The sequence below is a fragment of the Sarcophilus harrisii genome, chromosome 2 (genome assembly GCF_902635505.1).
Source record: "Sarcophilus harrisii chromosome 2, mSarHar1.11, whole genome shotgun sequence".
NCBI classification, from domain to species: Eukaryota; Metazoa; Chordata; class Mammalia; order Dasyuromorphia; family Dasyuridae; genus Sarcophilus; species Sarcophilus harrisii.
The window spans coordinates 479252272-479313219 of NC_045427.1; the positions used below are offsets into that span (position 1 = coordinate 479252272).

The 60948-nt window shown below is 38.6% G+C and overlaps 2 protein-coding genes across 8 annotated transcripts; one reads left to right on the forward strand and one right to left on the reverse strand.

Moving 5' to 3' along the window:
- Window positions 1–11895: 11895 nt before the first annotated feature.
- NAIF1 (nuclear apoptosis inducing factor 1) lies at window positions 11896–16631 on the reverse strand. Its single transcript, XM_031954712.1, has 2 exons — window positions 15898–16631; window positions 11896–14720 (listed from the first exon to the last, which is right to left on the reverse strand). The coding sequence occupies exons 1-2, from the start codon at window positions 16394–16396 to the stop codon at window positions 14248–14250; spliced, it is 972 nt and encodes a 323-aa protein (XP_031810572.1). The 5' UTR covers window positions 16397–16631; the 3' UTR covers window positions 11896–14247.
- A 713-nt stretch (window positions 16632–17344) lies between these two features.
- SLC25A25 (solute carrier family 25 member 25) lies at window positions 17345–50010 on the forward strand. 7 transcript variants are annotated; one of them, XM_031954707.1, is made up of 11 exons: window positions 17345–17839; window positions 42383–42509; window positions 42643–42730; window positions 43856–43891; window positions 44153–44264; window positions 45155–45313; window positions 46232–46384; window positions 46650–46757; window positions 46878–47045; window positions 47318–47468; window positions 47582–50010. In XM_031954707.1, exons 1-11 carry the CDS (start codon window positions 17600–17602, stop codon window positions 47764–47766), a joined length of 1527 nt encoding a protein of 508 aa, XP_031810567.1. In that variant the 5' UTR covers window positions 17345–17599; the 3' UTR covers window positions 47767–50010. The 7 variants fall into 7 exon arrangements, with proteins under 7 accessions (XP_031810567.1, XP_031810569.1, XP_031810568.1 ...); XM_031954708.1 differs by lacking the exon at window positions 17345–17839 and adding an exon at window positions 31992–33463; XM_031954711.1 differs by lacking the exon at window positions 17345–17839 and adding an exon at window positions 37732–38341.
- Window positions 50011–60948: the final 10938 nt, after the last annotated feature.

Here is a 60948-nt window from a genome sequence, read left to right on the forward strand (position 1 = left end):
ACTGAAGATTTGCCTAAATTGTTGGAAACAGAGGGATTATACACCCATTGAAGGAAATCCCTCACTTTCCCCTGGAATTTAATTCTCGTTTCAACAACCCTCAGCAATAAGACTTTTTTTTTCTTTTTTCTTCCTTCCTTCCTTTGTTTTTCTTTCTTTTTTTATTTCATCCTTCTTCCCTTTCTCCATTCTTCTTTCCCTCCCTCTCTCCCTCTCTCCCATTCTCCCTTCCTTCCTTCCTTCCTTTCTTTCCTTCTTGGAACCCCAAGAACTTGTCTAGTTTAACCTCATTTTACAGTTGAGGAAACTAAGGCCCTAGAAGGAAGTGAATTGCTTAGAATTACTTAATTAATTATCAAGCATTTATTAGATGGCTACTCTGTGGATGCTAAGCACTGTGCTAAATTCTGGAGATCCAAAACAGAAAGGAAAACAGTTCCACCCTCAGTGAGCAGTCTATCAGAGGAGACAGCACGCGCCTACGAAGGTTTCCCCAAACATCAGAGTGCGCTGAGACTTTTGGGACATCCTGTACTGGTATACAGAGGAGATCACAAATGTGATTTGGGGAGGGGAAGAATACTAGCCGGAGGCAGTGAGGAGAGTGAGGCAAACAGAAAGGTCTCATATGGAATGTGGTGCTTGAACCAAACCTCAAAGGCAGTTAAGAGATTCCAAAAGACAGAAGGGAGGGGAGGAAACATTCATTATCCAAATCCTACCAATTATGCTTTCAATTCTCTTTAGCTCAAGTATTATTTGGTAGAGTAATCCTCTAGTTATACCCTTATTATGGGCCACTTTCATGCCAGAGAATAGTTTTTATCCTGTAATGTCATGAGAAGTTACTCTGAGACTTCTGCACTCTCACCAATCAATGAGTGGCCAAGTACAGACTGGTGATGAAGTACATCTGACTCTTGGCAGAGGATGAGTTCAAGCTGCACAAAGAGAAATGTTTTTGGAGATGATCAGTACATGGATTCGTTTACTATAATGGTACATATTTGTTTAAAGTTTTGTTTTAAAAGTTACTTTGTTAGGGCAGCTGGGTGGTGCAGTGGATAGAGTCCCAACCCTGAAGTCAGGAGGATCTGACTTCAAAACCAGCCTCAGACATTTCCTAGCTGTGTGACCCTGGGCAAGTCACTTAATCCCAATTGCCTCAGAGGAAAAATACTTTGTTCATATACCAAGATAAGGTCAAAATGCATATATGATTTACACTTAAAGCTCACTCATAAGCAAATTAGGAGAACAAGTAATAGTTTGTATGTTAAATCTTTTTTTTTTTTTTTATTTAATAGCCTTTTATTTACAGGATATATACATGGGTAACTTTACAGCATTAACAATTGCCAAACCTCCAATTGTTAATGCTGTAAATACTTATATATCCTGTAAATAAAAACTATAAAAAACAAAACAAAAACAATTACCAAACCTCTTGTTCCAATTTTTCACCTCTTACCCCCACTCCCTCCCTAGATGGCAGGATGACCAGTAGATGTTAAATATATTAAAATATAAATTAGATACACAATAAGTATACATGACCAAAACGTTATTTTGCTGTACAAAAAGAATCAGACTCTGAAATGTTGTACAATTAGCTTGTGAAAATCAAAAATGCAGGTAGGCATAAATATAGGGATTAGAATTCAATGTAATGGTTTTAGTCATCTCCCAGAGTTCTTTTCTGGGCATAGCTAGTTCAGTTCATTACTGCTCCATTAGAAATGATTTGGTTGATCTCGTTGCTGAGGGTGGCCTGATCCATCAGAACTGGTCATCATCTAGTATTGTTGTTGAAGTATATAATGATCTCCTGGTCCTGCTCATTTCACTCAGCATCAGTTCGTGTAAGTCTCTCCAGGCCTTTCTGAAATCATCCTGTTGGTCATTTCTTACAGAACAATAATATTCCATAATTTTCATATTGTATGTTAAATCTATGGATAAGGGAAGAATTTATGATCTTTTGACTCTATAAAATTAAAAAGGTTTTACACAAAACCAATGCAACCAAAACTGTAAGAAAAGTAGAAAACTGGGAGAATTTTTTTATAACAGATGTCTCTAATAAACTTGATTTTCAAATATATAGAGAACTGAGTCTAATTTATAAAAATGCAAGTCATTCCCCAATTGATAAATGGTCAAAGGATATGAATGGTCAGCTTTCAAAGAAATCAAATTTATCTATAGTCATATGAAAAAATTGCTTTAATCCTTATTGATTAGAGAAATGAAAATTAAAACAATTCTGAGGTAACACCTCATACCTATCAGATTGGTTAATATGGCAAAAAAAAAAAAAAAAAAGAAAATGATGAATGTTAGAGGGGATGTGGGAAAATTGGGACTAATGCACTGTTGGTGAAATTGTGAGCTGATTCAATCATTCTGGAGAACAATTTGGAACTGTACCCTAAGAGCTGCAAAATTGTGCACATCCTTTGATAGCACTGCTAGTTCTATATCCCAAACATTAAAAAACGGGGAAAGGACCCATTTGTACAAAAATATTTATAGCAGTTTTTTTTAATAACTTTTTTTTGTGGTGGCTATAAATTGGAAATTGAAGATGCCCATCAATTTGGGAATGGCTAACAAAATGTGGTATATGATTGTAATGGAATATTATTGTCATAAGATGTGACAAACAGGATGATTTTCAGAAAAACCTAGAAAGACTCATATGAACTGATATAGGACCAGGAGATTTAGAACTGATAGAACCAGGAGAACATTCTACACAGTAACAGCAATATTGTTTGATAAAGAACTGTGAATGACAGCTATTCTCAGCAATATGATGATCCAAGAAAATCTGAAAGGACCATTGATGAAGCATACTATCTGCCACCAGAAAAAGAACTAATATTGTTTCAATACACACTGAAGCAGGCTATTTTACACTTTATTTCTTTCATTCTTTTTCTTTTATTCCAGTCTTTTTGTACAAATGATTGATATGGAAATGTTTTACATGATTGCATGTATATGACCTATATCTGATTGCTTGCCATCTCAGGAAAGGAGAGGGGAGGGAGGGGTAGAATTTGGAACTCAAAACTATTTTAAAAAATGTTAAAAATTGTTTTATTATGTAAATAAAATAAATTTCTTTAAAAACTGGTTTTGATTTACATTGCATCCATGAAGTCAGCCAGTACAAAGGCCCATAGATGGACCATGTATGAACAACAAGAGAGCTAGTTTGGTCAGACCTAAGGCTTTGGGGGGGGAGGGGGAGAGAGGGCTGCCATGCAGAATTTGGGCCAGGACCTAAATAGTGGTTCTTCTACCTATTATTTGTGCGACTATAGACCTATAGACATCCATATTTTTCCTTTCTTTGTCCATTTACTCATCTGAAAAATGACGTGGTTGGACTAGCTGGCCTCTGACGTCCTTTCCAGTTTAAAACTATGAATGTAAGATCTAAGTGTCCTGATTCTCCATGCAGACTCTTTCAGTACAGGGACTTTGGCCATTCCACTTTTCTGTGCTTTTTAATAGAGAACATCTAGTCATCTTGTCATCCCATGCCTCACCCTTCAAAGTATTCTTCCAACTCTATTATAAAGTTGCTGGTGTTTGCTGGGCAAAGGGCACTCCACCCTCACTTACCCCTTGATCAGGGTTATTCCAGGTCTCAGATAAAGTCCTGGGATAGCTGGATAGCAACTGGTTTGGTCTAGAGCTCACAGGGCCCGTCAGGTCAGAATAGACTTGAACTTCCTAATACAGTCTAAAATCTTTTACCGTGGAGCTCACCCTAATTGCCCTCTCTTGGCAAGGAAGAAAGGGAGGGTGTGGAAGCACATGCTATTTCTTCTTCTTTTTTAGACTTTTCAATAGTATCTTATTTTCCAAATATATGTAAAGATAATTTTCAGCATTCATTTTTGTAAGACTTTGTTCCAATTTTTTCTCTCTCCCTCTCTTACCTCCCCCCTCTCCAAGACAGCAAGTAATTTGATATAGGTTAAATATGTGCAATTCTTTTAAACATATTTCCATATTTGTCATGTAAGCACATCCTACCTTTTTTTAGCTTTTTATTTTCAAAATATATGCATAGCTTGCATCATTCACCCTTGCAAAACTTAATGTTTAATTATTAAGTATTAAGACACTTAATACTTCCTAGCTGTGTGACCTTGGGCAAGTCACTTAACCCCAATTGCTTCAGAAAAAAAAATATGTTGTGATCCATACTCAGTCCTCATAGTCTTCTCTCTGGGTGCAAATGGCTTTCTCCATCCCAAGTCTGTTGGAATTGGCCTGAATTATCTCAATGTTTAATAGAGCAAAGTCCTTCAGAGTTGATCATTACATAATCTTGCTATTGATGTGTACAGTGAATAGAGTATCAGACATGGAATCTGCAAGTCTTGTGTTTAAATTGTGCTTCAGGTACTTAATGACTGTGACTGAGCAAATGACTTCACCTCCCTGTACCTTGGTTTTCTCATCGGCTAAATGGGGGTGTTGGAGACTTTTAAGGATGCTTTCAGCTCTAAATCTATGACTCTACAATCATTCTCTACCTTCTACAAAGTTTGTTGTTGTTACTTTGTTACTTAGTCATGTCTGATTTTAAGATAAAGGAGGGTCTGCCATTTCCTTCTCCCGTGGATTAAGTCAAACAGAGGCAAACAGATTTGCTATAGTCTTACAGCTCCAAGTGTCTAAGCTTGCATTTGAACTCAGGTCTTCCAGTGCTCTCCCCACCGAGCCATCTAGCTGCCCCTCCGATCAGCTCCTTCTCACAAAGAGCAGTGAATTACATCCCCCTCAATATTTTGTCCTCTCTCCATCTTCATCCCATATCACAGAATCATAAAATTTCAGAACTGGAAGGTGCTTCAAGAATCCATCCAATCAATCAATATCTAATCAGAAATGTCCTCTCTCTCGCCAACAGGTGGCCATCCGGCTTCCATGTGACACTTTCCAGTGTTAGGAGGAACTGGAATCAACATGAGTTTCTAAGGCAGCATGTAACCTTGAATGAAGAAGTGACTTATCACTAAGGCAACAGCCAAAGGGAGAAGTGGCAATTAACCAGCCCCATTACCTAGAAACACTCTGCATTTCTGCTTCTTTATCTGTAAAGTGGACATTGTGATCTCTGCCAGCCTGCCTACCTAGAAAGGATGCAGTCAGCAATCAAATGAGGTATTATGTAACTGTGTGTGTGATTTCCAGCACAATCTCCTTCCACTATTACAGATTGGAAACGTCAAAGTTTAGAAAGTTGCCTATCTTACTGAGAGCTAAAGTGACTTACCCAGGCAAAGAACCAGTATGTATCAGGCAATTCTGAGTTTTCCTGCCTCCGAGTCCTCAGTCCACTGACTGCGTTTCAATATTTGATTTGAAAAATGTCAAGTAACATTACTCAAATCCTACCAATTTTCCCTTCCATTCTCCCTTCAATGACCTGCTTAGCTTTAAGTACATACTCAGAGTGTCCTTGTGTTTTCTAGAAAAGGAAAGGAAGGAGTAAATTAAGGGTATATAAGAACCTCTTTTCTCCAGTTCCTTCTTGGCCTGCCATTGTAGGTGCTTCAGGATCTTGCCTTTTGCCTTCTTTGCCTCCCCCGTCCCCTTTTCCTCCATGGGTGGCCCAGTATTTGCCCAGTACTCCTTCCAGGTTCTGTGCCTGCCTCTGACTGGGGCACCACCTGGGAGTGACTCAGGAAGAAGCCTGCCTGGGCCTGTGGGGTGAGCCCCTCCTTTGCTTTCACATCAAGCTAAGGGGCTTCTAAAGGGAATACCATGAATCACCACATTCCTTATGCCTGTTTGGCTTTGTGGAGTGTAAGGGGTGTTCAGGGAGACTGGCACCTTTGGTGTGAGGGCTTGCAAGCCCTCTTCAGGGTTGCTCACCCACCTTTGGTGTCCACCTGCTGCCCAGTTTTCACCTGTATCTTTAAGAAACTGTAGCATGTGCAGGATAGTGGCCCTATCCTGGCAAAAATCATCATGCAGACAGGTTAAACCTGGTTTCAGGAAAGCAACAAGTCTTAAATCCATCACTTTGGCTTCCAGCCAATAAGCAGTTGTAATGCGTTGGAGTTCTGGAGAGAAATGAATGCTGGATGTGGGGATTTGGAGAAGACAAATTCCTTACCTGAGCTTGAGAAGACTTCCTCCTCCCCCACTGGGATGGGCAGATGAATGCAATTTCTTTCCAAAGCCACGAAGGCTGCTGAAGCAGCTGCTGTGAAGGACTGAGAGCTTGGTCTTAGACCCCAGATCTCCCACTGCATCTAGGCCATTGCCAGTCACCCTGACTTTTGTCTTGCCATGGATTTTCATGTCTCTGGACAAGAGAATGAGGCTGATGATTTTGTGCCAACTGTGCCTCCCTTTAATCCAATTCACTCACAAGTCTAGATATCAAGTCTGAAAATAAAGGACAAGCAATAATAGAGAGAAGCAACTTTTTGCTTTGAGGTGTGAAACCCCTCACAACTGAAGAGAAAAGATTCAACTTCATTGCTTTTGTTTAGTGTTTACTGGAGAATCACTCAACCCATTTAGAAGACAGGGATCTGTCTTGAGATCCACCCCACAAGTCAATGACTGACCTCTTTGGGGGCAACTCTGGGCAAAACAAGAGTCAGCAAAGTTCTTTTGGTAGCCTTCCACCTACCCTCTCCAGCACTTCTTTAAGATATCAAGGAGATCTAAATTCTAGAACACATTAAGTAGCTATCTAATCTTGGAAAAAGTCTTCTCCCCTCCCATGTTCAATTTTCACTTCTATGCACATGACTCCCAAATCGCCATACCCAGCATTAATTTCTCTCTGGAACTCCAGAGTGTACCCAGTTGCTTATTGGCTAGATGCCAAAGTGATATTCTTAAAGCACAGATCTAATCATGCTAAATAAGCTCCCTCAGGCCTTTCGGATCAAGCACACATTTTTACATTTGGCATTAAAACCATTCACAACCTGTCTCCAACCTGCCTTTCTAGGCTTCTTATACATTACTTCTTTTCATGCATGCTACAGTTCAACCTTCTTACTGGCCTTGCTGCTGTTTTTCATATGCAAAATTAGATTTCCTGTCTGTATGACTGAAAAGCCCTAGCCCATACCTGGAATGCATTACCTCCTGAGTTTTACAGGAAACCTGAGCCTCCTTCAGAGCTCAGCTCAAATGTCACCTTCTGCATGAGATATTTACTGAGCTGGGAAGCTGCTGGGTTTTTCCACCTATATTTACTTTGTATTTTTTACCAGATAGAATATAAGCACCTTGAGGGCAAGAACTTTTATATTTGTGGTCCCAGTACTTAATAGATAGTTCCTCACACTTAGTAGGCATTTAATAAATGCTTATTGACTGATTAGCTTTCTATACCTGGATGTTTCTAGGTATGTCAAAGTCAACTTGACTAAAACAGAATTCATTTTCTTTAATCTCATAATTATCCTAATTTCTAACTTCTTTCTGTGGAGGTAGTCATCAGGTTCAAAACCTTGGAGTCATCTTCTACTCTTTTCCCTCATTCTCCATACCCAGTCAGTTGTCTGGTCTAATCAAATCTACTTCCACAGCATATTTCACATCTAACTCCTTTCCTCCCCTTATACCACTTATCATCCATCTTGTCTGAACCTCTTCTGTTCTGGCCTGGAGAAACACAATAGTCTCTAATATGTTGGGACTGGCACAGTGTCAGACTGATGTTTCAGATTAAAATTTGTAACAAAATTATGTATGTATAAACCATCTGACTATTAACAAAAGGTTTATTTAGTCATAGAAGAGTTGATATATACAGAGTAAAGATAAAAGGCTGGAGCAGAATCTATTATGCTTCACGTGAAGTTTAAAAAAAAAACAAAGGAGGGGTAGCCATCCTGATCTCAGATCAAGCAAAAAAAAAGTAGATCTAATTAAAATGATGAGGTCTAGATTTGGGGTACCTAAATGAAATTAGGGTTTAATTGAGGTCTAGTGGCAGGTTTGGGGTACAGGGAGTCAAATAGAGCTCCCCTGGAACCCCTCTGGATTTGGCACAAGGATACAGAATTAAATGAGGTCTAGTGGCAGCACTAGTCCCCAATAAAGGAATTTATTGGCCTGAAAAGCTAGATTGATAAAAGAGGTTTATTATGGGGTTTAGAAGTAAAGTTGGAGTCTAGTTAAGGAAATAGTGAAGGTAGAGAGATAAGAAGGGCACTGGAAACAGGATTCCAGTGGACAGAGGGTCCTGGCATCCCAGGCGTAAGGCTGGCATGTCTGGAACCTTTGCAAAGAGAGGATTCCAGATTAACTCTTTTATAATGAGAGATTCAGCTAAAGGGGCCTGTGAGTATAGCCCCAAGTTGGCTCAGATCCATGGGCCTGGGACAGGTCCAGATCTTCTATTGGAATTCAAAGGGACCAGGATTTGTGAATCAAAATTACATCAACTAGAAGGGGTTGGGAATCCGAAAGAAAGGAATAAGTCAATTCTTAAAGGGACCAAACCTGCATAAAAAGATAAGGAAGGAAACTACATCTTACTAGACATAGAAGAGAAAGTATATTCATCAAGAATACAGCAACACTGATTCAGCTGGGAGCAGCATTCCAGCTTCTGTATTGGCCACTGGAGAGAAGCTTGAATTGATTTTTGTCCTTTGCTGGATTTTGTACTTAGGCTACCAGGAAGTTATGTACCTTTGGACAATGATGTCATAAGAATGGTTTCACCACATTTTAAAGAGAAAATAGCTTAGCCTTTGTGGTTTATGGTTTTAGGATATGTGTTCCATCCTCCAACATCTATTCTCTCCAATTCATCTTCCACACAGGTACAAAGTTAATAATCTGAAAGTACTTGAAGGAGGAATTGATCAGAGGAGCCCCTAAACAATTTGATGAATCCTAAAATGACACCCTCAGGTCTATGCCTGAAGAGCACCTCCAATGAAGGTAAACATGTGACCTGAACCTTCCTGAGAGGAAGCCAAGAGACCTCTTATAGTTGGTTCCCATTGACTATGACTATCTACAAGATGTTGACTGAGATTTAGAGGGGAAAAGACTTTTCTTGGAAGAACCATTCCCTCCTCCAACAACTCCCCAAATTCAATAAAATCTAGCTGAAAAGTGGCTTCAGCCCATTTCATCCAGCTTTCCCTCCCTTGGCCTTTCAGATCTGAATGTTCCAAGGGAGATGGGAAGGAGGGAGGGATGGCTAGTCTGACATCCCCCTCTCCTCACAAACACCATTTATTTTGGAGGTAAGTCACAGTCACTGAAAACCAATCAGATGGGTTCTCTGAGAGCTCTCAGCAAGGAGTCAAGGCACATGAATTTCCCACGGAGGAGCCCTTCAGACAAAGGTCTATGCCTTATCATTTCATCATACTGATTGAAGGATCAAATAGATCAAAGGCTATCCTGATCATGCACCTTATATGTTTGACCCTGTTACTACCTTGTTCAAGAAGCTTCAGTGTTGCTTCCAGGATTAAACTATAAATCCCTTCACAGTCATGCACCAATATATCTTTTCAGAGTTACTACACTTTAGTGTTCTTCATATACTTTTATATTATAACCAAATTGTCTTTTTTTACTGCACTTCGGACATGACATTCTAGCTCTCAACTTTGTACAAACTGTCTCCCATATCTGAAATTCCATCTCTTGGAATCCCTCCTCCATTAAAGGCTAGATTCAAATGCCACCTTTTACTCAAGGCCTTTCCTCATCCCCTCAGGTGTTAATGACTCCCACCTCACCACCTCACATCTCTCAGATTGGTTAAGGTGACAGGAAAAGATAATGATAAATGTTGGAGGGGATACAGGAAAACTGGGACATTGATGCATTGTTGGTGGAGTTGTGAAATGATCTAACCATTCTGCAAGGCAATTTGAAACTATGCCCAAAGGGCTATAGAACTATGCATACCCTTTGACCCAGCAGTACCATTACTGGGTCTGTATACCAAGGAAATCATAAAGAAGGGAAAAGGACCCACATGTGCAAAAGTTTTTGTAGTGGCAAAGAATTGGAAAGAGTCATCTGGGGAGTGACTAAATAAGTTGTAATATATGAAGATACTGGAATATTATTGTTCTATAAAGTGATGAACAAACTGATTTTAGAAAGGCCTGGAAAGATTTACATTTACATGAACTGATGCTGAGTGAAACAAGCAGGACCAGGAATATATTGTACATAATAACAGCAAGAATGTGTGATGATCAACTATGAAACACTTGGTTCTTCTCAGTGGTTCAGTGATCCAAAGCAATTCCAATAAGACTTTGGATAGAAAATACCAACTGCATCAAGAAAAAGAACTATGGAGAATGAATGTAATCAATACATGCTATATTCACTCTCTCTCTCAATATGATTCAAAAAGCAATGTGTATTAAAAACAAATTAAAAAAAACATTTTAAATGACTCCCACCTCTCCAAAATTCCTTGGTATGTATTTTGCATTTTCTTTTCTGGATACATATTGCTTCCCTTAAAATGTAAGCTCCATGAAGGTAGATACTGTTTTTCTTTGTTTTATTCCTATAGTCCTGTAAGCCCCTGCTCTTTGCCAATCACCTATTGAACTGAATTTGGGTCTTACTTTTCTTATCTTGTAAAATGAGGGACTTGGAGTAGATATTTAAAGGACCACTTAAGCTCTAATGTCTATTTTACTTATGTCCTTAGATGAAAGCAGGACCACAATCATGCAACTATAACAAACAGAGGTCATTCATTACCTCACGAAACTTGCCATTCTGGTCATGTTTACTAGGCAGCAATTACCAGTTTATTGTGGGCAAAACTGGCTGGATTCCTGTGAGAAAGCCTGTGCTTCAACTTTTAAAAGGAGAATCTACCTCAAAATCTTCATCTGTGAGACACGGCTTATTTCTGCCCTTAATTCTTCATCATCTAAAAGCAGCTGATTTCCTGGAAATTCTACCCTAACCAGCATGAAGTTCCAGGTAAGGAAGGTCAAGTCATCAGGCAGCAGTTCTGCCTGGTCATTTTCAGAATCTAAAACACAGGTAACTAGCACCATTCAGGAAGGATGGGTTCAGGATGAGCTGAGGACTTTGGGGGATAGAACAAACAATATTGGATGGACTTTTTTCTTTGACCCGCCTATTCTACTCGTTAAAACTCCCTCTCTTGCTTCACATATCCACAATACTTCTTCCTTGGCCTAATTCACTAGTTTTTAGTGGGTAATCTTAATTGTTCAATGTCAACGAACATTTAAGTATGTGGAGGGCACTATGTAAATTGCTAAGGCAGAGAGAAGATTAAATATATCACAATCACTATCCTTGTGAACAGGACACTTTGGTAATAATCATTTTTATTTTGGGAGTAGTTTTCCAACATAATCTAGAGAGGAAAACTCAGGATTATGGGGAGGTCAAGACAATAGGTTCAATTGTTTAACATAGTCTAAAAAGGAAAATGATAACGTTACATTTCAGAAATATTTCTGTCAATATAATGAAATGCTTACTGAATTGAATTAAGTGAATGTCATCAATATTCTCTCTAAATGGAACCAACCATAACTTGATTTTCCAGTATTAAGACAAAGAACTTATGGCTGGGTGGAGGCTATAGTTTATGTCAGAGTATACTAATGAAGCATATCAAATCCTCAGTTTTCTCCAGATATCAAATCTCATCAGCACCAGATCAAGAGCAGGCACACATGTAATGTGAAGTTAGTTAGTGATAACAATGACAATTACTTTATGGAAGATGGAGTTCTAGAATGAAAGGCCAAATGTAAGGACAATTATTTATAGCTAGCATTAGACCTTCATTCAGACTTTTAAAAAATAGTTGTTTTTGTTTTTGTGAGTAACAAGGGTGCTTCAACATAGTAGGAAGAAAAGAGCTCTGGACTTGTAGTTTGAGGACCCAGGTTCAAATCCTGTGTCTGCCATTTACCATCTGGATGGTTTTAGGCAAAACAATCTTTCTGGGTGCCATTTCCTTCATTTGTAAAATGAGAGAACCCATAAGGTTTCTTTTAGATCTAAGTCTACATTCTAAGATTCTGTAGTTGTTTAGGGGAAAGACTTCAGGAGGTTAGGCATTAAATATAAAGCTACTCATCATTCTATGCAATCTTTTCTAATGATACCCCAAAATGATGGCAAGTTTTTAGTAGATCTAACTTCATAGACTCAATCTTTAAATCCATGACTATTTTATGTGACCAATAAATAAGCAGAGAAATATTATGTACAAAAAGTGGGCTTTTATTATTAAAAATACTTGGAAAGAACTAGTCCAAGTGACCCCAGGAATCTTCTTTGTATCCAGTCATTTGGATCAGACACAGTACTGGCTCAGACTTCAAAAATGGGTAAAATCCAGCTGAGTTTTCTTGTGCACAAATTTTCAGAGGCCACTGCAGTTAAATCCTGATGGAGCTGCTGGTGCCATTAGAACCAAGGGTTTAGGGGGTGCTATTAGCCACGCATGTCTTCAAAAACTTTTCTTATACCTCTATCAGTGAGCCCAGCTCTTTACTGGAATGACATACATGGCTCTGCAGAAAAGCCATCAGTATTACAGTAATAATAGAACTAAGGAATTGGGGGGTAGGGGATTAAAGGAATGTCTCTCTTGATTGCAATAGTGAAAGTTAGCAATTCTAAATGCAAGTGCCCACAGAGGCAGCATCTTCCCTTTGTAAAGCTGGGGGCTGGTACCTTGGGTTGCAACCATGGGCCACATCTGGTCAAGGCACATACAGTGATACTGCCCAGCCTTGTTCATCAAAGGTGACATGGGCTTATGTAGCTGCAAGGGCCTCAGTGATAGGTGAAAATTTAAAAACTTAACCAAAAATAGCCACTCGATTAGAATTAAACCTTCAAAAATTACAGTGGCTCCTGAAAATAAGATGAGTAGATTCAAAGGACTGAATAATGAAGTCCAATTTTAAGTATCTCAAGGTACCATCTCCTTTCCAAAAGCAAGGATTTTCTCAATGCAGAACATTTTTTTGAAGCAAGGTAGAGATGGTCAATTTTCCAAGAATCCAAAAGTTTTAGTCTTCATAGTAATCAAATTCTACTCTTCCCATATGTTCAGTGTCAATCATGGCTTTGGATTCATCCCAGCTGGAGCTTGGAAATCTTGCAACAGTTCTGTGGAGTAACCTAACATTTTGGGGATGAGTGCTCCACAGCGATGCTGCTGCACAGTTTTTCTGCATTTAACTTTTGAGGGTTAAAGGAAATATAGAATGGGATGAATCTGCACTGCAGATCTGTATTCTGAAAAAACTGAATTTGTTCCTGTGATACATGTGTAGAAGTGGACATGTTTGATAGAGGCCATTCAGCTGTAGTCAAGAATTCAACACAGGTCTCAGTAAGGGCAATTCCTTGAGGCAAAGAGTTGAGAGTTAATGATCTTTTATCCCTCTGCTTATCTTCCTCAGCAATTACTAGTCCAGAGCCTGAGCCTGGAGCTAAAAATACCACCCAACTAAGTGATATTGGGGGAAAAAAACAGGCACCGGAGGAGTGGTGAGAGTCTGTGGAAGACATTATTGGCAGCCAGAGACACTCCCCTCCAACGGAACCCCTCCTGAGCAGCACTGGTGAACTTTAGCTTCAAGTCACAGATGCTGGCATCAGATCTCTGGGGAAACATTCTAGGCTATGAGCAGGGAATCTGCTGCCTGTGGGAGAATACCTTACTCTATTCCCCTGGGGACCTAGGCACAGTGAGAAGAGGGTGCAGTTTCAGCCTCAGTCCCAGTGATACTGCCTCCTGGAGGATAAAGGTGGTATTTTACAAGGGTTAGCACCATTATCATCATTCAAGATGGCAACACCTGGGATTCTCCCTCTTGGCTGCACTACTTCCAGTTTGACCTTCATAGGAGATCGTCAAGTTAGGAGACTGAGTCAAGTAACGTTAGCACAGCTGTGCCTGGTCCTCCAGCAAGGCGATGCCTCGGCCAACCGGTCTTCAAGCTCCTGGGATAACAGCAGTAGGCCTCATGGAGAAGGCAACTCTGGTTCCAAGAAGCTCAAGTTCCACATCCCAACTTCCTCCAGCTCCCAAATACATTATGCACCAAGAGCGTTGAATTCCTGTCTAATAGGAAGTTATCCATGTGGTTTATCCTATTTTAAGGAAAACCATAGGACCTGCCTGAAATACAACAGAGAATCCATTCAGTCACAGAAGAGGGAGTTCAATTAATCTTGATGTCATTGGATAAGACTATCTTGTTGTCCATTCTGGGTTACTGGACCTGGATCAGATGGTGGAGCAGGATTTGGCGTGTTGCTTTGCAGATAGCGGCGGAAATCTTTAATCATGGGACGGAGGATCTGGATGAGAACACTCAGGGCTGCCTGTGTCCCTTCCATTGCTTGGGCCTGGCGTTCCTGAGCACAAGCCTGCACCTCTTGTGAACGACGAATCATCTGCAGGAGATCGTTTTGTTGTTCTAAATGCTGGGCAATTTCCTTTACATGCAGATTGGTGACCCGCTGCTCCTGTATAAGTTTGGCTGAGTTAAGTGCAATACGGCTTTTCAGTGCTTGAGGCTTGACAGACACATCAGCTTGGTGGGCCATCATCTCCACAGGTGCCTCAGCAGTTACTGTCGTGGGTGTCTCTGTTGTGCAATACTCTACCACTCCATCCTCCAAAGTATGATAGGTGGTCTCAGCAGGAACTAAAGGATAGATTAAAAAAAAAAAAAAAAGTCAAAAGAATCCTAGAAAAATTAGTATCTGCTCCCAAAGTAACCAGCTGGAGTTTGGAACTGTAAGAGAGGACATGTTTGAGGTGAGGTTACAGAATACACTCCTTTAGTGGGGTGAAAAGCTACAAGGTTACTAAGGTTTTTATGGGAATAGGAGATAAAATAAAATGCAAAAATACAAACTTCATTCTAGGTAGATTTATTATAGCCCTTCTTATCAAGCTTCCCTTGTGCTCTTTGCCTCCACCTTTTCTCTTTTTCTTTTCTTTTTTTTTTTTTGCTAAGCAGAATATAGGAGCCAAAATGATTATTTATCAAAATGAAGGAAGTCACAGTAGTAGTTCAATTAACATACAGTAAAGTATACCAGGTTGAACCAGTTGAATAGAGGATCTAGGGAGGCCAGGATGACATAGAGACATAATCTCTTACAGCTTCCATATTTATGACTAGTCCATGGAACATCCATGGAACACACATTGATCATTGTTCTGCTCCCTTCCTGGAATAGACAATAGTCATCACAGAGAGGTTAAATGACTTGTCAAAGATGTCAGAAGTTAAATTTGAACCCAGGACTTCCAGACTCCAACTCTAGTGCTTTCTCCACTACACTTCCTTTAGACATTTGAGGAAAAATGGAGGTTCAAGAATAGACACTGTGAATAGTCATTAGAGCCAAGTGCCCATCTTCCGCAGGCCAACAAAATAATCAAGGTGGGCCCTTAAAGCAGTTGGTATTGGAGTTTTTTGTTTGTTGGTTTTAAATCAACAACCCTTCCTAGAAAACATCCAGCAAAGCTGCTCAGGACTTCACACGTGTGGAAAAAGTCCTGCATCAACAGTCAGGAGATTGGGATGCTAGTCCCAGTTCTGCACAGTCCTTCTGTGTTACCTTGTGCCAGTCTTTCCCTCTGTGGACCTGTTTGCTCTTCTATAAAAAGTGGGAGATTGGACTGAATGACCACTAAGTGACCTTTCATCCTATCCTCGGTCCTGTTTGACCCAAGGCCATCAACCTATTGGCCAGTTTATCCTTCTCTGTAAAGTTAGGTGTGGCCTAAATGGCGCCCTAAGGTTCCTTCCACTCCGGCTTCCCAAGCCCCTTCCCGGACCTCCTGCCCTCCAGGCGGTGGGGGCCACTCACTCTGTGTCAGGGTGACCGTGGCCGCAGCTGTGGCTGCCCCCAGGGCTACAGGGTGGATCTCAGCCGCGCCTGGCAGGCTGATGATGGTGGCCTCACCCAGCAGGTTACAGATGCGCTGCTGCATGGGGGTCAGCAGGACAGGGGCCACGGAGGGGCCCGCGCCGCCGGGACCCGGCCCGGGGCCCCCGGGGCCCCCCTCCTCGGGCCCGCCAGGGGGCTCACTGCCCTCCACGGCAGCGCGGACCTGGGCCACCTTGCGGCGGACCTCCGTCTTGAGGTCGGACCATTTCTTCTTGACCTCGGGCAGCTCCCGGCGGCACGTGGCCACAGCGTTGACTCGCCTCAGGATGTTGTGCCAGGCCGCGCTCTTGGCCGCCAGGGGCACGCCTGCATTGAAGTGGTTGATGAGCAGATGTTTCTGGCGCTCTAGTTCCTCCACTATGATCTCCACCTCACGTTCTGAGAAGTTCATCTTCCTCTTCTTGGCTGGCACCGCCATGGTCTTCCCAATGCCCCCTTCCCCAGCTCCCTGCTATTCCTCCTTTTCCTCGGCCTGCCGCCCCCAACAGGGGAAGGGCCTCCCCTGCCCACTGCCAAGGCCTAGGCCCAGGCCCAGGCCCTTGACAACCTCCGGCGCTACGCAAAGTGCGTACGGCCCAGCCTCGGCCGCCCGAACCTCCGCCAGGGAGCTGCGTAATGGCTTCCTGAATCTGCCTCTTCCGCCGGGGCGTGCGGAGCTTTCCCTCCCTCCCCTCCCCGGTGGGGCCGAGCGCCGGCTCTTCTCCAGGGAAACCTCGCGTGCCGGTTGGATACAGCAAGGAATTAGCTACTCCCATTGGCTGGCGTCACTGTCCGTCATGATTACGAGCCACCCTATTCCTCGACTTGGAAGGTTCATTGGTCAATAGCCATGTCGATCGAGTTGGGACGCCATGCCCCCAATGGTTTTTTCCTGCTTTTCTATTGGATGTATTTTCTATCATTTATTCACCAATGTTCCACCAGCTCTCTGGATTTGTCCATTTTATTGGAGGACTGCGATGTTAGCGTACAAAAACTCGGAATGATTCAGGGATTATTGGCAAAGGGCCATGCCAATTTTACCTTTGGTCCCGCCCACAATCGAAATTCTCCTTTGCCATTGGCTTTTACGTTTGCTACTCAAAAGATAGCGGCTTCCAGTTTGGAGCCTACATTCCCTCCTTCGTTCTTACTTTTTTCTTTCCGTAAGACGAAATTTCCTGGGATCAATCAGTTTGCTAATCGTGGGAACTCGACTTATTGTTGAGGAAAACCCACTTCGAAAAGCTGGTTCGAGTAATTCCGAAACCCCACTGATGTTTGAATCTCCCCCTAGAAGAACCTTACGCTTATTGGACCAGACTCGGGGGTGGAGCGTTGACGCCCGGCACCTCCTTCTAGGCCCTGCCTCGTGCGGAGATCGAAGTTGGCTATTGGTTGCTGGGGCTGGGTGGGGAGGAGGTGAGTTGGCTCGGGGCAGAGCTCCCGGAAGCGCGCGGGCAGCCGGTCCGAGTCCGGCCCCGCCCAGCCCGTTTGCCGGCGCTTTTTCACTTGGGGAGAAGCCGGCGAGTTCCTCCACGCGAGCACTTGTAGGAGCCGGGACGCCGATCGCGGACGCCTCCGTCGCCCTCGCCCCCACCCCCACCCCCACGCCAGTCTCCTCCACTTTGCCCAGCGCCCGATGGTGAGCGACGTGTTGTGTCGCTGCGTGGCCTCCCCACCGGCCCCCGGCGCCGCGCCCACCCAGTCGCCAGCCGAGGACCCGTGTGGCGGCGCTGTGTGCGGGGGTCCTGAACACCGCCTTCGCCTCTGGAGTCTCTTCCAGGAGCTCGATGTCAACAACGACGGTGGCCTCTGTGTCAACGACCTGGCTGTGGGGCTGCGGAGGCTCGGCCTGCCTCGTACGGAGGGCGAGCTTCGGGTAAGGAAGCCGCGGCCTGGGGCTGGCCGGGACCCCGAGGGGCGATAACGGCCCTTTGTCTCCCTCCCTCCCGCATCCCTCCTCTGGTCCGGGAGAAACCCGAGTCTGGGAGCCGCGGGCAGCCGGAACTGGGGCTTCCGGGGGGGGGGCCGACACCTGGAAGCGTTAGCCCTCCCGTTGGGTTTCCGGCCGAACACGCCGGCCGGGCCTGGGTCCCTTCTCCCACCGAGGCATTTCCTCTGCGCAGCTGGAAGGAGCCCCGGGAGGGACTTGGAGGCTAGAGCCCCCTCCCGTGGAATCCCTCTCTGAGCCGGCTTCGACAGCCTCCCTCCCAGCCACCTCGCTTCCAGCGAGCCCCCCTCTCCCTCTGACTACGAGAAGGTCCCTGGTCTCGGGCTCCCAGGGACTGACTATCTCCCCCACCTGTTGGCCCGACCTCTTCGAGGAGCTCTCCAGACTTAGCTAGACCGCTGATGCTCAATGTAGACACACGATGTGTGGGTAAAGACGGGGCAAGAAATTGAAACTTGCTTAAAGTGACCTGTCTGAGAGTGACGATTCTTTGGTCTAATGACAGCTTGTCACCGCGGAGCTTTGAAGCCGTCTTTAAACCTCCATTTCCTCTTTGTAAGGTTGGAAGTTCTTTCTTGTGTACTGGGTGTAATGGTGAAGATGTAGTGACAGTTGTGAAATCACCGTGTAGGTGTTAGCAGTTATCTTCTAGAGGGATTTAGATGGAGGAGGATAAGTTGAGAGAGCTCTTTCAATAGCCTGAAAATTTCCTGTTTTGCCTTTGTTGTGTTGTGCCGGGTACTTTATCAAAAGTCTTTCCCACCACTTTGACAATTCACTTCATTTAATGTAAGATCCTCCCGGGTTGCAACAGGGAGTACATCTGTAGTATTAGTTCATTTTAATTAGTTCATTATTTCAAAGATGTAAGTTTTTTGGCCAAGATATGAATAGATGTTTGGTATACAAAATGAATTAAACCAAATGCACGAAGTTTTCAGAATAATTTTCCAGTAACTAAGGATATTTTCAATACTTAGAATCAGCTTGGAAACCTTGGAATTTGTTCTGGTTGGAATCGGAGGTAGTAAGTAGTCTAAGAGATATGATAGCAAAAGAGAAAGAAATCAATTTAACATAAAGGGATGATAGAATTAAGCTAGTTTCCCCACCTATTGATGACATTAACCAATTCTATCTATCAAGGGTGCAATAAATTGGTGAATCTTAGTACTTTTAGTAGTATTTTCCTGAGAATAATTTCACTACCTGATTCACAGAGTAGTTTTGAGAAAAATGAACTTTAGAGCACTTTGTGTTTTAAAAAAAAAAATAGCCTATATCTATTTCATGTTGTAGATTGAGTCATTTGTCAACAGGAAGTAAATTATATTTTTAATTTAGGATTTATGAATAGCTACTATAATAAGGGTCAAGATGTACTCTTAATTCACAGTTCATTTGCTATTGATCATAATCTAAATTCTTTAAGGGTAGCTAATTTCCAAGGGTAAACAGTGAAAAAAAAATCTTTTTATAATCTAATCAGTTTTCTTTTCCAGTGTTGAAAGATATAGCTGAAAAAAAAGCATAACTCAATCTTAGAATATAGACCTGCTTTTTGCCATCATCAAATATATGTTCTGAAAACATTTACAGGTCTCAGCTATAGATTGGTTAAGCTGTAGTAGAGAAGACTTACAGACAATGATCAGTAACAGACTTGAAAACAAGAACCTCCTTATTTATCTTTAAGGGTTTTTTTTTTTTTTTTTTTTTTTTTAGGCACTTGGTTTTAAGTAACTTACCCAAAATCACAGGTAAGAAGTGTCAAGTGTCTGAGGCTGGAGTTGAACTCAGGTCCTCTTGACTCCAGGGGCCATGCTGTATCCACTGTGCTACCTACCTGCCCCAATTTTAATAAATTTTTATTGGACTTGTGTTTAAAAAAAATTAAAATTAGCCTTTAGGCAAATTTTCAAGTATCAGGAAATACTAGCTTTGTAATTGATTGCAACAAGAAATTCTGTGCCATGCCCCTCCTCCCACTTTAAACTGCTCCAATTCTTTTTTTTTTTTTTTTTTTACATTATGCCAAAGCTTGTTAAGTTTTAGAGAATTATGAGATAGAAGAAAAGAGCTGCTGAAGAGATCATGGAGTTGTGGTGAAATAGCAATTTCCTATAGAAGTTTAAAAAAAAAAAAAAAGGTAAATTAAACTGCTTCTGAAAACTCTTTACTGTGATCTGTTCAAATAGGTAGGTTTGGAATAGGAATCATTGTGAAGACTTATCAGAACCAGTGAATCAGTCCAGGCCTTGTGACTGTACTCTTTTGTCTATGTATTATAGCAGCTTGTGGTAAGTTTTCTTTAAAAATAAACCCTGGGACCCGTCTTTGTTGCAGAAGAGATTTTCAAAGGAAAATTACTTAAAATGGAAGTGGGCAGATAAACTTGTGGCAGCACGCCAGGGAAACTTCTTTGGAAAGAGAATGTAGGCAAAGAGCCTTTTCTGGAACAAAAGGAGGGGAAAGGTGGAGGAAGGAGGTGTAGAGAAAGATTCTTTAAAAAACAAAACAAAAAAAGATGGTAATCTTGAAATTACTACATTAAAGGATAATTTTAACAAATTATTATTCTACATAATTGTCACCTTCATAGAACCAAACCACCTCTTGTTTTGTTTCTTAAAGAATTTGTAATAAATTCTTCCTTTATCCATTAATCTGATGCCAAACTTTTCTCTGCTCCCCCGATTTGCTTAGGTATCATCCTTTATTGTCTAAAATGTATCCATTTTGGTCTTCTCTTGGTATAGAGTTTGACAATCCTTGTCTTAAAACACATTTAAAGCACTGCATTAGTGGCTAGTCAGTTGTTGTTTATTCTTCATTCTCAAAGAAGACCATGTCCTTTAAGGGAACTGGAGGTAAGTGAGGGAGGGCTGGGCAAGGTCACCTGCCTCACTCCCCAGTCCAGAGCCACCTGGGCCCAGAGGCCAGACATAGATCAGGATGACTGGAGATGGCCCTGGATGCAGTGGGAGATCTTGGTCTTTTTAAGCCAACGTCTTCAACAGTCTCAGTTTGAGGCAACACCCATAAAAGATCTAGGACAGGTGAACAAGTTTTGCTTTTGAATTGGTCCTTTGAAAGATGGGTGTAATTTCCCTGACAGATAAGTAATAAGGAGGGGTAGAGAAAGGAAGGACATGCCAGGGTATTTTATGGCCCTTGGAAGGACGGGAGGAAGGTGTCATAATTTGGAAAAGTAAGCTAGACTAAGTTGTGGAGGGTTTGAAATGTCTAGACAAGAAATTTCAGTTTTGTTTAGTAGGCAGTGGGGAGCTATTGAATATTTTGGAGTAGGAGAGTGTACAGAAATGTGTTTTAGGATGTTTAAGCTGGCCAATTTTAGGATCATAGATATAAGAGATGGAAGAGACCTTAAAAGATCACACAATCCAACTAGTTTGTTTTACAGATGAGTGTTGCGATATAAATGGTAAGTGGTAACCTAGATGCTCTGACTCTAAATCTAGTATCTATCTACTACAGGAAATTTTGGAACCAACAACAAATACTTGGAATTGGACTATATACTGTAGACAGATTTAGTAATAAGGGAGGGAAGTATATAATCTAAATCAGCTGGGATTTTTACATAATAATTGACATTTGTAGGGTACTTTTTAAAATATGAAGAGGTCTTTATGTACAAGTATATCAAATTATCACATGAAATGTCATTTGATCCTTACAATTCTTGAGATAGTTATTGGCTATTCCCATTTTATATTTGAAGAAACTGTAGAAAGAAATTGTGATTGGTAGATAGGAAGGAAGGAAGCATTTGTTAAATACCTACTAAACCCTAGGCATTGTGATAAACACTTTACAACTTTTGATTTTCACAATAAGGAGAGCTAGGTACTATTATCATTAGTTGTAGTTTTTACAGTTTTACAGTTGAGGAAACTGAGGTTGATACATCCAGTTAGTGTCTGAAGCCACATTCCAACTTCAGATTTCCAAGCCCAGTACTTTCATTGTTGTACTAGGTATGAATCTAAGCCAGGCTTCTTCTCTTCAAGTCTAGTGTTCTGTCTTCCACGACACACTGCTTCTTATAGAAAAATGCCTCTCTCAACATAACATTCTCACACTTTTTGTTGTTTGCTTGCTTTTTGTTTTCCTAACTCATTTTCTTTCCTTTTTGATCTGATTTTTCTTATGCAGCAAGATAATTGTATAAATATGTTTACATATATATTGGATTTAACATATATTTTAACATGTATAACATGTATTGGGTGGTTTGCCATCTAGGGGAGGGGATGGAGGAAAGCAGGGGAAAATTTGGAACACAAAGCTATATAAGGGTCAATGCTGAAAAATGATCCGTCCATATGTTTTGAAGATAAAAAGCTTTAATAAAAAGAAAAATAGTTCATTAGTCCCCAGCCATATTACTCTGCCTCACTGAACTCTAGCACTCTAACCTACCACACTCTTGCACTTAGGTTAAGGTTTTTTTTCCTAGTTGTTTTTCTTGTTCATCCTTTTTTTCTCTGACTAGATTGTAAACTTGTATTATCTTTGATATCTCACCCAAGTGGAACAGTGATAATTTGTCTTAATAAATATTTGACAAAGTTTAGGTAATCAGCATAGACTGTGAATTTACTCTGTAAATGCACTATAGTAAATGCTCTAAAGGAACATGGAAGAAATAGAAGCTGCCTTAGCTTTCTAAAAGTTTTAATTCGTTTAAAAACTCAAAATATGAAGGTGGCTTTGCATAGCAGAAAGAATTTTGTTGGTTTTTAAAAAACTTTTTGTTTTGAGACAATTGGAGTTAAGTGACTTGCCCAGAGTCACACAGCTACTAAGGGTAGATTTGAATTCAGGTCCTCCTGACTCTAGGGCTGGTGCTCCATCCATTTTGCCATCGAGCTGCCCCCAGTAGAAAGAATTTTGGGTGAGAGATTTGGACTCTTGTGTTGTTCTTCTGCTACCATGCTTTGAGACTTGGGGAATTCACATAAACTCTCTGTGCTTCAGTTTCCTTATCAATAAAATGGGTGTAGATAACTCTTATCTCCAAAGCTTCTACAGGGGCTTAATTTGGAGTTATTCAGGGTGGCCAAACCATAAACTGTCAACTGGGGGTTTTTTTGGTCTGAGGTGAATTAGGCAGATTGTTAATTATGTACCTTAAGTAGAAGACTTTGGGTTCACCATCAAAGTGAGATGGTTAATTTAAAATGAACTTAAGGGCCAGCTAGATGGCACAGTGGATAGAACACCAGTCCTGAAGTCAGGAGGACCTGAATTCAAATCTGATCTCAGGGGTTCTCCCTTCTCTGAGATGGTAAACAATCTGATACAGGTTATAGTTGTACAATCATGTAAAATATTTCCATATAAATCATTTTATAAAAGAAAACAAGACATACAGGAAGGAAGAAAGGAAGGAAGGAAGGAAGGAAGGAAGGAAGGAAGGAAGGAAGGAAGGAAGGAAGGAAGGAAGGAAGGAAGGAAAGGAAGGAAAGGAAGGAAAGGAAGGAAAGGAAGGAAAGGAAGGAAAGGAAGGAAAGGAAGGAGAAGAGAAGAGAAGAGAAAGAATTTGAAGGATGCAAATTTTGTGAACTATTTGTAGATCTTTATTCCATCTCCCGAGGACAGTGAGGCAACTCAGTGAGTAGATAGTGAGCTGAGTTTGAAATCAGGAAGATTCATCTTCCTGACTTCAAATCCAGCCTCAGACATTAGCTGTGACCCTGGGCAAGTCACCTATTCTTTTTGTCTCAAATTCCTCATCTGTAAAATAGCAAGTCACTTTAATATCTTTGCCAAGAAATGGACTCAGAAAGAGTTTTTGACAACTGAACAACAGAAGCGGCTGTACAACAACAAAAATTCTACCACCACTGCCAGCCTTCTCTATAGTAAGAAGAATTTCTTTGTCTTATTAGAGTACTAAAATGTTTGAGGCTCATAAAAAGCTCACTTGTTTTAGAAATGCCAGTAAGTATAGTAGTTTCTACTAATTAAATGGGTAGTTTTAAGTGTTATAGCATTGTATTGTCTCCACGAGAAAATCCTAACTTAATGCTTAAGAAGCTTTTTATAAAGATTACTTGTGACTTATTTTAGAAACTCCTTGGATAAGATAAATAATCTTCATTTATTATAAGGAAAATAGATGGGAGAGCTTGCAAGAAAAAGGAAGCAAGCATGAAATTGTCTTCATTCAGACTGCTAAGTAAATTATGCTTTTATGTTGTTATAATTTGGACTTGGACACAGACCTTTTTCTACAAAGAAATAATGGTACTTAATAAGTTAGTAGAATGGCAAGAGAAATACAATTCTTCTAAAAAGCATTAAATTCATGTGTTAAACTGATTGTACTATATTTTGACAAATTTATTTTTATTAATAAGGCTTAACTTTAAACTTACCCAGTTTTTTTTTTGTTTTTGTTTTTTTTTAATGAATTGAGTGACTAAAAGCTTTGGTAGGTCTGTATCCCAAGGAAATTATAAAAGAGAGATAAGGACCCACATATACAAAAATGTTGCAACTCTTTTTGTAGTGGCAAAGAATTGGAAAATAAGTAGAGAAGCCCATCATTTGGAGAATACCTGAACAAGTTGTGGTATGTGAAGGTAATGGAATAAACAAGAAATGATGACCAAGCTGATTTTAGAAAGGCCTGGAAAGATTTACATGAACTGATGCTGAAGCAAAACAAGTAGAACCAACAGCAAGATTTTGTGATGATCAACTAAGAAAGACTTGGTTCTTCTCAGCAATTCAGTGATCCAAGGCAATCCCAATAAACTTTGGATGGAAAACACCATTTGCATCCAGATAGAGAATTATGGAACATGAACGTAATTCAACACATGCTATGTTCACTTTTTTTTTTCCATTTTCTCTTGGTTTTTCCTTTTTTGTTCTGATTTTTCTCTCCCAACATGATTCATAAAGAAATATTGCAAAAAAAAAAAAAAAAAGCATGCATAATCAGAAAAAAAAATTCAAATAAGGGCAAAAAAAAAAAGTCTTGGTAGGTGTCTTAGCCAAATAAAAAGGAAGAAAATGTAGTACTAGGTGGCACAATGAGGATTTGAGTTGAAATCTGGGTACAGGTACTTGACATTTTTACTAGCTTTGTGATCCTGAGCAAGTCATTTAATCCCAATTGCCTCCAAAGAAAGCAAAAGAAGAAATGTGCTCAGAGTAGGCCTGAACCTGAATTTTGATTAGGTTGTAGTAATGGTGGTTGTTTTAATGTCTTGAAGATTTATTCATTTCTGAAAACCTTGAAGGATTAAATGATACAATATTTATAACATGCTTAACATAGTACCTTGCACATAGTAGACACTTAATGTTTGTTTCCCTTCCTTCTCTTTCTCATAGAAACCATTGGGGAATGAGCTTAAAGAGGATCACATATTATACCATAATACTGTTATAATATGTGATCCAGAGCAAATATAATGTCTTTCTTGTGAGTTTGTATTTTTATAGAGCTTTATTCCATTTTCCTCATTGAGTTTGAGTCTATAGACTCTTCTCACTAATTTTCATTAGACTTTTACAGAATATCCAAGAGATCTAAAGACCATCTATTCTGATCTTCTCATTTTTCCTTGTAAATATGCTGAAATGTTAAGTGGCTTGTCCAAGGACACATAGTGTCCTAAGGATTGGGTATCCTTTTTTTTTTTTTTTTTTTTTTTTTTTAATAATTTTTTATTGACAGAATCCATGCCAGAGTAATTTTTACAACATTATCCCTTACACTCACTTCTGTTCCGATTTTTCCCCTCCCTCTCTCCACCCCCTCCCCCAGATGGCAAGCAGTCCTATACATGTTAAATAGATTACAGTATAAGCTAGATACAATATATGTGTGTAGAACTGAACAGTTCTCTTGTTGCAAGGATGGGGCATCCTTAACATTTTTATTCAAGGCTTGATGGACTCATAGTAAAAATCTTAAGAGCTGGAAGAGATGTTATAATTCATCTAGTTCAATCCCACTCTCTATCTCTTTCAGGAATCTTTCTATACCTTTCTACACAGATGGTCATTCAACATCTTCTTGGCTTAATTTCAGTTTTATAGGCCTGTTTTGTTATTAGCCATTACACTTGTTACAAAGTTGTTAGTCATAATGAGTGAAATCTGGTTCCTTAAAGCATCTATCCATTAGTCCAGTTTTATTTTCTGTAATTGCCTCTTTTCTCTGCTTGATAGCAGTCTTTGACTATTTAAAGGACTCTTTTGGTTCTTAGTTTTTTTCCAGACTAAACATTGCTATTTAATTCAATAGTTTTTCTTTGACATGATCTCCAGACCTGTTGCTATTTTGGTGTCCTTCCTGAACTCAATGAACTTTGTCATTGTCCTTTTGAAAATGCAGTGTCAAATATAAGTATACCTCCAAAAGACCAAAGAAAGAGGGAAAAGGACCCATAGGTAGAAATATGTTTATAGTGGCACTTAGTACTGAAAATAATGGTTTCCCACGAATTGAGGAATGACTGAAAAAATGATGGTATATGAATGTAATAGAATATTATTGTGTCATTAAAAAGGGATAGATTCAAAGAAACCTGAAGTCTTGTGTGAAGTGATGAGAGCACAATGAGAACAATTTGTACAATGACTACATTATAAGTTTTGGAAGATTTAAGAATTCTTAATTCAGTGGTCAATCACCTCTTGGCAGAAAGGAAATGGACAAAAGGAACATAACAAACAGACAAAAGAAGAGACAAAACAAAAGGAGCTGGACCTTTTCAGACACAGCCATTATATGACATATTACTTAACTGTACAGGGAGAGGGAACAAAAACTTGTTGGGGGAATTGTGATAGCCATGATAAAAAGAAATAACATTACTGAAACATTTTAAAATTGTAGAAAAGACCTGAAGAAGGTCTAGAATAGGACAGACTAGTGAAGCAATACTACTTTGTTAAATTTCATCTCTCTCTTTTGTTTTTTGCTGAGGCAATTGGGGTTAAGTGGCTTGCTCAGGGTCACACAGCTAGAAAGTGTTAAGTCTCTGAGACCAAATTTTAACTCAGGTCCTCCTGATTTCAGGGCTGGTGCTCTATCCACTGGGACACCTAGCTGCCCCCTCATATATACTCTTAAAAAAAAATCAGACTATGTGTGATAGAATTTCATGGTTTCATATATAGTCTTTGTCTGTTTTGTGTTTGAACATGTTTGTTGAAGTTTGTTGAGCAGTTTCAAATATTTAAGGCCAAAAAGTGGAGCCAAGACTCACATTTTACCTAATTTGCAAAATTTAGGATAAATCAGAAATATGGTGCTTGATAAAGTAATACAGAGCAAGTAGGTGGTGGACTTACTATTATAATTTCTTACCAAGAAAGACACTGTGAAGTCTTTAGTGGGTGAGAGGAAAGTTAAAGCTAAGGGCTTTGGAGATAAAGGAAAGATAAAAATATCTTCAATCCTATGAAGCACTTTGTAAGAAAAAAAAGAACTGGAGGTATGATGCAGCATTTTATATATATGTATATGTGTGTGTGTGTGTGTGTGTGTGTGTGTGTGTGTACACACATATATATCAATCACTGTAGTTTACAAACTACTTTCACATCTATTTTTATTAAAATTGATATTTAAATAGCACTTTTAATATTTTCAAAGTATTTTACATACCTCCATTAAACTCTCCACTACAGAGGTGGATGGAATGAGTATTATTCTTATTTTATAAATGAAAGGCTAATGGCAAACTCGATTAGAGTCCAGCGTTACAGTCTCCTGAGCTAGTACTCACTCAGTTACATTGTATTGGTGAGGTCAAGGTAGCAATACCTAGTTCCAAAAAAACATGACATTCACAATGGTCATTCTCTTTGACAAAAGGAAGGTTTAATTTAGGAGAAGAGTTTACAGACAAAAATAAGAGACAAAATAGACACACCAGGAGTGGTAAATATGAAATAGAGTTGGGAGAGCTTATAGTTATCAAGGAAAAAGACAAGTTCCTCCAGGGAACTCACAATTAAGCAGAAAAAAGGAAGTATTCTATGGGGTGGGAGAAAGCCATTAACTGACAGGTTAGACTAACCTGAGTTTGCTAGAGTAAGGAGAAAGGCACCATTAGAGAGAAGGCACTATGAGGAAAAGAAAGAGAAAACCTCATAGTGGGCTTAGACTTGAGAATTTAGCAAAGACCTTCATCATAAGTAGATCTTTTATAGGGGCAATGTAATGCTGGGGATTTGTCAAGTACAAAGGCTGGAATGGACCTGGTCTAAAGATGTGCCTGTCAAGATAGTCTAGGAAAGCTAATTTCCTTTTTGGATGCAATTGTAGTTGGTAGAGTACTATTGTCTTAACTTATGGTAATATGACAGTCTGGGAAAGCTAAGTTCCTTGCAAGCTTGTCTCTAAGGTTGTTGTGAATGTCTTTAAATATGCTAACTAGATTGGAGACTGGATGGATAAATTAACAATAGACTCTGACTTCACATTATTCTATATGACCAAGATTTGACAATTTACACCAATATTATTTATTTTTAGAGTAATAGAATTATAATAAAATATAACCTGCAAACGCTTGTGAACTTTCTTTTCACATTTATAACAGTAGACTGTAACCCTAATAGCCCAGCCTTGAAGTCTCACTGTAAAGCTTCCAGGAAAGCACAGTAATAGTAGGCTAGAAACAATGAATAAAGCAGCTGACTGGTGAATTATTCCTGTGTAAGAAGTTAAAAATACCAAACAATTCATTGCCTTTAAAAAAAAAAAATTAAAGACTTGGAAATTAACTTTCAAATAATAAATGAACAGCAAAGGCAACTTGAGCAAATTTCTTATCTTCGTTCAGTTCTTGGCTTGGAAATGAGATGAGTCATTTACTCATTTTCTACTGGGTGGATTGAGGAAACCAGAGGTGGTGACTGCTTCTGTTCTTTTTGACTCTGCATTGGGAAGTAAGCAGATACCTTTAAAGGCAGTTCAATACACTACTACAGTGGCTTTTCTTTTTTCTTCTATTCCCCTAGCCACCTTTGCTCTTGGAGCTTCCTATGATACTTCTCACTGAAACACAAAAGAAAACTGCATTATATGAAGAAATAAACAAAACTATTTAAATATTGGGAAACAGAGAGTTTGCCAAGAATAAGGACAAACTGTATGTTACATTCTTCCTGTGGGACTAAAAATAAATAATCTTGTTGGATAGAGTCAGCTATAGTGCTAGGTTCTGTCAATCTTTATGACTTTGTCATCAAACACTAGGCTAGTCATTAAGTACATCATTATTGATGTGTCTTCAAAGAGCTGACAGTTATTTTCAGTACTGAAAAAAGGATCTTTATTTAAACATTCTAGTTTTATTGAGTCCCAGAGAGGAGAATATTACATTGCTAATTTTGAGCCGAGATTGTAAAAGAACTTATAATTTTTTGAGATAGTCTTTGTTGGATTGATTAGTGATGAATTTCTGGACCTTATTTTGTTTGTTTTTTAAAATTCACATTTATTATATATTTTATTAGCCAGATGTTTAAAAATATATAATCTGTGTGCAGCCGAACAATTGCTTTTACTCAGATAGTATTAGGTTTGATTCCATCCTCTTTGGACAGAATTTATTTGATTATTCCTAATCAAAGCTAGTAGGATTTGGCAAATTGGTATCAAACAACTTTGAAAAATATCCACAGAATCCACTCTTTAATGCAATTTCACACTTCTCCCCTTTCCCCATACTGGAGTACTTCGTCTGTGTTAGAGCAGGCAACTGAGGAATGCTGAATTCACATTCAATGATTCAGATACTTTAAGTTTTAATATGAATTCCTCAAATCAGAATCTAAAGCTGAAAATATTTAGTACATATTTCAAGCCAGTAGTTTGCTTCGAAGCCTCAGAAAGTAGATCTGATAACATAACAGTTAGGAAAGGGAAGATGAACATAGAATCAAAAGACATAAGACCAGACCTTGGTTGGTGAATTGCCTAGCTGTGTGACTAGAGGTCATTAAACTTTTCTGAACTTTTTGCTTCATATATAAAATGACAATAGTACTTGCACTCCTCAACTTTTACAGAATGGTTCTAAAGAAGATGATTTGAAAACCTTAGAATGTTATGTACAATGAGTTGTGGCAAAGGCATTTTGGTTTTTAAAATAATTCTTTTGTCCCCTTTAGTTGAGAATAATTTGGTTGATTCCATTGAAAGAGTAGCTGGGCTATTTCATGCTAATATCAAATATATATATATATATATATATATCTTTTCCCCTGACAATGCAGATGTATCACATTTCTACTTCAAAGAATGCTTCCAATGATAAAAGGGAAAAAATAGAATTTTGACCAATGGCACATCCTTGATTGAGCAAGAAATTAGAATATCTTAGTTCAGTTTCCTTAGCATTTGAACTTCTATATTGCATCAGATTTCTCTAAACATCCTACAGAATATCTTTTCTTTAAATTTGTGTTGATTCTAAACATTTGGTAACTCTGTGGAACTAGTTCTTTGCTATTAAGTATGGGCTATTGAAGAAATTAATGATTCTTTGAGAAGTGCCCTTGCATTTCCTTATTAAGCCTTCTGTTCCAACTACAGGCGTTCTTTATTGGAAGTTTTCATCAGAGCTGGACTTTCCAGTTTCACTTCCTATGACAGAAATATCTCAGAGAGCTTCACCTTTTTCAATACACAAGTTTTAGCCTCATTGATTTCCTAGTTCCCTTTGTGGTGAATTAAACATGCGGTTTACTCCTCTTCATTTTTGTTGTTAGTCCTTCCTTCTGGAATAGGACCAATGACTTCAGAAGGGTGATATGAATTGGATTTAAGGGAGGCTAAGCTGTGCCAAATTTTCAGCCTCATTCTTTCCTCCAGGATGAATGCATAGTAATGAAGTGTACTTGCTAATATGTATCTATAAAGTTAAAATTTACACTATTTGCCTCCACTTGAAATCTGGTATATTCTCAGTGATCTAGCATATTACTTATTTAAAGAAGCTAAACACTTTATACATGGCCTTTCAATTGCCTATGGATATTTATAGTTTCCATTTACATAATACTTCTATCTCCAGTTGTCCTGATCTGTATCTTGCCACTGAACCCAGATGGCTTCAGAGGACAAAGTAGGGTTGGTGACTCTGCCCAGCCCATCCTCCCTCCCTTAAATCCATTTCACTGACTTGGTCATGGCATCACCTTCCTGTTGTCATGGTCTTATTCCAGAATGAAGGACAAATAGTACTTTGAAACTTAGAAAGTAGATTACTGAGGTTGTTGTCCTATGAGGTTGTTACTGTTAAAAGTAGTAGCCTAAATTTGCAGATAGAAAGAGAATGACTTTGTCAGGACCTCATGGTAGGTGTAGTGTCTCCAGGATAAGATCTTCAGATTCCAAATCTAGTTGTTCTTCCCAGTACACCCTCTTGCTTCTTTAGGTATTGCTAGTCTTGCTAACATTATAAGGTCTTTAAGGAAAATCATGCAATTTATATTTTCTGTTCACATCAGGATTGATAGGTGCTTTTGACTTTTTAAAAAAAAATAGATTAGGAATTGCATCATGTATGCCTGCTCTTGTTCTCCCATATTAATTTTTATATTGAGCCATATATCTTGAGTTCCATATCTGGCAAGAGCTATGTGGTCTTGAATAGCTCAGTTCTTAAGCCTGCTTCCTACTTTCTTTACAGGATTGTTATAATAAAAATACTTTGTAAACTGTGTCTATATGTTCTGTAAATGGTAACAGTCATTAATAATAAATGCTTGGTGACTGTTTCAGTCAGACTGTTTCCTAACTTTATAGTAATCATTATCTACCAAGAAGTGTTAATCTAATGCTTACTGTGTATCTGGCAGTATGACTATATGTTAAGGTTTTGCAAATTATAGTAGTAAAACAACATTATATAATTATATATGCATTGATTCTGGTTGAGATGTTTTTAATAGATAAGTGATCAAAAAAAATACATTTGGTCTATGGCCAAGTGTTATGACATTAAAAAAAACTTATAAAACCATGAGACAAAGATAGAAAACAAAATATTTTAAAGTAAAAATAGTTTCAATGGGTCTAAAATGTAAAAAATGGAGCCATTTTTTAGCAATCCGTAACTTAACAAAATTGAGTTTCATATCATGGTTATGGAGATGATTCAAACACTAGCAGTCTGTCTATAAAGTTTCACCAGACTTGTCTGTATCTTGGATTTTTTTGTACATATTGGAACTGCCTAGTTTTCTGACATTTTCTTCTAAGAATTAGATAAATGTATTCCATGTATCAAGTGAATGTACTGATATGATAATGCCACTTTCAGCTTTTATCAATGAGAGATAAACATTAAGACATTTAGCTTGCTTTTTAATCCTAGTATTAGATATTTAAGAAATGTGTATGAAAGGCATGTTAAAACGGTCACTTTGACATAAGGAGATTCGTGTTCCAAAAGAAGTTGACTATTGCATTTATGTACCTGTGTATTAAGAAGCAGATGACCAAATATGAATCTGCTTTTAGAAGAATGATTATTCATCCAATATTTACAAAGAACTGTGTGATGGATCTCTAGCTGTGTGGTAAATGTTACCAAAGAGATATTCTGCAAAGAATATTATAATAGATTCCCAGTCAACTTGAAGGGAGGTTGAAGCTCTGCTAATCATTCTTGTCGATTGTTTGAGACTCTCATCTGGAGGTTGCAGGCAAGCACTTCCCTGCAGAATTGTTGGACTGCATGCAGGAAATCATCCGGCTTTGCACTCTTGTGATTGGAGGAATATTGCTGGTTTGAATAATGAACATGTTAGTGTCGGTAGAGGGGATTGGCCAGGCACTGCTGCAGTGAGAATGCAGGCTGGATGCTCAGGTCTTCAGTTTGTCTGATCATTAGTTGATCTGGGGACAGCTGGTTAATTGGGAGCACTTAGTGGCTTCTGTAACAGGGAGGGTTGTTTTCTTTGCCTTTTTTTTTTTTTTTTTTTTTAATAAAGCTAAGTACTTTTTCATTTTTCACCTGCAAGAGTAGGTTTTCATCTCCAGCCTTTTTGTTTGTTTGGTTTTTTTCCCCCAACAGCCTGGTGAAGCTTCTTACAGTAAGCTACTTCTCAGGCCAGGCACGACAGCAGTAACAGCAAATTTGAAAGGGGAGGAAGCAATTGCTGAAAGCATAGTTCCTTCAGCCTTGGAACTCCCAAGTCAAGTCTTTTCAAGCTGCTGTATAGCCTGTAACATTTGATTTTGTGAGCACATCCCTCTTTGAAAGTGAACAGTCACCAACTGCGGAGTTTTTCTTGACTGGGAGATTGAAGGGAGCAGTGATGCTGCAGATGCTCTGGCATTTTCTGTCTAGTTTTTTCCCTAGGGCTGTGTGCCAAGGCCCTACAGAGAGAAAAGATAATGAAGCCAAAGGCAAACAAGATTCTACCCAGGGAGACCAGGTGTCAAACCTGTTGGGGAAACAGGACAGAGGGGCTGATTCCACGGAAAAAAGACCAACCATTTTACTAGTGGTTGGACCTGCAGAGCAGTTTCCTAAGGTAATGGTAATTTTGAGAGGCTTTCCTGAATAAGAGGAGGAACTAAGGGTCCCTGAGAGAAACTATCTAGGAAGGTTGGAGGCGGTGTGTGTGTGTGTGTGTGTGTGTGTGTGTGTGTGTGTGTGTGTGTGTGTGTGTGTTGATTGGGGTTTTCAGCAGAGAAGGGGAATCATTCTGAGGCAGAATTGGGAAGTTCATATTCCAAAGGAAATTTTGTATCTTTTATAAAAACTTCATTCTTCCAAGATGAACATATAAAGGTAAAGAAGTTATTTTCAGTGGAAGCTTTACTTCAAGATATGCCAATTCAGACCTAAAAGCCATTTTAAAGTGCTGTGAAACTATCAAAGTGTCATAGCCCATCTGAATGACATGGGGTAGCCTGAGCCAAAATCAGAATAGATTATAGTTTGAATGTTCAGTCTGAACTGGAGCTGAGGAGATTAATTCTTAATTTTGTGTATCATAAAGGTCAGACTCCCCTTGGCTTGGGCCTACAAAAACTGTTCTCACCTTTAAAATCTAGGAGAAGAATAAAGGGATTAAAGGGGATGGCAGGGTTCTGGATCTTAAAATTCTCATTAGAAAACTGTAAAGACAGTAAGAAAGATGACAAGTCTGTTTTGAGAGTTGATGATTATTATAGAGTGTAATGTATCTCTACTTAAAAGCTTAGTCATCTGTATGTTTAAGACTCTTAAGTGGTTTGTTAAGACCAGGTGTTAAAATTGGCAGGTGACACAGTCTCCTATTTAAGGTAGTAAAATCCATGATCATTTATCTATTTGCTGAACTTTGATTATGAAAAGCAAATGAAAATGCTTCTTTGATTCAGTACTAAAACTGGCAGGGAAAGGTGATTTTGCTCATAGACGTGAAATCATATCCATCCCTCAGTGCAGTATCAGGGATTTTTGATGCAGCAGTTTTGCAAATAATCTTACTGGTTCTGAGGCAAAATTCTACCTTGCTGTTTAAATTATGACTTAATTAGCTGGGAAAATTTTATGGAGTTGATGAGATAGTTTTGATCATGTTCAAGCAATATCTTTTGATTATTAGAAGCAGTTAGAAACATAGCAATTGTGTTATCTTTTTTTATGTTATCTTTTGTGCAGTACTTTTATGTTTATGGTGACTTGCCTTGGATTTCTGGATAGCTGGCTTTTTAAATTTACCGATTTTTCATTACTGATTAACCTATATTTCCTATTCCCATAGTAGAACTTTCTGCATAGCAGAACAACTGTACTTCTCCAGAAAAGTCCTTGTAGTCTGTGAAACTGGAATAGTTAGAAAAGAACAAGAGTCCCCCACACTTTGTGGAAGGGAGTGGAGAATATGGTTAGAGAGGTAAAGGCTTTGCTGAACTAGAGTAGTGAATTTAGGTTCTAGAGAGGCAGGGCTGGATTTAACTTGGATTTTTAACCATCACATCCCAAAAGATAATTTAAAGGAAGTAGGAAAATAGTACATTGGAGTTTAAAAGTCTTTCTAACAGAGAAATCCAGAATTGGATGTAAATAGAACTACAGAACCCATTGACTAAATTATGAAGAGTTTAAAGTGGGATATATTTATGTTGTTCTGCCTTCTGGGGTCAATCATGCCACCCAAATTTTCCCAGAGCCCTCATACTTAGAAGTGGTAAGTACTGGGTATAATATATATAAAATTAACATCTTCATCTCCAGGCCTGTTTCCTCAACTGTTAGTTGACCATATAGGAATAAATAGTGACTTCTAGCTCCAAACCCCATAATTTGTTTTAGTTGATGAATTATATTTTAGTTAACACAAATTAAAAACAAATATGTATATTCCCAGGAACTAGTTTTAAAAAATAAACTATGCTAATGGATAGTTTGTGCCTCATATACTTTTGTAATTTATCTTTCCTTTAAAGGAAAATAAGAACCTGTACTTTGATTTTTTAAAAGCATTACCAGTGTCGTTCATTGCTAAATTCCATGATTCTGTGAGCATAATGTTTTACCTGTGAACAGAAAGAGTGTAACTTAAGCTGTGCCTTTTTATCTTTCCTATGAAAAGAAGTCTCTAGAATATTGAATGAACTTTTATAGAAAAGTTCACATCAGTTCTTGGGGTTCAAAAGCTTCCAGAGACATTACTGCATTTTGCTTCTTTTGCCATTCCCCAATACTCCATCTCCCTCCCTCACCTCCCCGCTAAAATATTTAAATATGTTTGATACTGAATCTCCCTCTTTGGAAGCATTTGCCCTAGGAACTGTTCCAATTTTTCTCTTTATCTTTGTCTTACAGTTAATCCTCGGGGGGGGGGGGGGGGGGGAGGGAGGGGAGCAGTTTTTCTGGAATCAGAGATGTTCTCTGTGGCTTTGGAGTGTTTTAATCCTGAGGGGCTGGCTCTCTTCTCAGAAGCTTGAAGAGTTCACTCATTGTATGTCTAATTGCTAAGGGTAGGCTGGTGTCATTGGAAACGCAGTACTGTGCAGTCATGGTAACTCAGTCATCAAATGATACTGCAGCTCTAGCTGCAAATGATGTGGGTTAGCCTTAAGGGTAGGTGGAGCTTGAACCAAGACACTGGTATGGCTCCTTAGCTAATTAGTATTTCCGGAATGAACTGAGTCATTGCAAGTGAGGGTGGAGGGAGGGATGCTATTTAACCTTAACCCAATACTCCAAAATCTACCTGTACCTGCCCTTTTTTTGTTACATGTGATATTCTGTCACGTGTTTCACTGGTACGTGAAAAGGCAGTGTAGCTGGTGATGTTAATTGGTCTGGGGGTGAGAAGATGCTTGTGGGATAAATTACTGGTTTATAGGCCAAAGGAAATATACAGCTGAGCTCCAAGAATATCTACATACAGTTAGTGTCATTGTTTAAGGAGCCTATTTTTTGATGTAATAAGCATCAGAGGAGACTGGCTACATTTATTTCAGCATAATAAATTAAAATAGAATATGGGAAAGTAGAGAAGAATCAAAGATAAGATAATTGGGAAGGAATTATGATTAGCTGGAATGTGGGCAAGATTCAATTTAGGTATGAATTATCAGTAACGGAATATAAATTGTTTTTGTCTTCCTTTTTGTCCCTATTGTATCTAGAGAAGCTGCTACACATTTCTGAATCTTAATTTGTCAGTTTGATACTTTGTCCAAAACCCTTGTATCACACACCTAAAATGACCTCTTATAAAGTAGCACTTTTTTTAAAGGCTAGAACATGCTTTGTTGCTAAGGTTTCAGTAACTATTCTGAATTCTAAAATCCCTTCTAGGCAGTGCTTGGTCTTTGGCACTGTGATATAGTTGGTATAATAGAAAGAATACTGGACTATATTATAAGTCTGAATCTGAAGCTAATTAGCCCAGTGACTTTAGGTAAGTCACTTCCCTGGGTGGATTTCATTTTTCTCATTTGTATGATAAGGGAGCTACTCTAAATGGATTTCTAAGGCACTTTGCATTTCCAAAATTATGTAAGGGCTCTTGGGGGGTTTTGTGTATTATTTGTTTATATGAAAATTCCTTTCCAAAGGTTATGAAAATGCTTTCAGAATTATCTGTGAAATTCAACAACCTTAGTTATGAAAACAAACAATGGTTTGTTCAAAAAAACATACTATGGCATTCAAACTGAATATTTCAATTTTTGTATAATAGAACCTTTCTATAAAACAAGTCTTTTTAGGAAAACTGGATTTAGAGCTCAAAAGAATTTTAAGAACCTTTAGACAACTCCTTTTTGAAGGAAAGGAGACTTTGGGGAAGAGATGAGCACCACCTAAGTTCCATTTTAACACTCTTGACCTATGACACATGGTTTTTTTTGGAAGTAATACATTATATGTTGAAAATTATCTTTATATGTATTTGGAAAAACAAAATACTATGGAAAATTAAATAAAATGTTTAAACCAAAAAAATATAGTCTTAAAAATAGTATATTATATCATAATTGGAAAGTGAATTCTTATTTGGGTATAAGATTAATAATGTAATCTTCATACTGCATAGATATAAATTTTATTTCTAGAAGGCACAAATTAGGTGTTCCAAAACATAGGTTTGGTACTTTTTTTAGATGAATTTTGTAATTCTATTAGAACAGAATTGACTTTTGTTTACCAAAACTATTTGAAGCAAAAATTTCATTGGGAAATGATCTAAACATCTTTACATAGATATTTAAAATTCCTTTATTTTAGTAAACTAAAAAATTAATTTAAAATTTTAACTCTTTATAATTTTTTAGTTTAATCCTTGCCATTATAAGAATTAGATTATATTAGAAAACATTACAAATGTGAACAGTTTTTCATTGTTCTTCCCATTACCGGTAACTCAATGGGATGAAGAGTACACATCTGGCTAAAGAAGGAGTGGCAGCATTTCCAGTTGATGACATCATCTCTAATTCATGCAGGGCCTTTCCTTTCAAGTATTCAGAACACAGAATCATTCAGATCTGCAGTCTTCATCCAAAAAAGGATGAACTATATAAATAACTTTCCCCCACACTGACTTATTTAAGATGTTCTGTGCAACTGATACACACTTGAAGTTTAGAACTTTGTGTCTTATATTTTTAGGCCCCAGCTGACTTAGATGATTCTGAGGAGACAGCAAACTGGTATTTCCATGTATCCCCATTTTCCCAAAAGCCATTTGTGTATCTAGAATCCTTGGGACCCTTAGGTAATTTCTTAAGGGTTGAGTTGTTTGTGGTCTCAGGTTGGGGGTTTCCTGAGAGGGTTTTTGCAGGGGTACTCCTGGAAGAAATTTGAACTTCTGTAGGGATTGAAACTTAGTCCTTTGCAGGGTTTCTTTGGACCAGGAGCCAGCCTGAATTCTCCAGGAGTGAATGCTTAGGGTGACTGGGTCAGGGTAAGTCTAGCAACGCTCTAGTTTTCTCTCTATGTTCTAAGCATGAGATATTCCACTGTGAAACTAAAGTATGTAATACCAATTTTCTAGTATAAATTCAAACTTTTCCTTAAACTCTTCTTTTATGCAGAATCATTGTCATTCAAATAATACTTCTCCATTAACTATACTGCAAATTATTTTCCAGAAGGAAAAACTCCATTGGCCTTTGAAACATAATATGATTGTGGTTTTTGTTAAATATATTGTGTTTAAAAAACAAAATAGTAAGTGACCTAAGCCATTTGTTCATTTTGGGAACCAGGATCTAGATTAAAAAAATAGTTTATTTAAATAGAAGACAATAGATCACATGGGTACTTTGGATGAGAAGGAGTTACTACTGGGGAAGTAAGTGAAGAGTAATTGACTGAGGCTGTTTGTTCATTTTGGATTCAGGGACATGCGTAAAAACAGCTTTCTTAAATAGAATAATTCATGTCAGTGCTTTGTTTGAGAAAGAGTTAATGCTGAGGAAGTAGGTGACGCAAAACTTACCCTGTATAAATCTAGACGTTGAGCAATCTTTCGATGGGTGCTCTTGCCAATGGGGTTAGCTTTCATTGGCTGCTTGCAAAGGATTTAATGTGTGGACTTTATCAATTAAGTAAAAGGGCAGGGTTTGAACAGCCAATGACAGTTGAGCAGAGATAGCTCATGTGTGAGCGTCACTAGACCGGCACCGGCATTTCCATTCTACATGCTGTTAAGCTGTTTGCTCCTTCAGTGGCTGAGCACCCGGCCTCATTATCAGAATGCTCTGCCTGTGCCTCTATGTTCCACTGATTGGGGAAGCCCAAACAGAGTTCCAGTACTTTGAATCCAAGGGGCTGCCCACAGAACTTAAATCCATCTTCAAACTTAGTGTCTTTATCCCTTCTCAGGAATTTTCCACGTACCGACAATGGAAGCAGGTCTGTATGCATCATTGATTCTGGAAGTGGAGGGAGGAAATTAAGCTCTGTGAGAGGGGAATAACTTTTGAGGTGACAAGGAAAAAATAAATATAATATGAATATAAGGGATACAATTTGTTAAATGAAAGAATGTATAAAATAGGAGACTTTTTTTTTTTCCAGTTGGGTTGGGCCAGCAGCCAGTTTCTGTTCTTTGTCATCAGAGTGACTAATTTTCATGTGACTTAACTAGGGAGGCAGGAATTTCAGGGAAACCAACTTTTCATGTAAAGTAATCCTAGAAAATAAATTATTGTGCTCCCAGTGATCTCCTTTAAATTGAGAAAGATAAGAAAATTTCTGGGAATAGTGCCATAATTACAAAAAATCTTCGTCCTTTTATATTTACAGACACCAAACATCTAAAAAGATTAGTTTGAGGCTTGTAAAATAGTATTTTTCTTTTTAAAAATATTTCTCTATTTTTAGCATTTTTAATTTGAAATGTTGATTTCCAAATTCTCTTCTTCCCTTCCATAACCTTCCCACACACCAAGAAGGCAAGCAATATGATATCAATTATATTGCATAGAGTATTAATATTTCATATGATCCTACTTATAATCAAATTAATTTTTTCTTGATTCTTAACTCAAGAATGTTTTTCTTTATTTAGCATATATAAGCCTTCTTTGTCCTCTAATTTATAATTTAGTCAAGGCAACTGATATACTGACAGTTGGTTAAGTGAACTGCTTATGTCTTTGAAAACATTTTGTCTATTGATGTCTTGAAGCAACAGCTTATATAAGCAACAAGTGTTTGTTTACTGAGTGAATGAATGAGAATCAATATTTGCTTGTTATTCATCCATCTAAGGCAAATCTCATTATGATAGATTTAGATGTGCTAGATCCATTAGTAATCATTTAGTGCAGGTATCCTTCTGGAATAGGGAGGAGAGGGCCTAGGATTATTCTTCCTCTAAAGATAAAGAAACCAAACCACTCTCAAAAAAAGTAAGTTAAGTAGTGAAGCTTGAAAGACTGTTCTTATGTGATTCCCTTTACACCAAACACTTGGCACTGGATTATTACCAGATTTTCTTGCTGAGATCCAAATATGAAATGCCTTTTATTCTGATAAAGGTGCTTTATGGCTTATGAAGTATTTTTCCTCTCAACAAAGCCCCAAGTTAGGTTGGATTCTTATCCTAAAGAGGGAATTGAGACCCAGAGAAGTAAAATGGCTTGCCTAAAATCTTACAGCTAAGAAATGGAAGAGCTCGGGCTTGAAAGACTTGAATCTGTTCTACACTGCAGGAAGCTGAAAACATGCAAATATTGCATTTAATTGTTTAAAGCAAAGAAGCAGAATTATTTGGGAACATTTTGAAATGAGTAATGAGAAGTGGTCTGAATCACTAATGGCAGCTTAAAAAAATACCCTATTCTTGCACTTCATGAGATGCCTCAGTCCAGATGGTTAAAAGTTATGTGGATAAGGTTTGCTGCTACGCTTGATGGAACCTAAATTCTGTCTGTTCTCTTATAAATCTAGACACAGTTCATCACACTTGGCTGAGTGAATGACTGTCTATGAGTAGATTATATACTTCAGTTAAAAGCTAAAGATTTATTAGCATCTCTTGCCACCCTAGCTCATCTACATTTATTCTTTTGGAATAATTTCTAGGAATTGGGTGTCTTCAGCAGAAAGTTCTTTCTGCATTTTTAATATTTGTACAGTCTTGTTGAGCTTTAAGATTGGGGGGAAGGATTGACTGTTTTAGGAGAATAAGCCAGCTAATGGGCTGACTAGCTTCAAACTTCAACTTTTAAAATCTGGTCCTGGTACTAATTTCCAGTTAGTGTTTAAGTTTAACTCTTAAAAAAGGAACAGCCATTTATTCATTTATGTATGTGTGTGTATATTTTAGTGATTGGCTCTAAAAGACTTGTCTCAGTGCCAGAGCAGTTCAGGAGGTGGCACAAAATCCCCTATGGTCACCCCTCCACATGGAATCTGGAATCTGTGAAATGCTCTCCTATTACTGACAATCTAAAAATGAATGCAACTGCTGAGTGCACATAACTTCAGAGTAAGCCAAAGGCATTTGAAACAGATGTCTATTGAAAGGCTCTCTGTAAAGCAATATGAGGTTCTAGTGTTTTTAAGTTTGATATAGGTATCTGTTAGCTATTACTAAATACAAGTTCTCGTGGCAGGGCATTAGATTTTTAAATTAAATTTTTAAATAAAAATTGAGAGAACTGATAATTATGCACATCATTCTTGCTTGAGATTAGGTACTGGCAGTACCATCAATACATGGCCTGGAAAGCTCTCTTTGGCCTTCTAAAATTGGACAGTATTTCTGCCAAGCAGGGATTGCCAAAATCCAGCAGAATTTTTTTTTTCCTTGGTGTTGGGGATGGGAGGGAGGAGTACCAAGGGGAAGGTAAGAATGGGAAACCAGACTAGATTGTTCTTGGGCTAATTCTACTTCTAAGATTGTGTTAAAGAGCGAAGCAGAGTTCCCTTGAGACATTTATTCCTTTAACTGTGTAATCTTAAAGTCCAAGTGTAAACCTCCCATGGCTCTGTGAACTTATCTTGATGAGAGTTTCTTCCCTTCTAGGAGTTGTACTAGGGTCAGTATAAAAGTATATAGCTTCCAGGTAGCTAGCTACTGGCTAATACTAGTTGTACAATAAGTTAGCCTTCAGGTCACTTCAAAAAATCTTATATTTTACCTTGGTTCTGAGTCTTAAGTTTCTTTTCCCATATTCTGTTTTCTTTTCTCTTTGCCTGTGACAAACACAGAGTACATTTAGAAAGTAGATTTGGAAGAGCTTGGCCTGAACTTGGTGGCTCATGATTTTTCATCTTAAGTAGTAGCTTTGAGAAACTGACAGAACTCCATAAAGCTGTGCCTTAAAAAAGGAACAAGCAAAATTCCCTTGATATCAGTGTAGTTCAAGTGTGCCACTTTGCATAGCATTTCACACTGATGGGTATTCTATATAATGGGCTCAGGAGGTGGAGTGAATCAGGGTATATATCTAGCTAAGGAATAAAACCATGCTTTTTTCCCTGTCCCCAGAAAATTGTAAAAGCTGGAGATAAGGACTTGGATGGACAGCTGGATTTTGAAGAATTTGTTCATTATCTTCAAGACCATGAGAAGAAACTGAGACTTGTCTTTAAGAGCTTGGATAAAAAAAATGATGGTAAGCTTAGATTCATTGGCCTAGTTAATGAACACCATTTTGACCAGGTTGTTGGCCCAGTTTTCACCCCTCTGCCCATCCCTCTTGGTTTCCTGGACATTTGCCCTTAGCTCATTGGTACTTGTTGTTGCAGGGCGCATTGATGCTCAGGAAATCATGCAGTCCCTGCGGGATCTGGGTGTCAAGATCTCTGAACAGCAGGCTGAAAAAATCCTTAAGAGGTAAGTAGTTAACCAGCCTCTGCATTCAGTTCTGCACATATGTGATAAAAAGAACAAAAGTCTTCTTCTGAGATTAATCTTCCATGTAGTTGTTCTCATGCACTTTAACTGTAATGTCTGTCTTACTACCATCCAGTCTCTGTTCATCTGTACTTTGACTTTTCATGATTGAAAAGAATGAATAAATAAGCCTATCTTAGAAGCAATCAGCTCTTGTATTGCTCATAAGATCAAAGAATTGGAGCTAGAATGGACCTCTCAAGAAACTTAATGCAACCCTCTCATTTTACACTTAAGGTAAATAGGCCCAGAGAGGTTGGGTGACTTCTCCCTCCATGTTCACATAGGTAATATATAGCAGAGCAGCTGTTCTGACTCCACTCCAAATCCTGCACTGTTTTCACTGTCCCACACTGTTGGGAACAATCTTCAATAACCTGGTGATTCAGCCCATTACTAGTCTTATCTTTTGACCTGCACACAAAGAAAAGACTAGTTGTGAGAGGGGATTGATTGATCATATGAGGGATCATCGCAATGTTTTGATACTATAAAAGGAAATGGTTTAAATTGTAGCAAAAGATATTTAAGTTGTTTCTCCCAAAGAATTGAAATGTTAACTCTAATATTCATAGTTAGAGTTGTTAGTGTTTTTTATTAGTAATGGTAGAAATTTCCTTTCCTGAAGATAATTATTTGGATGTCGTATTTTTTTTCTGTCATGGTTTAGTTGCTGCTTTATCTGGAAGCCATTGAAACTAATCCTAGTCAGCCCTATGACTTAATAGTTCTTTTGTTGCTAACCTTTCCCAATGAATCTGGGGCCTACAACAACTTTGACAATCTCTGTAGAGGATGCTATTAATTAAAAGCTTAATTAATAGCTAATAATGTTTAAAATTCCAGGGAGATTTTTTGGGCAGCCTGCATTAGTTGCTGATGAGCCAGAATGTAATAGCAAGCTATGATCCCTGAGGTTGGTCCTTTGGAGGGGAGGTTATCAAGTTGTCCACACTTTCTACTGTTATTTATTACTGTATGCTTGCTTTACTAACATCAGCTAATGGGCATTTATGTATTGTTTTTTCCTCTCTCCTTTGCATCCTACCCTTGTCTGTCTGTCAGAATACGAACGGGCCATTTCTGGGGCCCTGTCACCTAGTAAGTATTTGTGTCACCTTGGTGACTGCCTTCTCTACCCGTTCTGTACAAAATTCTTGCATTTACATTGAGTTCCCTTTCTCTGAGATTGGGATATAGAGTCATCAGTCTTTTTCAGCACCTTTATGATAACTGCTGTCAGTTTTTGAGTTGGGGGGAGGATGGGAATGAAGGGGGAGTGGGCGGAGAGACAATAATTAACATGTATTTTATCGACAAAGAAATATTTCATGTGTGCTTTTTCTTGTTTTTGTCCCACAGCATGGATAAAAATGGAACTATGACAATTGATTGGAATGAATGGAGAGATTATCATCTTTTACATCCAGTTGAAAATGTTCCTGAGATCATTCTGTACTGGAAGCATTCCACGGTACATTCATTAACTCTCCTAGGTCTTGATCTTTATTTATTCAGCTTAGTTTTAGTAATCCACAGTTTACATGGTTACTTCAATAATGCTTCTCATTCCCAGGGTTCCTTCTGCTTGCTCTAGTGTGACTTTTTAAAAAGTTGCAGGTAGAGCTCTCCACTGGAAAAAAGGGCAAAAGAGCAGATGGACTAGTTTGCAGGGATTACAGCTCTGGAAGTCAGCTTAGAGCTGGTATTGCCTTACTCTGTACCTTGCCAAGACTAGAAAGTGATATGCATGCATTAGAGCTTCAATGATATTTGCTCAGGGGTTGCATAATGTTCCGACAGTGTGATCTTGTTACATGTCAAGTTTCAGAAATTTTCCTCTCCACTGTACCTTGACCTGAACCTTTTGGACATTTTATCTGAGTTATGGGAATGTAGTCCTACTACATCTAGTAGTCCTAAGTTGGACCAGTTCTATATATTTGTAATTGTTCTTAGCCCTAGTTTGTTTTTTTCTGAGTCTTTAGCTCTGAATTTCTGTGGCCTTCTATAACTATTTGGAGTATATCTACAAAAATTTAAGCACTTAAGGGATATTCTTTCATTCGTGCTTGTTACATCTGAGCAGAATGGAAAAATGTAAGTTTAGAGAAAAGAAAAAAGTGTTGTCTACCCTCACAAGTAAAGTAACAAAAATAATAGATCAACCTGCTTTAAAACTAATCTAGCCTTATATCCTCATACATACCAGGAAAAGATACTTTGGTGCTGTTGGGTAGTTTATGATTTATCCCTGTTAGAGGATTAAAATAAGAGGTTTTGGCAGTGATGCCCTTGAAAGAATTTTCAGGCCTCTGCTTCTTGAATGATCACTACTTTGTCTTTTGTTGGCTGTCCTTACAGATCTTTGATGTGGGAGAGAACCTAACTGTCCCCGATGAATTCACAGTAGAAGAAAGGCAGACAGGGATGTGGTGGAGACATCTTGTAGCTGGAGGAGGAGCAGGAGCCGTATCCAGGACCTGCACGGCTCCCCTGGATCGGCTGAAGGTACTCATGCAGGTATGGAAAGAAAAGCAAGCCCAGAAAATCCTTGCACTTGCATCTATGTTCAGCTTGCTGCTTTGATCCCACAGCTTACTTGCCTAGTGAAACAGATGGGAAGGGGAACTTTGCCTCATACAAATATGACATTCCATCTGGATCCAAGAAAGATTTGGCTTCTAGCTGACAATTTTATCCAAGTCACTTAAGAGCTACTTTGAGCGAGGGAACTTGACCATGAATAGGATGATCAAATGGGTGTGTCAGGAGTTTTTTTTCCTTCAGTACATCTTGTGCAGGGTACTGAGAAAGGAGCAGATTTTCATCTGACCCAGGATGCCACTTGGAAACAGATTAGTAGTTTTGGCAGAGCCCCTATCTCCACGTTGACAGGGCCATAGAGGGATCATCTAAATTGATGTCAGAGGCAGAATTGCAAAATTGGCTTGTGAAGGACAGTATGCTGGACTTTGCTTAGGGTCCATATTAACAGTGACCCGTTGTTCTCTTTTTCTCCATCTCCCCGCTCTCTAACTCCCTGTTTGTTTTCCAGCACCTTGTGTGCTAGAGTCCACTGTGGGCACAAGAAAGTCGTCATTTTCTTTTTTTTTTTTTCCCTTGCCCTCTGTTCCTTTTCTTTGAAAGTCTGTTAATGGATAAAAATTAACTTGGTGTCTGTCATTTTGAAACAAAAGTGCTTGTTGGGTCTTTAGAATATTAAAGTGGGGAAAAGTTCATTGAACAATAACACACATTTATTGAAGACCCATGTTCAAAGTGCATTACTAGGTGCTGTTGAGTACAGAAATGAATAAGTACACAGAGAGTCCTCGTTGCTTTAGGGCTTGCTTTCTTTGATTTTTTTGTTGAACAAAAAAAAGTCATCTGATGATAAAGGTTTATCCCATTGGTACTGACCAATTTTTCTCTATCCAGGTCCATGCTTCCCGAAGCAATAACATGTGTATTGTTGGAGGGTTCACACAGATGATCCGAGAAGGAGGGGCCAAATCTCTTTGGCGAGGCAATGGCATTAATGTCATAAAAATTGCCCCAGAATCAGCTATTAAATTTATGGCCTATGAACAGGTAAGAATTGCTTTGTTTCAAGCTGTGATCAAATAACAAAAGTATTGAGTACCTAAGAAATTCCCCCCAACTTTATACTTACCAACCAAGAACATGGAATACAACTGTGCAAGCCCTTTCCTTCCTCGTCTATAAAATGGAAGTGACTGTAGTGGAGCAAATAGGAACATTGACTATTTAACCCAAACTGGTCAGAAAGAATCTATGGGATGAAGCCTGATGTTGGGATCAGACCTTCTTCATTCCTCATCTCACTTTTTTCCAGATCAAGCGTCTTGTTGGTAGTGATCAAGAAACACTGAGAATTCACGAGAGGCTGGTGGCAGGCTCTCTGGCAGGAGCCATTGCCCAGAGTAGCATCTATCCTATGGAAGTAAGAAGTATTTGTGATTATATGTGTGGAGATGGAGCCAGTGATGCTGGTATCTGGAATAATGAGGTGGCATTTAAGGAGTAAGCTCTATTGATACCGATGCCTTTTTGCTGTTTTTAGGTACTAAAGACAAGGATGGCATTACGGAAAACAGGGCAATATTCGGGCATGTTGGATTGTGCCAAGAAGATCCTGTCCAAGGAGGGAATGACAGCTTTTTACAAAGGCTATATACCCAATATGCTTGGAATTATTCCTTATGCAGGAATAGATCTTGCTGTCTATGAGGTAACTAATTGCTCAGCTATGGCAGGAAGTAGCTAAGTTTTTGCCTTGACCTTTTTTAAATCCCAGGGCAAGTTTAATGACTATTGCCCTGGTATCCTCTGGTGAGGAAAGAACAAAAGGGACTAAAAATCTTACTACCTTATTTCAAAACAATTCATCTGTAACTTTTACTTGATCCCCTTGCAGAACATTCTTGAATCCCCCTCCCCTGTAATCTCTTATCTGGCATTTAGCGACTTCTTGACTCACTTTTTTCACTTTTTTCCTTCTAGACACTAAAAAATACCTGGTTACAACGTTATGCAGTCAACAGTGCAGACCCTGGAGTGTTTGTCCTCTTAGCTTGTGGCACAATATCTAGTACTTGTGGACAGCTGGCCAGTTACCCTCTGGCTCTTGTGAGAACTCGGATGCAAGCCCAGGGTAAGAACCCTTCTAGGCAAATCCCAAAAGAAATGCTACTGTGGGGACCCAAAGGGCTTTGGGAGGTGCCCATGAGAGATCTCTGACATTTCAATAACTTCTTCTCATTCAAGCTACAATTGAGGGAGCACCAGAAGTGACCATGAGCAGCCTCTTCAAACACATCCTTCGGACAGAAGGAGCATTTGGCCTGTACAGAGGCTTGGCCCCCAACTTCATGAAGGTGATCCCAGCTGTAAGCATCAGTTATGTGGTATATGAGAACCTGAAGATCACCTTAGGGGTCCAGTCTCGGTGACGGGAAGGTTGGCTCCAGACTGTTGGACTTAAGGATCTTGGGCTGAAGTCCCAGGATGTATAGCCATCTCATTCTGTGAATGTGTCAACACTAAGCTGACTTAAGCCAAGCTGTGAAAACCCCAGAATGTCTATAATAGAGATAGAAGAGGCAGGGGGAAAAGAGGTCTGAGCTTTGGTTGACATATCAGTCTTGTTGTCCCAGATCTCATTGTCGACCCCTGAGAAAACCCCATTTGTTCCCTACAAAGCCTTCTTTAGGGACCTAGGGATGGGAACAAGATCTGGGGCTTTTGGTAAGGAGAGAAGTGCTCTCTGCCATGACTGCTGCAAAATAGAGGCTTGGGAACTGGCTTACTTTCACCATCTTGCGCTAAGCAACCAAGCTCTTTGTTCCAGGGTACCTTAACCCTGATTTGCTAAGGGTTTTCCCTTTTCAGTCTTTGCTCACTTCCTCTTTGCTGTTTTAATTCTTAAAACATACTGTGGTGGGACAGACAGTGTTCCCAGGTCACACCTGTTTATCATGTATACTCCCATGGTGAGAAAAGATTTAACCTTGAATTTCACAAATAACATTTTCCAATATACTGAGTAAAAGCTGCCCTACAGGGTTCCTACAGGAAAGAGAATGACCCAACTTGTGTATTTGCTTAAGCAGAGCATCTCTCTCATTCATGAAGCAGTGCAGTTAAATGAATAGTGAACTGGTGCCCTGCATGTTTGTATGCATGGCAAGGATGGGTAAGGCTATTTACCTTATCTATCTTAACAGCTTCACATCATAGTGCATGATTTCATGAGTAATATTGTTCAGCCCTTGAAACTGAAGGGCTTCTCCTCCCTACTCGGCACCCTGAGGTGCCCTGAGATGGCTCCCAGGCAGGGGCCGGACCAAGTGTCCACTCAAGAATGTAAGCCACTCTCCTGTGTAGGAGTCAGTCTATAATTTGGGATTGGGAACAAGACTCCTCTTCCTTGATGAGAGTTTAAGGCCTTAAATTCTGGTGGAGTTGCAGTAGGGATTTTAGTTTATCTATCAGAAAGAGAAATAGATGTGCAAATTCTTCCTTTGCTTCTGTTACAGAATGGGAAGAGAAAGTGATGGAGGCATTATTTCTCTGACTACATTAAGGTCTGTTTGGGGTCAGGTTTCTAATCTAAGGGATTCTTATCCAACTCCTAATTGGAGCAGAAAGGGATCAGCCTCACATTCCACTGAAGCAATGTATTTTACTGCTTAAAGCATATTTATTTTGTATTTATTTGAACAGATTTATGTCTTAACTATTTTTATAGATGTGTTTAATTATTAGCCTGTCCTGTTTAGTTGTTTGTTTGTTTTTTTATCCTTATTTATGTTCATAGTTGATCGCACCTTCTTAGCACTGTGCAGCAGCAAGAAATCTATGGGGAGGACCACAAGCATGCAAAGGGGGCCCCATCATTCCATATAGTCTGTGCTGTCTGCCTTAGGTCTACAAGATCAATCAGGAGAATTTCCTTCCAGGCTGGAGCCTGAGGATTGTGGATGAGAGAAATAGGATCATGAGAGAAAGAGACTTTCCTTTGCTGAACAGAGACTAGACTTGCTCTCCTGGAGCGGTGCATGTGATTCAAGAAGGGATGAGGTTGTGTGAATGATAGACAATTGGGGTTCATGGGCACAAAAATTTATTTAGAGAGTGGGAGAATGGGAAAGTGGGGAGGGAGAAATCTCAGGGATTTCCAAGATGAAAATCCAAATAATTTCCAGAATCAGGAAGAATTTTTTCAAAAATATTACTTCTGTTTAAATCAAGTGGCTATAATGACCTGACTCTCCAGGTGCATGTGCGGGAGGAGGGAGCCTTCTAGTAAGGGAAGGCTTGGTTGGCTGGATGGCTAAGTGGGAATGGTTTTGTAGCTTGTCTGGCCCATCAGTAAAATGGGCCTGTCCGCTTTCCATTCAGACCGACATACCCACTTCCTGTAGCCAAGAGACCAGCTGCTTTTTGGAGCCTTGGGTCTTGCTGCTTCCTTCCTCCCTCTTCTTGAAATAGTGGTTACAAATCATTTGACTAGACAGTTGCACTTTCATTCCACCAGTATGGCCTCATGAGAAAAACAGGATTCAAAGATCAATGCAAAATTACTGTCTTTTTAGTTATAACTGGAATTTGTCCAAAAGCAAAATTAAGCAACACAACATGGAAGTTTTCACTTAGAACAACCTTCTAATAAAGTTATTTCAATGCTGATGAGACTGCGGTGGTTGTGATTTGTGGCTTGGGAAATTCAAAGGGGTTTATATATTCAACAAGTTAGTCATCTCTGTCCTACTACTCTATATTCTTGGATTCTCTCCTCATCTGGGCATGTTAGGATCCAATAGACATCGATTTTGGTTTCACTGATATTTGTACACACATTTAACACATCTTAGACATATATAAACCTCCCTTGGCCAATCTACATCTGGAAGGACTGACTGGTGATCAGGAGGCCAGCACTATTCAAAAATCATTCCATTCTCTGTAAAATTGAAGAGGTGTAGTATATGCTCTTATTTATAGTAATGTAGAAATAATATTCCAACCATTAGTTCTTGACAAATCAGGTTTTCCTCATATGGCCTCCTCTCTATAAGTGGGCAGTTGCCAGGATTTCCCTTTACCTAAAGAGCCCTAAACACACAGACATGCACACACGCACACAGCCAATCCATGCTACAGTCCTCCCAAATTACAACTGTGGTTAGTTGTGTGTTCCTGCTAAGAACGTTGTGTTCTACTCATCTCTTCTACCACCTCTAAGATTCCATGGATGCTTCAGTTCTGCATAGTTCTACAAGGATTTGGATTTCAAGTTTGGAAATGGTGTTTCCTTCCTTTCCTAGCTATTTGGAAAGAAATCTCAACCAGGTCTGGTAGCAACCAAACCTCTATTTTTTTATTATGTCCTGTCTGGGTTTTCTTTTCTTTCTTTTTTATTTATTTAAAGTTTAATACAAAATGAGAAAAACAAAATAGAAAAAGACAGAAAAGGGGGGGAAAAAACTATCAAGTATGTGCTCAGCAAACTACCAGGAAAGATTCTAGATATGTAACAATAAATTTCCATTTCAAGAAAATGTATATAAATAACAGACATTATATTCGTGACTATATATCTTTGCTTCCTTGTAGTTTTTCTTTTATTCTCTGCTGTGTACTTCTTTATTCTTTTTTCCCCTTTCATCTTTCTTATTTCTATCAAGTGGGCTACAGTTAAGTGTGGATAGATTTATGCATACTCACACACATATATACCTACATGCATTCATATTCATACTATATATATATGCATTTACACATACATAGATATTCACCTAAAACAATATTAATATGGCTCACATACGTTTTCCCCCTTTTTTTTCTAATAAATTCTACTCCTGATCCTCATTAAGTTGTATTTATTTGTTTATTTCCTGTCTCTGCTAACTCTAGTTATACACCTTAACTTGCCTTACTATTACTTAACCTCCCCCTACCCGGGAAACCATCCTTTATCTTCTACTCTACCTTTCCCTCCCTCTTTATCCCTTTCCCATTACTCTATACACCTAGTCCTACTGTCTTAAATCTATATATCTTTCTATACCTGACCTTATTTTATTCCTTTTCCTGTTATTTCCTTATGGATTTTGAATGGTGCTATGCTCAGATCTATATATATCTATCTATCCATATTTAGCCCATTCCCAATGTCTGTAGGTTGTCTGGGTTTTTTGAGCACATCTTTCTTCTTTCTGTATTGTTCCTAGAAGAATTGTTCCATATCCTCTGATGATCAACTTAGAGGACTAGGCTATGTAGCCTTAGACTTCAGCCCCACATTGTAAGTGGGAGAGACAAATGGGAAACTGCTGGTAATTTTTTGAAGCCCTTGCCCCCTCAACAGAGCAATCTGTAACCTGCAAATTCCATGGGATTAAGCACAGTCCTTGCCATAGGTTATTTTATCAGCTGTCACTTAGTTTTTTGAGTTCAAGACATGTTTAAAGCCCTATACTGGGTTCTGGACTATGGATGTGATGTTACAAGAGTACAGGAAATACAGGCATTTTCCTTTGAATCTATACCGTGGTAGGGACCATGAGGGGAAGCCTTCATTAGTGCTTAACCTGAAGTTCATAGGTAAATGAAGGAATAAATGAAAGAGCATTTATTAAACATTTAACCATGTACTAAACACTAGAGATGATAAGATAGATAATAATGGCTAACATTTGGATAGCACCTAAAAGTTGGCCTAGCACTTTACAAATATCTCATTTTATCCTGGGAATGGATGTGATGTTACAAGAGTACAGGAAATACAGGCATTTTCCTTTGAATCTATACCGTGGTAGGGACCATGAGGGGAAGCCTTCATTAGTGCTTAACCTGAAGTTCATAGGTAAATGAAGGAATAAATGAAAGAGCATTTATTAAACATTTAACCATGTACTAAACACTAGAGATGATAAGATAGATAATAATGGCTAACATTTGGATAGCACCTAAAAGTTGGCCTAGCACTTTACAAATATCTCATTTTATCCTGGGAAGTGGGTACTTTCATTATCCCTAGTCTTACAGATGAGAAAACTGAAGCAGGAAGGATAGTCTTACCCAAGGTCACACAGTAAATGTCTTGAGGCAACATTTGAATTCGGGCTTACTGACTCCATATCCAGCACTTCATCCACTGCACCACCCAAGCTGCCAATACAGATAAAAAAAAAAAAGCTCCTGCTCTCATGGTGCTCGCTCTGAACTGGGGCAGGCAGCATATAAAAGAGACTATTCACTTAGGGCAGAGAGAAAAGCGCAGAAGTCCTGAGAGGATTGTAGCAAGGCATTTGGAACGGCTCAATATGTACATGTAAAGGATGTTGCCTCATATATAGGTGTCAGGTGCAGATGTAGCCAAGTATTGGAGGTTTTCTTCTGACGTCACTGCCCCCCCTACGTGGGCACTGAAGAAAGAAGAGGGAAACACCAAGGGGGGGATACAAATATTAAAAAGATATTTTCTGCCTTCTAAGAATTTATATTATACTAAGTACTAAGGGCTGTACTTGGTCTACTAGTTCCCTGGCCCAAGAGTTTAAAATATAAAATTATATCACATTTTACAAATTTATCACAATTGACTCATTTATTCTCATTTCCCATTAAAATTATTGTGTTCTTCCTCATTTTGATCCAAAAGGCAAACTGCTTGCATTGTAGAATGTATTTATTGTATACAATTGAAATTTTTAAAATAAAGTCTTAAAACTTCCAAGCATGGTTAATGAATACAGCATCGGCCCTGATGTCAGCAAGACCTGAGTTCAAATGCGGCCTCAGATATTTTTTGTTGTGTAACCCTGGGCAAGTTACTTAGCCCCAATTACCTTACTCCCCAAAAAATAATTAAATAAAGCTTCCAAGCAGTCATTGGTCTGACCTTCCATTTCTATCAAGGCCTGACTCCCTTACAATTTTCAACTTCCTTTTTTGCCAAAAGGTAGATACTCCAAGATGTCATTGACTGAGGAAAGCTGTCCCCAGATTACCCTCCCAGCATCAGATAACAGCCTCTCTAGGTGAATGGCAAGTTCTCCAACTCTGCTCAATAGAGCCATGCAGATAAGCTTTGAAATCCAAAGACCTCTGAGAGGACTCCTAACTCATCTGACAAGTTTATCATCCATGCTGCTTCTCAGGCAACGTTTTCCATGTTTCCGTAGTTTTTGACAGCCTGGATGCATCCATTCAAAAGAGTTTGTGGGAAATTCCCTACTACTTTGTCCCTGTCAGAGTGATCATTACCTGAACTCTGTCCAAAGCAGGCCCAAGGCTCTCTGAAACCTCTCTGGCATCCTCTCCTGTCATCATCATCTCCTGGGTGATACTATGAAGTAGTCTAGGTCTCTTGGGTTTTAGACATCACCTTGGCCACACAGTTGAAACTTTCCCATAATTCCTCATACCCTCCAAATCTTCTCATCCCATCCCCATTTAGAGCTTCAGGATTGAAACTATAAGGAACATTCAAAGAAGACAGGGTTGCTAATTGCTGTTGATTACATAAGTGTCCGAATCACCCAAGGGCTCTGGCCTTCCACGAAGGCCCTGCAGCTTGGCTCTTTGGGAACTTTTCCTATTCAAGGCTATCGCTTCCACACTCAGGCCTTTATAAATCAGGGGTAGAGGATCTGGATGAAAGCAGAAAGGGCAAGACAGCCTGTAGGGAAATGAAGGCCAAGGACACCCAACGCTGACATGTCAGAGAATGTATGTCAGAGAAGCAGAAACAAAGACAAGTTAAATCAGTACACAGAAACAAGAGGTGGTAGACCTTGGAAGAAAGGCCACATTATCAAGATCAAGTCCCTTGTTTTACATCAATGGAAACACAATCAGATCAGAGAGAGGGAGTAAGCTGCCAGAAGTTACGTAGGGGCTTATTTGGGAGTAAAAAAAAAAAATGTTTCAACACCCTTTACATTCCTCAGGAATGACACCTTGCTTTTCCCCATCATGTCTTCTTGCATCTAAGTCTGTGTGTATGTGTGTGTGTGTGTGTGTGTGTGTGTGTGTGTAGAAAAGCTGATGGATATTATTACCACTTGAGCTGTGAGGAACTATGTTCTCTGCTCTTCCATTTTCTTGAGAAAAGAGAAAGATTTTCTCTGTCAGACCTGACCTAAAAAAGCTCTTCGTCCCTGTGTCAGTATGCGAATGTGCAAATTCCTCAGTCTAGCACTTGGTGTTCTAATCTTCCTTTCTACTCTTTTTTTCTCACGATTCCCCACAAACACAATCAAAACTAACTATTCACTATTTCCTGGATATATCCTGTTTTCCTTCCTCTGCACCTGTTCTTATTCAACAATCAGTGCGGTTCCATTCAAAGCTCTGTGCTAGGTGCTGGTGACACAAATATAGTAGATCCGAAAAGGAGAAATAGATCTGTGGTCAAACCACCAAGAAGTCAGGCAGAGAGGTCCCCAGATCTCAGAAATAACTCTTTTGCCCTTGGTCTCTTCAGGCCCCAGAAAATGTCAGTTTGGCTGAAACTGTACCCTCTTGGCCATGATGGCCAGAAAATTGTCAGTCACTAGGCTCAGACTGACAGTTTCTAGCATAGCTGAAAAAGCCTGTGTTTTCAGTGACCAGGAAGGAAGGACTTTGGAGACCAGCACATATCATGGTGGCTCTGGGCTTAAAGTCAGAAAGACCTGGTTTCAAATCCTGATGCTTACTTTAGTTGTAAGACCCTGGACAAGTCATTTTTTTCTATAGGCCTCTGTTTCCATATCTAGAAAATTATGAGTTGGACTAATCAATAAGATCTTTTCCATAGCTAACAACATTCCAGAAATTTTGGTATGTTATTTTATCGTCCTTGTCTTTTTTTTTTTTTTGAGGTGGGGAGGCAAGGCAATTGAGGTTAAGTGACTTGACCAGGGTTACACAGCTAGTAAATGTCAAGTGTCTGAGGACAGATTTGAACTTGGGTCCTCCTGAGTCCAAGACTGGTGCTCTATTCACTGCACCACCTTTTTGCCCTACGATCATTGTCTTTCAAATAATTTTTGTTTTTATGATCTATTCTTTGGCCCACTTATTATTTAGGAATTCATTATTAGTTCTCCATTTGGATCTATGTCTTTTGTTTGTGTTCCATTAAATATATTATTTTTATTTTGGTATTGTCATAGGACATTGCAATATAACAATATGACAAGAAAGTTGTCACACTAAGGTCCTTTATACTACTGTTCAATTTCAATATCAGAAATAGCCATGATTTTTTCAGTGAAAATGACATTGAAAAAGAGGCATGACCATTTGCTTTGCTGCTGCACCTTAAGGACCATGGGGCTTTTTCATCTGACTTGCAGCTGAAATTTTTCATGTGGGGTTTCCCCCCAGTAGAATGTAAGCTCCCTGAAAGCAGAGACAGTCTTTTTTTCTCGTTGTACTCCCAGCACTTAGCATAGTGCTTTCCACATAAAAAAACATTTAAATGTTTCTTCAATATCTCTGGGCCCTAATATTCTGTTAATTTTTGTAAAAGATCCTTGAGCAGAGACTAACATTTCATATAATATATCAAGATAAGTTTGAAATGATTTAAACATAAAGGGTGACATCATAAGCAAATTAGTAGAACATGGAAAAAAAAATACCTGTGGATTATCTATGGATAGAGGAAGAATTCATGACCAAACGAGATAGAGAAGGTAAAGAGATAAGATCAATAGTTTTGAATACATAAAATTAAAAAGGTTTTGTACAAACAAAAGCAATACAGCTGAAATTAGAAGAAAAGCAGGAATCTGAGGAAAATATTTATATCCAGTTTCTCTGATAAAAGTCTCATTTCCAAAAGGAAGGGAATCAAATTTATGAGAATAAGAACCTTTCCCCAACTGATAAATGGTCAAAGGATATGAATAGACAGTTTTCAGAAGAAGGAATTCAAGCTATCAATAATCATATGAAAAAAATGTTTTAAATTACTAGAGAAATATAAACTAAAGTAATTACGAGGTGCCACTTCAGACCCTGTCTGATTATCATTTATTTTGGAGCTATAGAAAAATGAATAATACATCATGCATTATAGGTGGGATTTTGAACTGGTCCAATCATTCTGGAAGGCAATTTGAAACTATGCCCCAAAAGGTATTATACTATGTATACCCTTTGACTCAGCAATTCGGTCTTTTCCCCAAAGAGATCAAAGAAAGAGGAAAAGGTCTCCAATGTAGAAACATATTTATAGCAATTTTTTTGTGGTAGTAAAGAATAAAAGCAGTTTGAGGAATGGCTGAACTGTTATAGTATGTGAATGTAATGAAATAATATTGTGTTGTGAGAAAAGAGGAAGGGAATGGTTTCAGAAAAACTTGGGAAGATTTGTACTAAGTATGATGCAAAGTGAAATGAGCAGAAACAAGTAAACAATTTACACAATGACAGTAATATTGAAAAGAAAATCGAATTTTAATGATTCAGTAACTGATCAACACAATGACCACAATGAGGGAGGGGAAGGAGGGACATGACTAATGAGAATTTCTTTTGCACGACTACATATGTTTATAATGGGTTTTGCTTTACTTGCTTTCTCAATGTGTGTGGGGGATATGGAAGGAGCAGAGGGACAGAATTCAGAATTGAAAAAATTAATTTTAAAAATAATAAAAAGTATATATATAAATGTCTCATTCTTCTTTAATGGACCAATTTAGAAGAATTGTCTTTTTAACTCCATTTTCTCCAACAATGTTTTCAATTCTATATTTTCCCTTTCCTTGTTTTTTGGATAGATTTATTCAAATCTAAGAGGGGAACTTGTAAAGCCTCCTATCATGTTACTGTCTATATTTTTGTGTAATTCAATTAATTTTTCCTTTATAAACTTATAGGCTGTAGCAATTGGAGCACATAAGTTTTGGGGGTTTTGCTTGCTTGTTTTGTTTTGTTTTACAAAGCAATTGGGGCTGAATGACTTGTTCAGGATCACACAGTAAGTGTTTATAAAGTGTCTGACATCAAATCTGAACTCAGGTACTCCTGACTACAGGACCAGTTCTCTATCCAGTGCACCATCTAATTACCCCAGAGTACATAAACTTAATGTTGACAATGGTTTGTTCTTTATGGTTCCTCCCAGTATAACAAAATGTCCTTGTTTATCTCAATTTATATTGTGAATTTTTGTTGTTCTTTTGCCTGATGGAATGATTTAAACTCTTGCTTTTTTTTATTTACCTGATCCATAATAAATTTTGTTTCAGATTCTCATTTTTATTCTGTATATGTTCTTGCTTTTTAATTGTGTTTCTTTTAAGTAGCAGATTATAGAATTTTGTTTTCTTATCCAATCTGTCACTCTTCTTTCCTTTCGTTCTTCCTTTTCTTTTTCTTCCTTCATTCTTACCTTCTTCCTTCATTTTTTTTGCTTTATTTTTCTTTCTCTTCCTTCCTTCCTTCCTTCCTTCCTTCCTTCCTTCCTTCCTTCCTTCCTTCCTTCCTTCCTTCCTTCCTTCCTTCCTTCCTTCCTTTCTTTCTTCCTTCTTTCCTTCCCTTGCTTCTTTCTTACATTGTTTTTCTCCTTTTCTCCCCCTTTTGTTTATTTTCTATCTCCTTCCACTTTGATGTCCTGGAAGAATACATCAAAGCTGTCTCAACCTTCTCCCTCACTGGAAATTCACTTTTCACTTTCCTCACTCTCTGCCCAAAGTGACTTCTGGGCGGACAGAACAGGCCCTAGATAGATGCCAATTTCCTTTCCTTTAGATTTAGTGTAGTTCTGCCCATATACAGGCCCTGCCCCAGTTCCTTTTGTCCTCTAACTAAACAGTACTGCCCCCAGGAAAAGTTCCCTCCCATCTTCTTATACCTCCACCTCCTCAGGAAGTGGGTGAGCAGAATTAAAATCTATTGCTTGTTGCCACACAATAGTTGGGCTAGGGCAGGGGCAGTGTGCTAGGAGAGAATACACTATCAATGAGGAAGTAGCTGAATGGATCCTAGAACACAAACCCTGCCAGAATGTTGGAGCTTGAGGTGGGGTACTGAGAAAGCATTCTGTGGGTGCTGTTAATTCATAAAGCTGTTATTTCTTTGTTTGACATCTTGCTGTTTTGACCTGTAGACAAAGTGTAGTTCTATCTTTTGAATATAAATACTCTTTTAGGAGACTGAAGAAAATGTCTAGTTCTCTATTTTCTGATTATATGACCTAGAAGTTCCCTTTCTAACTGTAAACCTATGATCCCTCATTTGCTGGAAAGAGATTGGAAAAACTCCTGCATTGTTGATGGAACTGTGAACTTGTCTAATCATTCTGGAAAGCAATTTGCAACTTGCCCAAGAAGCAAACTGTAAATACCTTTTGACCTATAAATATTGCTACCATGTCTATATCCCAAAGAGATCAAAGGATTTTTAAAAAAGGAAAATGATGTAAATTGTGGTAAGTATTTGTGATGGAATATTAATTGTTCTATGGAAAATGATGAACAGGATGCTCTCAAAAACAAAACAAAACAAAACAAAACAAACCTCCGTGAACTCCAGCAAAATGAAGTGTACTGTATACAGAGTAATAGCAATGTTCTGGGATGACTGACTGTAAATAACTTTGCTGTTCTCAGGAGTACAATCATCCATGACTATTCTGAAGGACGTATGATGAAAAATCCTATCTGTACTCAGAGAAGGAATTGATTATGTCTGAATACAGATTGAAACATTCTCTCTCTCATTTAAATTTTCTTGAAGGTTTTTATTTTCACTAGAGTGGGAGATCTATGTTTTCCTCCTTTTTATTGAAGTTTTTATTTTCAAAACATATGCATAGATGATTTTTCAATACTGACCCTTGAAAAATCTTGTGTTCCAATTTCCCCCCTTCCTCCCACCCTCTCCCCCAGATGGCAAGTAATCCAATATATGTTAAACATGGTAAAAAATAATGTTAAATCCAATATAGTCATACATATTTATACAATTATCTTGCTGCACAAGAAAAATCGGATTAAAAATGAGAAAGAAAATAAAATTCAAGCAAACCACAACACCATAATGCTATGGTGTGATCCACATTTAGTTCCCACAGTCCTCTCTCTGGGTGTAGATGACTCTTTATCACAAGATCATCAGAACTGGCATCAATCATTTTGGAAAAAATCACGTCCATCAGCATTTATCTTCTCATAATCTTGTTGCTCTATACAATGATCTCCTAGTTCTGCTCATTTGACTCATCAGTTCATGTAACTGATGAAAATCAGGCCTCTTTGAAATGATCCTGCCGGTTGTTTCTTATAGAAAAATAATATTCCATAACATTTATATGTTTTCTTTCATAACTTGATTTTTATGGATATGTTTTTCATAACTTCACATGTGGTTTCTTAATTGTGAGTGAGACAAGGGAGAGAACCTTGAACTCAAAAATTTTTAAAAAAATGTTTAAAAAGTTTTCTAAAAAAAATTCACTTAGGAAAAAAAATTTTTGTTCTGGATATAACTGGAGAAAAAATATTAAACAAATCAAATACACACACACACACACACACACACGTGTGAGACCACAGTGTGGATTTCCTATGTAAAATAAATATATATGTCTAACGGAAACTTCCCAGACTCCATATGGTAGAACCATATAAAGATTTGTATAATTGTTATAATTCAGAATAGTATATCATTTTCTTTTCTCCTAAAATGAATTTTGAATCTACCTGATGATGAGACCAAAACTACTCAGTCCTACACAACAGCAATGAGAAAGACTAGTCAGTGGCTTGAGTAGACCACCACCTGGTGGACAGACTACATATTGCCAACCCTTTCTAATTAAAATAATAGGTTCCTTTTCTGTAGACTTGCTATGTGGTTGTTTGTCCTTCCTTCTGGAAACTGAGTGGATGCCCATCAATTGGAGAATGGCTGACTAAGTTATGGTGTATGAATGTCAGGGAATATTATTGTTCTGTAAGAAATGATCAGGAAGGTGATTTCAGAGAGGCCTGGGGAGACTTACATGAACTGATGCTGAGTGAAATGAGCAGAACCAGAAGATCATTGTACACGGCAACAAGAAGATTATGTGATGATCAATTCTGATGGAACCAAATCAGTTCCAATTATTCAGTAATGATGAGAGCCATCTACATCCAGAGAGAGAACTGTGGGAACTAAGTGTGGACCACAACATAGCATTCTTACTCTTTTTGTTGTTGTTTGCTTGCATTTTATTTTCTTTCTCATTTTTTCCGGTTTAATTTGATTTTTCTTGTGCAGCAAGATAATTGTAGAAATATGTATGCATATATTGGATGTAACATATATTGGACTACTTGCCATCTAGGGCAGGGGGTGGAGGAAGGAGGAAAAAATTGGAACACAAGGTTTTGCAAGGGTTAATGTCAAAGAATTATCCATGCATATATTTTGAAAAATAAAAAACTTTAATAAAAAAACAGATTTACACACACACACACACACAGAATATCTCCCACCTAGATATCTATTGTAAATGATCTTAACCTAGGAATTATGAACTTTAAAAAAAATGTTTTATAATTGTAGCTCAATATATTTGATTTCTTTTATAATCCTACATATTTTATGCATTTATAAACATTATTCTGAGGAGTCTGTGA

What these genes read in the sequence shown, in the direction of transcription:
- NAIF1 (XM_031954712.1), bottom strand. Translation starts at nt 16,396, where the DNA reads ATGGCGGTGCCAGCCAAGAAGAGGAAGATGAACTTCTCAGAACGTGAG. An exon ending in CACGGTCACCCTGACACAGA is followed by an intron (nt 14,721 to 15,897) that starts GTGAGTGGCCCC and finishes TCTATCCTTTAG; the next exon opens with TTCCTGCTGAGACCACCTAT.
- SLC25A25 (XM_031954707.1), top strand. Translation starts at nt 17,600, where the DNA reads ATGGTGAGCGACGTGTTGTGTCGCTGCGTGGCCTCCCCACCGGCCCCC. An exon ending in AATTTATGGCCTATGAACAG is followed by an intron (nt 46,385 to 46,649) that starts GTAAGAATTGCT and finishes ACTTTTTTCCAG; the next exon opens with ATCAAGCGTCTTGTTGGTAG. An exon ending in TAGATCTTGCTGTCTATGAG is followed by an intron (nt 47,046 to 47,317) that starts GTAACTAATTGC and finishes TTTTCCTTCTAG; the next exon opens with ACACTAAAAAATACCTGGTT.